The following is a 72,089-nucleotide window of genomic DNA, read 5'->3' on the forward strand; positions in this document are numbered from 1 at the left end:
CCTTCCGAGGGAAGTAGTGGGGACAAAAGATCTATCTTGCTTTAAGATTAAACTCGATAAGTTTATGGAGGAGATGGTATGATGGGATAACATGGTTTTGGTAATTAAATATTCATGGTAAATAGGCCCAATGGCCTGTGATGGGTTTTTAGATGGGGTAAGATCCAAGTTACCCGGGAAGGAATTTTCTGTAGTATCTGGCTGATGAATCTTGCCCATATGCTCAGGGTTTAGCTGATCGCCATATTTGGGGTCGGGAAGGAATTTTCCTCCAGGGCAGATTGGAAGGCCCTGGAGGTTTTTCGCCTTCCTCTGTAGCATGGGGCACGGGTCACTTGCTGGAGGATTCTCTGCTCCTTGAGGTCTTCAAACTACAATTTGGGGACTTCAATAGCACAGATATAGATGTGAGGTCTTTTTTAGGAGTGGTGGGTGAAATTCTGTGGCCTGCATTGTGCAGGAGGTCAGACTAGATGATCATAATGGTCCCTTCTGGCCTAAATATCTATGAATCTATGAATCTATGAAAGGGAATCACTGGGAGATGGTATATTTGGGGCTCCTAATTTTGGTGGATATGGGTTATAGTTATAGTTAGCTGTAGCCCACCCCCACATGCTGCAGAGGGGAATTATTAAGTCAATGATATAGTAAAGTAGCACTTCTCATAACAGGTTAAAGCGTTAGTAAATAAATATCAATGACCACATGCTAACCAGAGCAGGGAACAAGCTTGTATCCCACAACATGGAATATAATCACATATCTTTGATACATTTATCATTATGTATTTAAACACCAAACTGAAGAGAGTACCACACATTACACACCTGGTATGAATACACTTTTCAGAAGTGATATAATTTAATAATTACTAGGGCTGTCGATTAATCACAGTAAACTCGTGATTAATTTTTTAAATCACGATTAATCAGTTTGAGTCACACTATTAAACGATAGAATCCCAATTGAAATTTATTAAATATTTGTGCATGTTTTTCTACATTTTCAAATATATTTATTTCAATTACAACACAGAATGCAAAGTGTACAGTGCTCACTTTTATTATTTTTTATTACAAATATTTGCACTGCAAAAATGATAAACAAAAGAAATACTATTTTTCAATTCACCTCATACAAGTACTGAAGTGCAATCTCTTTATTGTGACAGGGCAACTTACAAATGTTTATTTTTTGTTACATAACTGTACTCAAAAACAAAATAGTGTAAAACTTCAGCGCCTACAAGTCCACTCAGTCCTACTTCTTGTTCAGCCAATCACTAAGAGAAACAAGTTTGTTTACATTTACGGGAGATAATGCTGCCTGCCTCTTATTTACAATGTCACCTGAAAGTGAGAACAGGCATTTGCATGGCACTTTTGTAACCAGCACTGTAAGGTATTTACGTGCCAGATATGCTAAACATTCGTATGCCCCTTCATTCTTCGGCCACCATTCCAGAGGACATGCTTCCGTGCTGATGACGCTCATTGAGGGGAGAATTGTATGCCTCCTGCTCTGTTTTACCTGCATTCTGCAGTATATTTCATGTTACAGCAGTCTCGGATGATGACCCAGCACATGTTATTCATTTTAAGAACACTTTCACTGCAGATTTGACAAAATGCAAAGAAGGTACCAATGTGAGATTTCTAAGGATAGATACAGCATGCGACCCAAGGTTTAAGAATCTGAAGTGCCTTCTAAAATCTGAGAGGGATGAGGCATGGAGCATGCTTTCAGATGTCTTAAAAGACCAATACTCCAATGCATAAACTGCAGAACCCGGACCACCAAAAAAGAAAATCAATCTTCTCCTGGTGGTATCTGACTCAGATGATGAAAATGAACATAGGTCGGACCGCACTATTTTGAATCATTATCGAGCAGAACCCATCATCAGCATGGACGCATGTACTCTGGAATGGTGGTTGAAGCATGAAGGGACATATGAATCTGGCACGTAAATATCTTGCGACGCTGGCTATGACAGTATCATGAGAACACCTGTTCTCACTTTCAGGTGACACTGTAAACAAGAAGTGGGCAGCATTATCTCCTGCAAATGTAAATAAATTTGTTTGGCTGAACAAGAAGTAGGACTGAGTGGACTGTTGGCTCTAAAGTTTTACATTGTTTTATTTTTGAATGCAGGGTTTTTTGTACATAATTCTACATTTGTAAGTTCAACTTTCATGATAAAGAGATTGCACTATGGTACTTGTAATGGGGGAATTGAAAAATACTATTTCCTTTGTTTTTTTACAGTGCAAATATTTGTAATCAAAAATAAATTGAGCACTGTACATTTTGTATTCTGTGTTGTAATTAAAATCAATATATTTGAAAATGTAGAAAACATCCAAAAATATTTAAATAAATGGTATTCTCTTATTGTTTAACAGCACAATTAATCGCACGATTAATCATGATTAATGCTTTTAATCACTTGACAACCCTAATAATTACTGAAGGAAAAGTCTATGGTACATATATATCAATCATCAAATCATAATGTTTATGAGTGTATGAAGTTGATTAATGCTGCAAAGTGTGGTCTGATTTTAAGCTTTAAATTTATGGGCTAGTGGCAACAGATGTGTGTACCGCACTTATTAAATCCAGAGCAAATAGTCTCTTACACTTATTTCTTTTTGGCAGTTGAGATGATTTTACTCTGATTAAGCATCAGTTTATACTCTTTAAAGCATAATTCCCTGCTACAAACAGAGGGCCTGACCTTGCAAAGCTTAACTCAAGTGAGTCAGGAGACGCCTCACATAAGTAAGGATTCAAGCTACGGTGCAGATCACTTTCTGCCAACCGACTTACTGTTCAGTTCTAGCCAACATTTACCGAATATCAGGAGGGAAGAAAATTCTTATTTTGAATGTGTATTTGCTGACTTTCCAGAAGGTGAAAATAGAACTGGGAGGGGTTAGCAGCAAAGGCATAAATTGCAGGATGAATACATAGTGAACCCGTCTTCCTTACAGTTGGGCCTAAGCAGCATTCTGTTTAAGACAAGCTCCCTTATGACAAGAGCAAAGTAAGTGAGGCCCATTGCTGCGGCTTGTACCATGAATTTAGGACCTAGGGAGTGCCTGAAACATTTTCGGGGCTGTCTATGCGCTGTTTGTAGCGAAATAAAGTGTTCTCTTGCTCTATGAGAATCTGATTCAATAGATAGTTGATATGGTACTCAGAGTTCATCTAATATGGGCAGAAGCAACAAACAGGAGGTTGCAAGTCTGAATTCCTGTAACTGATATTTTTCCACACCTGGGCCCTAGCTAGCTGCCATTGAAATCTATGGCAAACTGCAACAGACTTCACTGAGAGAAGGAGCAAATCTGACAGCTGTAATGCTGGAGTCTGGGGATTCCTCTAAAGAAACAGACACAATTATGTCAGTTGTCCTAAGTTACGTCGTGTGGGACTATAGACCCATGCGAGGCATTTGTTTGGTTCTAAATGAAACTGAACTCGGGACAAGCTCAAAAAGTTAGCCATCATCAGAGAAGTGCCACTACAGACTTCTAAACGTAGTATCATCTCAATCCCCATATTCATCAAGAATGCTAGTGGGAAACCTCCGCCCTACAGTTTTCAGTATTTTATTTTTGTTGGTTTTTAAACTTGAGGTAAAATCTTTTCCTGTGTTGTGCAGCTACCCTTGTGGAGAGGAAGAGGAGAGCACAGGAAGCATCTTACCTTTTTCAGCAGCACACTCACAGATGAGCAGGCCAGGATCCCAATCAAGCATTCGCTTGGGAGCTAAACTGGATGAGCGGCTGCCATACTGGCCAGTACTCCACAGGCCCCCTCTCCCCCACCCGGTGGAGATGTTTTGCTGTCTTGGAAGAACAGCTGGGCCTCCACGTTTTTGTCTGTATTCTGCAGTTGGCAGCAGGTGCTGGAATAGCGCTCTTGCTACATTTTAAAGGGGGAGTACATCGTACTTCAAATGTCATGTGACACTCAAGCCCCTTGCCCTACGCTCACCTGTGGGGCTCAAAATACTTTTTATCCCTGGTGTTTCATGGCATGCAGAAAACTCAATTAAGGAAATGTCATTGACAAACGGAGCAAGTCTGATTCATTATCAAGTGATCATCTTTAAATGAGTATAGACCCCTACATAGCCTTAAATTATATATCATTTATTGAAATATAGAGATCTTAATTTACAGGATTTAAGACAAAAATATGAACAGGGGCACATGTAATATGTGTTGTACCTTCAGTCACTCATATCAGTTAGCCCTTCTTCAAACACTTCACACCACTACCACTTTGGAAACACATACTTTTTTTTTTATTATTCTAAAATATAATTTTTGGACATTCAAAAGTGCAACAGTTAACGTGCCTGTGGATTATATCACAGTTAAAAAAAATATAAAGAAAGGCAGTGATACAGCTTGTCATAAATGTTTTGGCAGTATCCTAGAAGTCTATATAAAAATACATATATACATATTGATGTATAACATCACCATATCTTACGTCCTTCATCATATAATAGGACCATTTTGTACAAGTTGCAGCCCAAATTTTAAGGATTTGATTGGCCATTCAAAATAAGAAGTTATGTTTCATAGGAAAGTTTTGATTGTCATTATACAGAAGGAATTGGGACTTTCTCTTCTGGTGGCTTCTCAAAATTAAGCCATAAAAGAAAAAAAATCTGCAATATTGAAAACATAAAACAAAACAACTCCCCATTATACTACAATCCAAATAATTTTTTCTAGGCGAATATCTCTGGCCCCAATCCTGCAATGAGCTGTGGTTGGACAGACCCCTTCACCTGCACTGAGCCCCACTTTCTTCAATGGGGTTCTGCACAACAGGCTTCCATCTGCATGTAACTCCTCGCAAGACTGCGGGGCTTACGATTGCAATGGGACGGGATAGCCAGTAAATATTTTGGTGCCAATCTAAAGCATATGTCCAGTCCCAAGATGTGTTGTGAGATTCAGAATGAAACCAACAAGAGGAAGGGAGACAATATAAGAATGTTACGTGACCTATCTTTTGGTATCACTGAACCTACAAGGCCTGATTTTCAAATCCGATGAAATGTGGGTCATATGCAGAAATGCTTGCCTAATTTGAACATGAAGTTATGTGACTGTACCCACAAATTTGTGGTCTCAATTGGCCAGTCCTTAATTTGTAATGAAAGAGGTGCTGGGGCTCCGGCAATTAGGTACCAGGGCTCAAGCATTTTTTTTTTTTAACTTTCATAACTGACATAGCAAGCCCAGAGTTGCCAGGGCTCAGCCTTGTCACAAAATAAAAAGTGCAAATGACCCTTCAGCTATCTAACAGGCCACTTGTGTTTCATAGATTCATAGAGTTTAAGGCCAGATGGGAAAATTAGGTCATCTAGTTTGACTTCTGGTATGTCCCAGGCTCTTAAATTTCATCCAGTTACCCCTGTGTTGAGCCCACTCACTTGTGTTTGACTAAAGCATAGTTTGAGTTTACCTCAAGCCTATTGTCCACAAAGGCATCCAGTCTTGATCTGAAGCCATCAAGCTCTTGAGAATCCATCACTTCCCTTGGTAGTTTTTTCCAGTGGTTAATTACCCTCCTTGGTAAAAATCTGTGCCTTACTTCCAATTTGAATTTGTCCAGCTTTTGTTTGCAAATGCCTCATTTGCATCCATAACTGCATGTGGCCTTAGCCATGTGACATTCTGAAATTCAAACCCATGCTGATTTGTCTGTAATAATGGCAGTACTACATTTGGGACCACATTTTGCTCTCCTCTGCTCACCCACAACTCTCCGTAATAAGTGAAGTCAAGAGGAAGTGCACAGCGTTTCTGAGGGCCTAACTGGTCCTTCAAGTTTAGTTTTAGTTTGTTATTCAGAATCCAGTCACTTTGTTTTGTTTAGTCACTCACTGATGGTCCAATTTCCACATGTAATAGGAAAAAAATTCCCTCACAAGCTTGAGTCTGGATCTCATTTGTGTTGACTGTGACATTTCAGGTACTGAGAACTTCCTGTTAGGTGCTCAGTGCACTCAACTCCTACTGAGTTTAAAAGCTGAGCACCAAACAGGATTTGGCTCATAACTGGCAGGTATCTTATTTTCATCTGTAAGACTTCCAAAGCATCATATATCAATAACACATCGTATAGTGACAGCAGCAATCATAGCACATTCTACATACGTATGATGTCAACAAACGTTGCAGAACCAAGAGTGGATTAAATTTTGTACTCCCTCTTTTCTAAGTGAAGGAGTCAGACCAAAATAAGCAACACACTTGAAAGCAATTACCTGTCTTATAGTTAGGGTTGGTAAAGATAACAGAGCCAGCTTCCTCTGCTTCTATTGAAACCTGAAAACTAAGATAACAAAATGTATTGCAAAATGATGACTGCACATTTAATCTGGAGTCTCAGGCTAAGAAACAAGACTTCCTTGTCTGCTTCCAGAACAGTTCAAATATCAAATCAGTTTTTCACATATGACCCCAAAATAAGCTCTCTTTTGAATAGATGTGCAAAATATTATTTAAATACTAACAATGATGTCGCTATTGATTAGTCATACTTTCCTTTTACAGTAACTTGGGAAACATGGTGTAAATTAATGAAAGGTTTAAAAATAGCTTTAAATTTAAAAAACCTCAGTAAATCAAAGGGTGATTAATTGCTTTTAGAACATCTGATTAGGAAAGCCACTCATCTGATGCTGGAAATCTAACTCTTCACGTCTTAGAAGACACAAAGTTCTTTTCTACAGTGAAACTAGTTTTAGCTCACCAGAGCAATTATTATATCGTATACAGTCAAATACAATAATTGTTTCATATAAACATTTTGAATCCTAAATCTCTTTACCTACTTAAAGTTTTAAAAACTGTGCTTTTGCTGAAGGACAATGAGTTATAAACTATACAGTTAGTGTTACTGACAGTAGTATTATGAAAACAGCTATCTTCTATAGTTAAAGATTCACTAGGCTTCTAACACCTGTTATAGAAGGCTTTTAAATTAATTAATTATTATTATTATTCCCTTTTATTTGCATTAACTGTGAAAAGTAAAATGTTATGTAGTTCCAGTACCTTTAAGTTTCAAAAGTGGTTTTTGCATGTACTTCATTCACATGATAGCTCAGCAGCAGCTGAGATTGAGGGGCAAAGTACACAGAAATCTTGAGTGATCTCTTCTAAGTCCACAGAATATATTCAATGCACACCTCAAAAGATCCTTGAGCAGACAGTTATTTACATAATTACAATGGTGATGTTTTGCTGCAGTGGAAATTCTATCCATCGGAGTCAGGAATGCCCTTGAAACACAGAACTGGTCTGTTTATGGCCTTTGTCCTTCTACCTATTCAAACTGCAAATACCACTGAGATGCTACTGAAGTACTACAAAAAGCAACACTGAAAAGCTGACTTCAGCATGTCCCACTCTTTCATATTCAGGATGATCTCTGTGCGCTGGGAACAAATTTCTACTTTCCTTACATCCTTTGTATTGCAATAAAGTGGTTTTCTCTACAGAGTAAAAAGTCCTTAGAGCACATGGCGAGCTTTCTCTTGTGACATAGCTCAAAGATATCCATTAATTCCATGTGAATTACAGGAAGCTGTCTTCAACCAGGTCTGAGGAATCTATTCCAATGTCATCCATCATGTCAATGTCCTCAATGGTCTCATCCTCTCGCTTGATAAAGGTAGAGCTGCTAGAACCAGTCTCAATGGCACTTTCTTCAGATGTCTGGGAACTGTAAGAGGCAAAGAAACTAGGAGCTATAATAGTGAAATAATAATAGTGAAATAAACATGATATTTGAATTTCTAACAGTTGACTCATTTACCTGGAAGTGGATCTATGCACCAACCTTCTGGCACCTTGGGTTATCTTAGGTGATCTCTAACTACCTTTTTCTTAGGGTGATTGATATCTGGTATGAGGAAGTCACCAGAGGATAATGAATCATTTTCGAATTCAAGGGAGCAAGTTGACCACACTTTCCTGAAAATGCCTCCTGCCAACTCATCCATACAGTATTCATGAGTGAAACATTAGACTTGAAAGAAGTCCCCACCAACCAATATCAGACACTGCTGTGGCAAATGGATAATTAGAAAAACTTGGGAAAGAGAGGGAATGAGATGCTTAAGAAAAAGATGGTACAACAGAGACCATAAGGGCTTAGATCAGGCCTGGAAACTCTTGCCCCATGGTCAAAAATGACCTCATTCCAGTTTCTCTTGATAATAGTCTAAAGGGACAAAAACTTGGCTCCTAGGATCTTAACTTTATAATTAACAGAGTATTAAATGAATGTAGCTGAAAATACTGCTAGCCACATTGTGCTACATTCAGCTACCCTCATTCACATTAGGTATTTTATTTATGTATCTATTTATATTGATAAGAATCCACTGATAAGAATCCCATCCAAAAGCTCTGTCACCAATTAAAAATCACAGAAAACCCCTCTGAAATAGCCTAACCCCATTACAAGAACCAGCCGTTCTGAAATAAAATCAATCAATCCCTCACGTACCTCAAATCCTGTTCCAACTCACTCATTCCCAGATGAACAAATGGGGCTTACTATGTGCCCCAAAGGCCAGTCAATTTTGTTATGTTGGACCAAGCTGGAAAGTTAACCCCAAAGGCGAGGGGCCTCCTGGGTAACATCCTGCCAGATCCCTTCTCTATGGCAGTACAGTACAAGAGAGGAGGTCTCTTGCGTAGGCAGGTCCCAGGCCATAACGAGTACCTGGCTTCATGGGCTGCCCCATTGAAATCACTGGGGCTAGTCACAGAGAGCTGCACTCTATACCAGAGGTGGGCAAACTACGGCCCGCAGGCCACATTCGGCCTGCAGGACCACCCTGCCCGGCCCTTGAGCTCCTGGCCCGGGAGCCTTGCCCCTGGCCCCTCCCCCGCAGCTTCAGCGTGTCACCCCACCAGTGCAGGAGGGGGCTGCCCTGCAGGGGCAGGGGAGAGCAGGAAGGGAGGTTCACCTGCAGCCTCAGGGGAGCAGGTGGGCGGTGCGGGTGGCGGGAGCGCGGCGAACGCAGGCGGACGGCTCAGGAGGGCGGCTGCGCAGCCGCCTTCGGAGAGAAGCGGCGCTTTGAAGGGGAAACTGCCGCTTCTCTCCAGCTGTGCGGCTGCCCCTGCTCCTCCTGAGTCCTCCGCCCATGTTCGCAGGGGGGGTTGGATAGGGGGTGGAGTTCCAGGGGACCTGTCAGGGGGTGGGGGTGTGGACAGGGCCGGCTCCAGGCACCAGCGTTCCAAGCAGGTGCTTGGGGAGGCAGCTAGAAAGGAGCGGCAGTGTTTCCATGGCGGCAGTCCCTCTGTCCCGCCAGCCGGGGCGGCAAATCGGCGGCAGGTTCTCCCCTTTGCCATCTACGGTGGCATTTTTCACTGCTTGGGGTGGCAAAAACTGTAGAGCCGGCCCTGGGTGTGGATAGGGGTCGGGGCAGTCAGGGAGCGGGGGGGGTTGGATAGGGGGTGGAGTCCTGGGGGGCCTGTCAGGGGGCGGGGGTGTGGATAGGGGTCGGGGCAGTCAGGGAGCGGGGGGGTTGGATAGGGGGTGGGATCCCGGGGGGGGCAGTTAGGGGCAAGGGTTCCCAGGAGGGGGTGGTCACGGGACAAGGAGTAGGGGGTGTTGGATGGTTTGGGGGTTCTGAGGGGGGCAGTCAGGGGGTGGGAAGTGGGGGGGCACATAGGGCTAGGGTTTGGGGAGGCACAGTCTTCCCTACCCGGCCCTCCATACAGTTTTGGAACCTTGATGTGGCCCTCAGGCCAAAAAGTTTGCCCACCCCTGCTCTATACCCTGACTCATAATGAATAGTACCTAACTCTACAAGTAGCCCCACTGAAGTCAGTGGGCTATCTTTCTAGTAAGGTGCTACTCAAGAAGAGTAAGAATATCAGAATCTGGACCAGTCTAGTAGAAGGGTGCGTGAGGATGACAGAATCTGGCCCATAATGTACTGTAAGCAGCAACTACCTGTGCCTGTTCCTTTTGCCGAGTTCATCCTCGGAGACGGGATCAATGTCGGGCAGGGGGATGATGTAGCCACTGTCAGCACTCAACCTCTGCTCATCAAATCCACTCTCCCTGTCCTTTAGCTTGTCTTCATTCTTGTAAGTGACACCGATGTAGGTGTTGTCACAGTCCACTCTCATGCGTGTGACCGCTGGGTGGTCGCTTTTCAGGAAGTCCAGATGAATCCTTTCATAGCTCTGAAAAGATTCATTTTAAAATGGTCTTTGAGGCTGTACAAGAAGGTGTCCGCTCCTCAGCAACCTGCTGCAACTAGCTGTGCTGCGTAACTAAACCAAAACGGGAGGCACTCTGCTTTGGTGTGAGCAGGGGCAACTCCATTGCCCTGCGCTGAGCTGTGCAGGCTTATTTGAGGTGTTTTACAAGGCTTCTTTGGACCAGGGCCTCTGGCCTGATAATACACATAGGCTACTAATATTTAAAAGATGGCTGGGTGGGTTTCATTTTAAAATAGTGTTTGTACACCTCTGCGTGCACACCTTGGTGCACTAACATCTCTGCAGGAAAGTGACAGCATCTTTCAGAGGCAACTCTGGATCCAAACAGGGAGTTGTTAGTTTAATTATTCAGAGGTGCATGTATGCCATGAGACTGGTTACCATGTGACTGTTACTCAGTATTAGTGCTGGGGATCAGCGGGGATCAGGGAGTACTGCACTGCGTGATCTCTCTCCCTTCTATTTTCTGTGTGCGGAGCTCTTCCACCTGCCCTCGTTCCTCTAAGCTAATGAGGAGTGACAATGAAGATCCCCATTGGTTCTCTCCCCTTCCCTGAGTAGGGAGCAGGAGTAAATTCCTCTGGCTCCTGGCAGCTACCCTTCCGTTGAGTCTACTGACCAGATCTGGCACCTTCTCCAAAGAAGAAATGAGAAGATATTCCTGCTGGCGAGATGATGAATTCCTCTCCTCTCTCACTCCATTGGGTGAGGCCCAGGAAGTGTGGCTGTATGCAAATGGAGCCAAAGATGGTGGGCAAGTGAGGGGTGTGTGTGTGTTGAGGAGGGGCAGAAATAATGAATAGGTCTGTGAAGAGGAAGAAGAGGGATTCAGACATCTGTGAGTTTGCAGGGGCTCAGGAATGAGGGGCTGGGAAGTATACAGAGAAGCATGGATGATGTATGGGGTGGTAGAGGACCAGCAATAAGGGATGAATATTGTGGGGTAAGAGGCCCATCAGTGAAAAATGAATGGGTAGTTGTGGGGTGAAGAAGTGAGGAGCAGGTTTATGGAGGCACAGGAGTGAGGGTGAACAGCAGAAGCGAATGGAGTAGGGTGACTAGATGTCCTGATATTATAGGGACAGTCCCAATATTCAGGGCTTTGTCTTATATAGGCTCCTATTACCCCCACCACTACCCCGTCCTGACTTTTCACACTGGCTATCTGGTCACCCTAGAATGGAGGGGCAAGAGTGAGTGAAGGCTGGGGGAAAGCAGAAGTATGTACATGTGGGGGAACCCACTAATAAATGCTCGGTGCATGGGAAGCAGGAGTGAGTGATAGGAGTGTGTGTGTGTGTGTGAACTGGAATCATTAGTGCCTAGGCATCAAGGTTCAAGCTGGGGAGAATGGGTTGATGGAGGCTGGGGGAGATTATACACACAGGGGAATTGGTGCCTTTTTTAGGATTTTTACATTTTCTGAAAAAATCCTATGCAAATGTGTAGGGCCAGCTCTGTGGTTAACAGAAGGATTAAGATGATAATGGGCCTACAGGAAATGGAGAGTGGTGTCCCTTATGTAATAGTGTAAATTGGTTACCACCAGCAACCTTAGTTTTATAGCCTTATAGTCTCTTATACACTGCAACAGCATATCTGAAGCATTTCATTCACATGGCTTAATGACATGCTTACTGCACAGATGACCTGAGCAGCTAAATTACAACTCCTCTGGGAACAGATACAAAATGCAATGGAAATTCCAGAGAACAAACCTTCTTGTACTCGCCAGGCAACAGATTCTCCACAATTTCACTCAAATGGTAAAAAGAAGGTCTTTTCTCCGGTTCGCTGTTCCAACATTTCACCATAATCTCATACCTGCAAATAAGACGGAAACCAGTTTCATCAGCTGGAAGTTGAAAATCAACGGCCAGAGAAACAAAAACAAAATCAACTGGAGGTAGGTTTTGGTATTGGAGAAACAAAAAAGAGCATACGTACACTTCACTGGTAGCATGGTCAGGTTTTGCCATTCGGTAGCCACTTTTTATCTTGTTGTAGAAAGAAGAATCAACCATCATGCCAGGGTATGGTGTGCCACCTTAATGGTAAAAGGCAACAAAAGTGGCTCTTTTACATTATTTGAATACTTCCAATGTTATAATAAGCCACGACTAAATATACGAAAAACCAAACAGCCAGCAGACCTTCATTAAACCACAAATTTCTTCCGCTGGGTATTTGATGAGCTGGACATGGAGATTGGAGTGGGGGGTTATGATGATGCTCAATTCATGTGTCTGATTAATATTTTCTGCATTAGTTGCTATCTGAAATTTTGGAAAGTGCTGAGTGTGAGCTAGATTTGGGGAGGTGGGAGTTGAGGTGGCTTTTCTAAGGCTCTTTAATCAATGTACTGGATTTCTGAACTGGATGCTGTTCTTTTTAAATCTTCTGATATGTCAGGAGTTAGGGATTGATGCTCTAAATCTGAAAATTAAATAAAAAATAATTCATAATCTCTGTTGTCTCTCCATCTCTCAACAGAGATGTAATAGCAGGACACTGTAGTGAGATTTCATTATTCCTATTATAATTGGTTGCTTGTAATGCTCCAAGGCCCCAACTGAGATTAGAGTCCAATTTTGCCAGGTGCTATAAAAACGTGTATTAACGTACTGGGAAGGTTTTGTTATTTATACAGCATATGCTACAGTATATTTACTAGTACAATATCTGTTCTTTTTATTGGCTTTTACTTGTCAGCAGATGTTTTATATGTTTTTTATTCTAAATGTATCTGCCTGGATGAAAGCTCTGCCTGTGAAAAAAATTGGATTAGTGTTGTTATGCTACAAGTTGTCAATATCAAGTGGGTGCTGGCCCTGAATATTGGCTAAGAGCTCAGGCCCAAAAGGGGTAACACTATATTATGAAGTGTTATCAGAATTAATTAAAGCCAAACTACAGCTGACAAAATTAATGAACAAAGTACATTTCATGATGCATTATCCATGATTATTTTTATTGCATTTTTTCACTTTGGGCAATGTTCTGCCACTTTTACTGACATTGAACAGCACATTACTCCATGTGGCATCCCATTGGAATTGATGTCAACAGCTCAGCACTCAATAGAAACCACTCAACATGCGTTACTCTGGCAGAATCTGGCCCTTTACAAAATTCAGTTATTCATAATGGCTCTCCCCAGGACTAGCGTGAGTTGTTGAGGTTCTGATGTACATCTTTGGAAACTGTTCTTCTATAGAACCAGAGCATGACTTTAATGCCCTGTGTTTGTACAGCTCCTAACACAAAGGGGCCCATGATTGAGGTTCCAAGGTGCTTCAGTAATACAAATAAATAAATACACATGCCAGAGCTCACATTAATGTCCTGCAGAAAGAGAGCTTAATATGGTCAACAGTTTTATGTGAAATGTCTTTTAGGAACAATTGTAACAGGCCCTACTTTACAGAAAAATCAATCTGCAATATTTGTGAAGTTTATTATGCTAGGAGAGAGAAAGGAAAGACAGTGCAATGGTACAGGTAGTAGCCTGGGGTTGGGTGGCCCAGGTTCACTTCCCTGTTCTGCCACAGACTTTCTGGGTGACTTTCAGCAAGTCTCTTAGGGCTTCTCTACAATGTCCTGCAGTTCAGACTTTGGGGGTGTGAATAGCAGTGCACTCCAAAGTGCTGTGCTGTAACTCCCATGTGTGGATGCTGCAGGTGCAAACTAAAAAGTTCCTAGTTCATATTAATGATTAATGTAAGCACATATAGAGATGGTGCTAGGACACTATAGACATGGATGAGTTAGGACTACCTGAGAGAGAGATATTATATTGCAATGATCTTATTGTGTTTGAACACCACTATCCTCAGAACTGCCCCACTGTGTGTCATAGGCCCTCCGCTGCAGGATTACATTAACGCAGCCTAGGAACCTTTTAGTTTGCACCTGCAGCATTCATGTAGGGGGGTTACAGTGCAGCACTTTGGTACATTGCAGGGCAGTGTAGACATAGCATTAGTCTCTCTGGCCCAGATCAAAGTATTTAGGGGCCTAACTCCCACTGATTTAAAAAGAATTTAGGCACCTAAATACATTTGAGGATCAGGGCCTCAGTTGCCCATCTGAAAAATGGGGGTTATAATACAGCCCTACCTCACAGCAGTGCTGGGAAATCTTAAAAGATTGTGAGAAACTTAAGTACTAAGGTGCTGGGGACCGTATAAACACAGTTGATAGACGTGCATCTGTTGCTGTTTTAAGAAGTATTTATGTGACAAGCCATTCTAGAGTTTAACAGTCTCTGCTCATTTTAAGGGATATTGTCATGTGGTGAGCCTAGGGCTCTTTAATAGGGATTACACAGTTGTAGTCTGCTCTCATCATTGTAATTTCAGGCAGACTCATGTAATCCGGTCTCTTCCTACCAGACTTGAAGTGAATCACTGGAATGCCTGGTGCAGCTGTGCTTTGGTGACTGCTGCTGCTTGGAACTGCCAGTGCAAACAGCCAGCTCCAGTAGCCCTGCTGCCCAGAGCATGTTTGCTTTAAACCTCCTTCAGCCTAGGAAAGTTTCCCAGAGCCCAGCATGCAGTCTGCCCCTCTCCTTTGGTCCAGTAAATGGAAGTAAATGAGACAAGGATGGCTTTCAGCTCACTAGCAGCCAACTCAAAGTCAGCAGCAATCAACAGCACCAGCCTTCAACCTGCCCACCTTGTCATAAACCAATATGGTCAGTTCTCTGGGACAGGGACTGTCTTTTTACTTCATGTCTGCATAGCACCTTACACAATGGGACTCTGATCCCAGTAATATCCAATAGAAATAATAACAACAATTCACACCTGTAGTTTGTTGTCACAATAGTATTTACAGTTCTTATTTTAATGTAGCATGAACTCAACCAACTTAATTACTGCATGTAAAGAAGTGCTCATAGTACATACCAAGAGAAAATATCTCCCACAGCAGAATGCCATAAGACCAGACATCACTTAATGTTGTGTACAAATTGTCAAAAATGCTTTCAGGTGCCATCCATTTCACTGGGAGAAAAGTCTGCAACAAAATAAACATATTAATCATTACAGAAATCCTGCTCAGTACAGCAGATGTATCATTTGACAGTAGGAAGAAGGTTTGCCTTAATAAATGCACATTTGCTAAAGTAGTTAGTAATATTTTTTATTCAAGGAAATATGAAGAGGTTACAGGACTATGAGCAAAGCTTCTACTTACTCCTCAGACTAACTAATCCAGGAATATCTGAATTGCTAAATTATTAGCAAGCGACTCAGTTGATTTGTGGACATGATATGGGAGGTACACTGGTGATTTGCTTATGCAAATATGTCACTGACTGCTATGTTATGCTACATCACAATAGCATTCCCTTAGTAATTCATCCAGTCACAAAACTTGCCAGTTAAAATCTTATCCTGCAAAATACTAGTTCTGGCCAAGGACTCTTCATCTTTCAAACAGACTTTGTGAAGTCATGTGAATTAACTGAAAAAAAAAAAATTGTTTCTCTTGTTTTCATCCAACTGTCCATTAGTGTAACCAAACACTGACCAGAAGAACCTTAACAAGAGTATTATACTGACACTTATCTCAATTAAATACTGAAATAAAAAGATTAAACAAGTACATACGCTGCCTTTGGAGACATAGTTGGAATCATGCATGATGTCCCTAGCCAGACCAAAGTCACAGATCTTCACAATTTTTCCTTGAGCCAGAAGGACATTACGAGCTGCCAAGTCACGGTGCACACACTGCATGGAGAGATAATAAGTCATTTACAGAGATACCAATTCCCATGAAGGCCCATTTCTTTTGGAATGCACTGTCCCCTCCCTGAAGGAAAAAAAACAAACAAAATTTGTTGACTTTGCGCAGTTTAAATTGGACGACCTATTGAGCCAGCGTTCACGAAGGGCAGTTGTGGGAGGGGATGGGCCTTGTCAGCTGGGAAAGTGTGGGGTGAGAAAGCTCTGCTTTAAAGTGGCTATTCTGACTGGTGGCTGACATGGGGTAGGGGAAGAAAAATGCTGCTCTTTTGGTTTTGTAATCACTTTTGTCTTGTGTTTCTAGTGAATGGAGAGGATGCCTAGAACCCTAAAAGGGCACTCTTCCATGTTGTGGTTTTTAAATCCAAAAAAGACTAGGCCATTTCTATTTGGTTCCTCATGGCACTTACATTTTTAGAAGCCAAGAACTCCATCCCCCGTGCAACTTGGTACATGAAGCTTAGTAAATCGAGCAAACTGAGGCTGTCAGAATTGTCGTCAGAAAGCAGGTTTTTGACTTCTGGTTCTGTTGAAAAAGGCGGAGGGAAAATATGCTTGTGTTATAAAAGTGTATTCAGGCCATGAAACCAGTGCCCAGTTCTTTCTACCTTCTATGCTTCTGAGGTGATGACTTTAGCAGAGTATCGTGGCCCAAAACCATCTTTTCGGAATAAATAATCCCGTTGCATGTTTGCATCAGTCACTAATACAGACTGCATTCCTTAAAAAAAGAAAAAACATCTAATACTAAATATAGTTTTTGTTTGTATTCTGTATATAGACTTTTTTTTACAGGGGATTGTAGAAAACGGCTAAGTTAGAAAGGGCCACTTACATTACGTGAGTTGTTCTTACTATTTGACATGTGGTTAGAAACAAGACATTGATTTAGAGACGGTAATGCCATTAAAACTTTTGTACATTTTTGACCATTTCAGTTTTGCTGAGCGCTGTTATGTTTCTCAGCAAGTATGCATTGGGACATGTCCAGTACTGTCACTGGAGGATCAGGAATTCTATGGCAATCATTCTTTTTTTAACAAAAAAAAATGACAGCAAAGAGCAGACTAGGCTATTCATTTACCCCTCCTGGCCCTGAGCAAAGCAGCAGTGCACTGGTCTGCCAACTAACTCTGGGTCTGCAAATGATTCAGGACCTCAGGCCTAGAGCCAGAAGTGAGCAAGCCTCTTTTGGAAGCAATGCTTTGAGTTTCTGAGAAAAGGGGAAAGGAAAGGGATGTGTTGCCCTTCATCACCCTGTTACATAATCCAGAAAAGCATCTGGAATTTTTTTCCTTTTCATAAGTGTCAGTTAATGAAAGTGGAAACAGAGAAAGAAAAATTATTCATTAATTATTATTATTATTATTAATTATTACTGTCACATTGATCAGAATCTTGCAAAACATACAAAAGTAACAATACCTTTGCCACTTAAGACTCTGAGGCTATGTCTACACTACTGCGGTAAGTCGACCTATGCTATGCAACTCCAGCTACGTCAGTAAGGCCAGGCTTGATAAAGCCCTTCCTGGGATGATTTTGTTGGTGTTGGTCCTGCCTTGAGTAGAGGGTTGGACTAGATGACCTCCTGAGGTCCCTTCCAACCCTAATATTCTATGATTCTATGAATAACGTAGCTGGAGTCAATGTACCTTAGGTTGCGTTACCGCAGGGTCGACGGGAGAAACTCTCCCGTCGACTTACCTTACTCTTCTTGTCAGGGGTAGAGTACAGGGGTAGATTGGAGAGCGATCTGCTGTCGATTTGGCGGGCTTCACTAGAACCGCTAAATCAACCGCTGGTGGATGGATCTCAGAGCATCGATCGTGGCTGTAGGTAGACCAGCCCTAAGTGTCACCATGCTACACACCAGGGCTGCTGAGAACTTCACAGCAGAAGCAGCAAAGATAAAACTCCATTATTCTTGCTCCACAAGCATAGGCGCTTATCACTTGAGCTAAAGGAGAATCTTTCTCCCTGGTAAGCCGTAGGAAGCTTGCCACAGATATTGGAGTAGTTCTAATTCCTTCCACTGGAGGGCAGAGGTAACAAGCATTTCTGAAGGAATGGTTTTTAACAACAATGAATGCAGTTACCTGACACAGATTTTTTCTTATATGAAGCAGGCCGATCATACATTGATCTCTGGATATCCGAATACTTAGAACCCTCCTTCCGTTCCAACATTGGCACATACTGAGTCGTATCAGCTTGTTTCATGTCCATGTATTCTCCATTGTTTTCAAAGGATAAAATGACATAACTGAAATAATAAACAAATAAAAAATATTGCCCAGTGATTTGGTTCATATTTCACATGGCATCTTCATGGTTCTGCTTCTGGGTCATAGTTCATTGTGGCGTTGTTCATGTCACTCTGATGTATAGAAGTATAAAAAATTACTTCTCATGGTAATAAATAAAAAACATGCCCAATATTTTCAAAGCGGAGTGCCGAAATTACGTGTCTAAATATGGATAGAGGAGTCTAAACATAAGTATCTGATTTCCACAAATGCTGAGCACTCACACATCCCACTGAACTCAATGGGAGTTGCAGGAACTCAGCTAATATTATTGCCTGTGGCATTTATTTTAAATATTACAGTTGATCAAAGTACACCATTCATTCAGACAATTTTCATAGGGCCCAGTCCTGCCAAGAAAACCCATATAGCCAAGTCAATGGGGCTATTTGCCTAAACGAAGATTTGCATTGTAACATCATGCCCTTAATGGGCAAACTATAATCCTTTTTGTCCTTTCCCACCTTCTTGTGCTTTCATCAGCTGGGTTCATCCCAAAAATGTCCAAGTCCTTCTTTGGCTTTTCTGGATGTCGGCTCAGGAAATTATCCCTGTTTTTATGCAGGTAGTTTACCAAATCCCCATAAAAGCAGTATTCAGTAATGATGTAAATTGGACCTAATGAAAGAAGGCAAAATAATACCTTGATGATAAAAAATATATGTCAATGAAAAGATAATGGAAAACTAAATATACAGGGGACAGAGTGTTAAGGATTATGCATGTCAGTTTGTTGAGCAGTGAGTATAACTACTAGTATGTATAGGCAGTTTTATCAGGCATCCATTTACTCACATTTATTTTTAAAAGTACTTGCTCAACATATAGGCTACGTTAAATGCTAAATTTTAGTTGCTTGGCACATTCTAATTTGGGGTGGTTACAGGCTCAATTTTAGTTGCTTGGCAAACATTGATATTGTGTTAGACAAACCTACCTGATTTAGTACAAGCTCCTAAGAGATTCACAATGTTCAAATGGGGCCCAAGATGTGTCATTATCTTCAGTTCAGACATTAGTGCCTGTTTTTCACTGGATCTAGCTGTGGCTGTCAGAAAAATAAATAGTTCAGTTAATGGTCAATGATCCTTGTTCTTGAAAAATGTTAATATCATTCAGTTAATACAACTATTGAATATGATACATTGCTTGCTTGGTTTAAACATTTATACGGAGGCCACTTAAGGAGGGCTTTGCACTTTATCTGGTGATGGCATTTCTGAAGGTCTAATGAGAAGTACTAGTCACTAATAAAGACTCAATTGATCCAATTCACTAGTGGGCCCATTCTGTTTGCCCTTCTTTGTGGTACGAAGCAGTCATAATCCCAGGTTAGCTGACCCTTTGGGGATTCATCCATGGGTGGGTGAACCTCCAAGTGGCACAGAGACCAGTGCTTAATTTGTAATGAAAGAGGTGTCAGGCTCAAGCAGTTAGGTGCTGGGGCTCAAGAGATGTTTTATTTTCATAACTGGCACGGCAAACCCAGGGTCTATGGACTGCCAAGCCCAGAGGTGCTGGGGCTCAGCCCTGGCAAGCCCTGGCACAAATTAAGCCCTGACAGAGCCTCTTTAGAAGCTCCCTGCTGAGCATCCCTACTCCCTGACAGCACCTGCTGGCTGAAATGGCCCTTGGGGGCCATTGGAAACTGGAATAAAGTAGGGCAGCCCTGCGGCAAGTCTCTTTTATGCAGGTTCAGACTGGCAGCCAGACAGTCCTAGGATCAGGGGCCCACAATCCTTCTGTCCAATCCCTCCAATCTTGCACCAACCAATCGGTCTTGTAAGATTTATATACGCAAGTGCTAACCACCAGACTTCTATGCTCATGTCAGAGCACCACTATGAGAAATACTTACAAAAATAGAGATATTAGATTCCAAATGTTTATTACTCTTTTTACCGCTAATGTAGCTCTTTCCTGTGTGAAGGATGAACATTACCACATTTATGCTGTAGACATTAATTTTAAATGTCTTTTAAAGTCATTGGGGTCAGCTCCTCGGATAGCATAAGCTGATTTAGTCTCAGTGGAACTCAAGTGATCTACTCTTGCTGAGAACCTGACTGATTCTACTTAGTTGCACCATGGTATCATTTTAATCTGTTCAGAAAGATGATGATTATTAATCCTTTTCCAAACTTTCTGAGTTATCATGATGTCTAAGCCAATGCAATTAAGATAGAATCTTCTAATATGTAGGGATAAATTATAAATACAAATTAAGACAATGCTAATAATCCTGCATCAGCTTGACGCACCTGGCTTGGATACTGACACCATGAGGATCACTTACGTTTCAGCATTTTCACAGCTACCTTCATCACTGGCTGAGAGCGACTTAATCCATATGCAGTTCCTTCAACAACTTTCCCAAACGCGCCTGAACCAAGGATTCGACCTACAGACAATAGAGTTTGTTGTTCAATGAACAGTTGCACGATAGCTTATCTCAGTTTCTGCTGCCATTGCGCTTTATGTAATGCTGCTGGTATGTGTTGTTATTTATGCAGACTGAGCATACTTATTCATCCAAAACTATTATTATTATTAATGTCTGCTCCTATCACCAATAAAAATCAATTAAGCAGAAAAGGACAAGAAATTAAAAAGAATTGCTTGGATTTAATAATATTCCTAAAGAAAGCCAAGTAAACAAGAGGACAAGAGCACATTATTAATCAGCTTGTAGGGCAGGAGGTGACATCACTGAAACTCCCTGTTTAAATCATGCTTGTCCACTACCCTAATCCTTTGGCTGAACACTTTTAACTATAGAACATTGATTTCCTAATGTCTAATCTAAATTCTCTGTTCCAAATTCTGCTGTGGTGTAACTGACTTCAGCTGAGTTGTGCCTGCTTACCCCATAGCTGAATTTGACTCTCCATCATCAGTTTGATGCCATTACTGTCATTAGTTATCATGTCATACAGAACTATCAACCTAAAGGACAGTCAGCAGAGTGCCTTAGATCGTTATGTCCACGCTCTAACAATAGGATAGATTTGATGGTGGTACCAGCTCAGTTTAAGAATACAAAAGCAGGGACTATCAACAATCTGAGAGAAGTTAAAATATATGTGGATTACACATGAGGGAAAAGTCCTCTGAAGTTTAATATACAAATGTGTTTCAGATGCAGGAATAGATTTTATGACAGTTTCCAAGTGCTGTATTAACACAGCCCATGTTTAACCCACTTTATTCTGGCCACAAATCAGTTCAGACAAAAATTGTGAATTAGCGTATTCTGTCTTCTGTTGTGGATTCAGTACGGGGAAGAATTGTGTATGGAACGGATATGAAGGCTTGAGGCAGACTTTTAATGAAATATGCCACATGCAAAAACACACCCACATTAGTAAATTCCATGGATTTCATAAATTGCAGATGTCAGTATGTGATCACATTCCTGATCACATTTTTTTTTTTTTTTTACTAACAGTACAAATAAAAGGTCAGATGGTTTCCGTTCTTATCAGGAAATACAACATTGCAACATTTAATGTTCATGTGATTTATACATATCTGCCATATATTGCACCTGCCCTCTCCTGCGCTTCTGGAGATGATGCTTCCGGAGAAGCTACTGTTTATCTTAACCACAGTACATGGCCTATCTGTAATTAATAGACCAACTCCTATATGAAAATTCCAGCCAAAAAATGCATGTATCACCAAAATAGACAGGAAAGATGGGATTTTCAAAACTGGTCAGTGCTGGCCTAACTATAATCCTTCCTAAGGTCTCTCACAACTTGGTGACAAAACAATATGAGAATTTTTTCTCTCAGCTTCCTATGCACCAATAGGTTCCCTTACCAGTCAGGATGTGAGAAGCTTCCTACAAAGTTTCCGCCATCCTAAGTGTGTAATTTAGCAATGGAACATTTTCAGATTGCAGATCTGTGAACCACATGGCAGGATGCAGCCCCTTAAAACATGCTGCTGGTGCGGTTTCATCTTGTCATCTGCACTCTCCAATTCCGCCCACAATCATATCGTAAAGTGAGCATGCGAAGGGCTTCCCCTCATTGGCATCTCCGCTAAATCTGGGGGCTTGTGGAGAACAGTGGGAGCACTTCCTGAATGTCAGGGAATTATTATTTCCCCTTTTCACCCCCTCTTCACGTATTTTTTTAAGTCCTGCTCCCCATGTCTTTTACACTTGCATTTTGATATCAGGTGGGAGTTAACTGCTTAGAGCTGGATGTTGCATCTGCCACAGAGCAAAGCTCCTTATGCTATTGGTACAGAGACCTTGACTGGCAACCCCCAATTAGACTATACATTTTCTTTTATTTTTACTATAAAGGTGCCAGAGTAACAGCCCTGGAGAATGAATTCTTCTATTTCTCTACATCAGGGGCGGGAAAGCTTTTTGGCCCGAGGAGCGGGAAAACTTTTTGGCGGGAAAACTTTTCGGGTTTCGGAAATTGTACGGAGGGCCTGTGAGGGGAGGCTGTGCCTCCCCAAACAGCCAGACGTGACCAGCCACAAAGTCTTGTGACACCAGCTACAACAATGCCACATGAACAGTTGTTCTCTCTTTCAGGTGACATTGTAAACAAGAAGCAGGCAGCATTATCAGTCAGACTTGTCTGTCTGAGCGATTGGCTGAACAAGAAGTAGGACTCAGTGGACATGTAGTCTCTAAAGTTTTACATTTTTTATTTTTGAGTGTAGTTATTTTTTGTACATAATTCTACATTTGCAAGTTCAACTTTCATGATAAAGAGATTGCACTACAGTACTTGTATGAGGTGAATTGAAAAATAATATTTCTTTTGTTTTTTAGAGTGCAAATATTTGTAATAAAAATAAATATAAATGAGCACTATACACTCGTATTCTGTGCTGTAGCTGAATTAATATATTTTAAAATGTAGGAAAACATCCAAAAATATTTAAATAAATGGCATTCTATTATTGTTTAACAGCACGATTACTTTTTTTTACTCTCTTGACAGCCATATTTTTAAATCTTGTTGGTAGTCTGGGAATGAGAGCAAAGCCATTAATAATGAGTCTGTCTGGCTTCAGCAGTCAAAGTGGCACTGGATTTTTAATAAGACTATTGTGGCAAATCAGTGGCCATCTAGGAGATCATGAGTGTCACTATGTCATACACCATGGCCCTTCAGAAATCCACAGGACCAGCAGGGATAGAATTCAAATCTTGGTACTCAAAAACATTATTCCCTACCACTTCAGGGAAAGACGAATGTCAATTAGCTATTAACAGTGGAAGGCCTATGACACATAGCAGGGCAGTTCCGATTATGTCCAGCAGAGGGTAGTGGTGTTCAAACACATTAATCAGATTATTGCAGTATAATTTCTCTCTCTCAGGTAGTCCTAGCTCATCATGTCTATAGTATCTAAGCACCATCATTATATGTTATTTTCACAAAACAGGGTTCCCTCCCCTGGGATTTTTATTGCAAACAGTCCTCACGCACACGAGTGGCAAATTCATCACCCAGTGCTTTATTTACAATGTGCTCTATAAATGTTTGTTCCCCATAGCATAACTTCTCCCCAAGTCTTCATCTACTACCAAGGCACAGGGCAAAGAAGAGCTCTCACTTCTCTGAAATCTTGGGCTTCTTTGGCCTGAAGGCACAGCCTTCTACCCTGGGCTCTTCTTGCCTTTCCTTTTTAAGGGTAAATTCCAGCTGATGAGCTGAATCACCCAGCTAATTAGTTAATCACTGAGAACTTAAATTATTACCTCCTCAATTTACCCCAGGTGGGGATGCTTCCAAAGAGCAAGGAGTGATGAGTCAGCCTTGGGCGACTCACACTCTGGCACTGTAATACATTGCGGGAACAAGAACAAAGCAAAATTGTCAGTGCAACCTCAGTTTATTGAATTCTAGTCAACTGATACTCCAGTAACCCAAAAGCTGACTATGGTCACCTAGCATGGTATTGCACTCCAGATACGACCGGCCTGTAAAGCAGGTAGAAGGATGCTGGCTGGCTCACACAGCTAGAAGAGGAAGTATACACATTAAAGGAACAACACCAGCTAAGCCACATCCCCAAATTTTCCTAAAGGCTTTGGATAACCTTTTCAGTAAGTTACTGCATTGCTAGCTAACTGATAGAATAGCAGAAATTCCATTTGAAAAAAAAAAAAAGATCCCATCATACCAGTAAAGTCAATGGGGTTCACTGGCATAAATGAGGGCAGAATATGGCCTGTATGATGAAACTGCCTCATAAGAAAGACATATATGATGAATGTATATTCAGCATGTCAAGAAAAATACTTGTGCTATCCAGATTGCTATAAGAACATACAGTGCCATTTTCTAAAGTTAACCTTCCTAAATTTACTCATAAACAAGAATGCATTGAAGTAAACTGATGCTGATGAGTCAAAGAGAGACAAAAATTACTGTGGTGGACTGTTAACAACCCAGTTCCAATATTTGTTTTATACAGATAATCAAAGCCAGGGATGTAGTCAAATAATTCCCATAAGTATCCACCATGGTTTGGTCTGCAGTTAGCAGAGCAAATTTAATTAACTGAATTTATTTCTGAATCAGATACATTCACTTGAGAATCAACAGAAATCCTCTCTCCGGCAAGAACTGCTTTTGATTATATTGACTCACACAAGAGGAAATAGAAATAGAACATATTTTGTAAAGTGTATCAAACAAAAATGCCTTTCATGATTTTCTTCACTTGTGTTTGTGTATTATTTGGTGCATAGATACCTCCATAATGGGGATGTTAGAAATGCTTAAGATGCTATAGATAAATAGGAGAGAGAGAGAGAAAGAGGCAGGCAGGCAGACAATTATTTGTTATACCACGCTACCCAGAATTGTGCTGGGTATTTACAGGTCACCTATAATGGTACAAGAGCCCTGCCCTGAAGAGCTTATAATTGAATTCCACATGAGACGTGACAAAGAGACAACAAAACAGCAAAACAGGGTGGAAAGAAGAAAGGCAGGGTTCACAGAAATAAGTTTATGTGGCAATGGCATTTGACATCATGTATTTATCATTTTAAAATATTTTAATAAAACTGCATAACTACTTCCATATTACATTGGGTGTCTACACACAGAACTAATAAATGTCTTATAATATAAAAATGCCATTGCTGACTCACTTCTTGTGGGCATCTCAGCAGAATTGAATCGTAAGGCAGGAATTTAGGGAGGGAAGGAGAGGCTAATGGACTGACAAACCTTTTGGGGAAGGCACTATGTGTGAAGCAGGGTGGAAGAGGAATATAGGAGACACTAAAGTACGGGGCTCAAGGCAGACATCTCTGGTAGAGAAGAGTGGTCAATGGGTAGCATGAGGAGAGATACAGGCAGATAAGTAGGCAGGGACAGTTCCACAGACCCTTGAAAGCAAGGACAATGAGCTTGAACTTGAGGCAGTAAAGCAGGGATAGCCAAAGGAAAGACTGAAGAGACAGTGACAGTTTTGTAGGGTCTTGAGGGGCCCTGTGGAGAGAAGGAAGGCCAAAGACAAAGAGGTTACAGCAATCAAGACAGGAGAGAGCTTTGCTGTCTGGAAAGAGAAAAATGTGGATCTCAGAAATATTATGGAATAAGCTTGGATGTGAGAGGAGAAGGAGAGGTAGAAGTCAAACATGGCCCCAGGTTTCAAGCCTGGGTATCAGGGAGGATGGTGATGGGACAAAAATAGGAGAGAGAAGAGGATTTCGGAGGAAAGTCAAGGAGCTAAAATAGGTAGGTAGATAGATGTATTTTTGTTGTATTCAGAATAATTTTCCATGAAAAATCAGTTTGTTTGTTTGTTTGTTAATAAATTTGTAAAGATTCTGCATCAGCACAGAACATAATGGTTATCAGCTGTATTGCCAGCCATGGCCACAGAGATTCACAGTTGTCCTGGCACTTTCTGTTCTCAAATGCGAAGCGCCTACCAATGCCACTAAAGGAGAATTTCCATGAACTTTAACAGTATTAGGGTTTATATGGTCTATGGTCCAGACACTAGAGGGTGACATGATCAAGCACACTTGGGCATAGTATATAGTTGCCAGGACATTCTGATTTCTAGATGTTTTGCAAGACTTTTCTGGTTTTGTTTATATACCAGGTTAAGAATTCTATTAATACTGGATGGCATAGAATTGTCATTCCATTTAGCAACATAGAAAGTTCTTTCCATATAAACAGACTTTATCTGCAACAGTTTGGCTCTTCACAGAGCTCACCCAATGAGTGCAGATCAAGAGCTCTGATTCCCCACATGCATTAAATCAACTTCTTATCTCTACAAAAGAAGAGGATCTCAAAGTTCTTACCAAGTACTAATCCATCTCTAGGAAACTCCCATCTTGAGTCATAGGGCAGTTGCATTGGGTCCACATAAATGTACTCATGGCCATCAGGGCTGATGGACTCAATGACTCTCCATCTTATCTCATACCTTGGTTTCTGCCGTGCACAATAAATGAAACATAAATTGTCAGGCTCATGCCTGATTTAAGAATGGGTCAGTTCACTAATTCAATTCAGTATAGAAATTACATATTTTAAGTTACCTGTTTCCATATGATGACCAGGACAATCAGTGAAATAATCACAATCACTATTAACACTAGGACTGCTGCAGCCACAGTTAATTCTGATCGCAATGCTGAAGTAAAAGAAAAGGCCTCAGTTTAGATTTGCCTCCATGCAGAGAGTTATGACAGAGGCCTGAGTTTGTAGGTGACAGTAAGACTCCCACCTCCTTTGCCATCAAAGTTCTTGTGCACTGCAGATGTGAAAAGTGCAGTCTCCAGAGGCAGGGGGCATTAAGTCATTCACTGCCTATAATAACCCTGCCTTCCTATTTCAGGAACAACAACAGTGGTTGCCTGGAAGAGACTTCCATGGCCATGAGTAACTAAAATGAAGAGATGGATCATGGAACCACATAATATGGGAAAGATGGATTCAGAATTAAGACCTGGAGAATGGCTCTTGTTCAAACTTCTGGGGAAGAGCTGCCAAATCTGTTTTCATCATTATTTACTTTCAAAGAGCTGGTGTTTTACCTATTAGACATTCACACTGCATAATTATTTCCAGATTTGATTGGGTTTATTTGAGGGGGAGTTTGAAATGGCTATTTAAATCTCTCAGGAGTGACAAAGTTAACTCACTGGGCGCCACAAGCTTCAGTTCCCGAGTAACGGCACCAAGAGTGTTCCTCGCCATGCACCGTACTACCAGGGTTTCTTCTACCTTTTGGAAGGTCACCTGGCTTTCCACCTGGTCCTTATCAACCTGATGAGCCTCCATGTGTATATCTGAGATGTTGTTAGTCAGAAGCATCCATGAGGTATCATTACTGCATCTGCAGAAATCGAATAACCATGAATATAGACGTCAGATTTATGTATGGATGAGCAAGCGTAAACAAAGTGAGGATCACCCTAAGCACCCTTTCCCTACTCCCTTTCCCTGGCAAGAATTATTTTAAGGACCAAAAAGAAAAGGACCAAAGATGTTTAAGTCTGTACCCACTTCCTGACAATGCTCTGGCTCCCCGCCTCCTAGATTCAATGAGTTTCTGATCCCTTCCAGCACTACTACCACCTTTGAAGCACCAGTAATGGAGCCCAGCAGCCCACTGTTGCTTAGTCCAAACTTTGCATTGCTCCGGGGCTTTCTCACTAGACCCCAGAATTCATGGCTGGCCTCTGAAGCCCCCAGTGCTCCACAGATTTCTTTGGGAGAGAAGAGAGGGGGAAATCCCAGACAGTAGCGTGAAATGTGGGTATAACGACAACAGAAAGCATCTCCGAGGTTACCAGGGCTGCTGGGCCCCACCAAGCTTGTTGTCTCTCTGTGCGATTATCTCCAGAGGAGGGGGAGAAGGGGTGACCCCAGAACTAGATCAACAAATGTGAGGGGATGAATTAGTTAACATTTCTAACACACTTTGAATGTAAAAAATATTATATGTGGTGGGCTCAGTTGCAGGAAGAAGGGCGGATGGGGGAGTGTGTGAAAGAGTAATGGGATAGATGAGTCTGTTCAGGAGATGGCAGGAAAGCCTCAAAAGATATGTGGACAAGCATCTGACTTGCTCATCTGAACTTCCCTGAGGCTCACTCATCACTAATTAGGAACCAGATCTTAGAGAAACCTGTTAAATAGATACAGTGTATGTGTTCTACAGGACAAAATCAGTAGGAATGATATTAACCCCCACCCCATCCATATGCTGATGAAGCATAAACAACTTGTCACTTTGGCGAGACGAACCAGAATCATAGTTTCCAGAGGGCTGATAAGGAATGTGTGTCACGAGCTGAAATTACGTTGGTCAAGGAAAAACGTTCACATTTGGAGATAAAGGCACATCTGTTTTTCTTACTTTTTAATGTCCTTGCATATCAGCCATTCCACGTCAGGGAAAGGCGTCCCTTTTGCCAAGCATTGGACCGTCTGTCCCCCTCCAGAGCCGTGGTGATCATCCACCAGGTCTAGAATTGAAGCTGACACTAGAAATGAATTGAAAAGAGCATGTTAGAATTTCCCCCCCCTTTATTTGGGTTAGAATTACAAATGGAACAGGACAGATGTTTAAAATTGCTGTCATTTGTCTGGCCAACAGCCTTGCAACAGCACATTGCTCTGCTCCTCAGGGAATCCAAGTCTGGGCCCTAAGCTCTTTGCTTGCTCTCCAGAGCCTGATTTTCCCCTGAAGGATATGACTAACTCAGATTGACTTTGATGAAAGTTACTTATATCCTGCAGGGGAGAACAGGGCCCAGGCTACAGCACAGTCACAGAAGGGGGCGCTGTGGAAGGGGTATGCTTGGTCCTGGGGCATAGAGAGAGCTTAAGAGCCTCACATTGCTCCTGAGAGACACCAGCTGGGTGGCAATTTGAATGTCTCTGTCTGGATGCAGAGGGAGCCTTATCCTTCCCTACTCAGCCTCATTTGAGAGCACAGGGAGAGTAAAGATGAAAAATACAGAGAAAACCAGAGGAGACCCCTCCCACCTACCTCCCAGAACTCAGCCATTTAGCAATATCCCTATTACTATTACTTATTTGTTACATGGGCGCGCCTACAGGAAGCAGCCAGAGCTCTCCGGCCTCCCCTCAGGAGCCAAGAGGACTTTTCAGGTAGGGGAGGGAAGAGAGGGAGAATCCGATACCATTTTCGCAGGAGGAGGGAGCAGAAAGCACTCAGCACCTCAGGGTGTCTCTGCTCCTTTCTCCCTTCCCTCCTTGTGAAAACTGGGTCAGGCTACTCTCTGCTCCTTCCCCGTTCTCCTCGCCATCCATGCAACACTCAGCCTGGACATGGGAAGAGGGTGAGGGGTGGGGTAAAGAACCTCTGGAGCTGTAAAAGGAGCAGAGGTGAGGCTAGGGGAACAGCAGGTGTTGGGTTGAGGGAGACAGAATTGATGTGGGAGTTGGGTAAGGGGCAGAACTGATGTGGTGGCTGGGAGGTAATTAATTGCTGGACTGACGGATGGGCAGATGTGGGGCTGATGTAATTAGTTAGAATTTTGGGTCTGGGGAGAAGCTGGAAGCTCCACACCATCAGGCAGCCAGTGAGAACTCCTGCAAAGGGGACCAAAGTCACCTCACTTTATAAATTTGGGAGAGTTGGTGACACTGTAACTGCCACACACACACTGGCATGGAAGAGCGAGTTCAAAAATCAAAAGTTAGACCAAAAAAGTTGCAAATAAACTCATGATTTTGACGGATCTGACTCATTATTTTGAACTTTGGGGACCAGCAGTACTGGAAATATTGTTTCCACAATGTGCTTCTTCTGCAGAGGATGATAAACTGTGTAAGTGTGGAGTGGCAAAAGGTGAACTGTTGTTCCTAAGGGTCTTACCTGAGTGACCAGTCAGTACAATTGACCTACCCAGTAGGAACTACTCTTGGAAAACACCAATCCAGCTCCAGCCAATCAGCTAGTCTTGTGTTAGTAAGCTACGTGGCAGGGAAGCAGCCAAACTAATTTGCTGCTGAAATCATAACACTTAGCACTCTTTGTCTTCAAAGCAATCCCTTGTGAGGTAGCTTAATAAATGTCATCCCCATTTTGTAGATGGAGTAACTCAGGCTAGGCAGGGAGATGAAACTACTCGCACAAGGCCAGTGAAGAAGTCAAAGTCAGGATTAGAACACAGCCATTCCTGGCTTCCAGGCCTTTCATTCTAGTATACCTGTAGATTAGCAGGACACCCGTTGTTTAAATGGAGTTAAGTCTTTGCTGTCTACGGCTACCTCTGCCCAGTCCAATAGGGTTCTTGATACGCTTACCTTGTATTAGCAATGAGAAAGTATAGCTTTTAGTCTCTTCTCCATTTTCAGCAACCAAAGTATAATCTCCACTGTCTTCTTCCTTGGCCCGAATCAGTTTTAATATACTTTGGACCCTACAGAAACAAGAGATTTTGTACACATTATTTTACAGAACATAAGAATAAATTAATCCAAAAAATCAAATAATTTTTAGTAGAAAATCTATTTATTTAATGTAGGTATATGGTGGCTATAATGTAGTGATACTTTGCATTTCTATAGTGCTCTTCCTATCAAAGTTCTGTTCAAATGTTAATTAATTCTGTCATATGAGAAGCAAGCAAGCATTATTATATCCAGCAGGGATTTAGAAAGGGCATTGGTGTGATCAAAATGATGACCAAGAGATTATTTTGGGAGCAGCATTTTGGAAAGACTGGTGAGGGGCCAGGTTAGTATCCAGAAGACAGGACTGTAGTAAGATTGGAGAAGGTTGCAGTAGTCAAGGTGGCAGATGATTACAAGTTGGACAAGTGAATTAGCTGATAGGATAGAAAATGAGGGAGTTTTTTATATATATTTGGCTGCTGCTGGAATAAAGTGTCTAGTTCTGGTACAAACAATTCAAGCAGGATGTTGATAAATTGCAGAGAGTTCAGAGAAAAGCTTCAAAAATGATTAAAAGGTTAGAAAACACACCTTATAGTGATAGACTCAAAGAGTTCAATCTATTGAGCTTAACAAAGAGAAAGTTAAGGAGTGACTTTATTATAGTCTATAAATATCTACATGTGGAACAAATATTTAATAATGGGCTCTTTAATCTAGCAGAGAAACGTATAACATGATCCAATGGTTGGAAGTTAAAGCTAGACAAATTCAGACTGGAAATAAGGTGTAAATGTTCAACTATGAGAGTAATTAACCACTGGGACAATTTACCAAGGGTCACAGTGGATTCTCCATCACTGACAATTTTTAAATTAAGATTGGATGTCTTTCTAAAAGATCTGCTCTAGGAATTATTTTGGGGAAGTTCTATGGCTTGTGTTATACAGGAGGTCAGACGAGATGAACACAGTGGTCCTTTCTGGCTTTTGAATCTATGAATGCTGTGTAGAAAGCAGCAGTAGAATGCGGAGGGAAAGAGGAAAAAGGAATCAAAGATGCTTCCCAGGTTATATTTCTAGGTGACAGAAAAATGATAACATTGTCAACAGCAGTAGAAAATGAAATAAAGGCACAATGTGTGAAGGAAAAATTATGAGCTTGGTTTGGTTTGATAAGCTTGAGTTGACTGCAAGCCATCCAAGGTGAGCTATCAGAGACACAGTGAGAGATATGAGAATGAACCATAATAGGAGAAGTATATCTGAGAATTGCCACCAGAGAAATGATAGTTAAAATTATGTAAGAGAGTGAGGCTACCCAAGTATAGGGCATAAAGGAGAAGAGGATGGGTGGAAAGAAAGAGCCTTGACAGACTCCAATGAAGAGGAGGAGTGGGAATGCAATGCCCCCAAAGGAGACACTTAAAGAACAGTAGGAAAGGCAGGAAGAGAATCAAGAGGGGACAGTGACATGGAAGTCCATGGAGGACAGGATGTCAAAGAGAAGGGGATGATGAAAGGCTATAGCAAGGCAAGGAAGATGAGGTTGTATATATTATGTCTTGGTTTTTCTCACCAAATTCTAGTCATAGATTTGACAAAATGAAATCACAAGGTTTCTGGAAGAGAAATTCAGATTGTCATCTTGGCAAGACCTTTCTTTACCTTGTCTCATTGATCTTGTTTGAGCTGGTAACAATCTCTGTAAGATTCTCAGTCAGAGTCACATTGTCCTTCAGCCAGAACATTTTTGGAGCTGGGTACGCCTGCACATCCACTACAAAATTTTTGACCTCATGTAAATTGACAGCTTCCAAAGGGCTAAATTGGGGATCCAGATGAATGAATCCTTTATCTGTAAATGATACAGATTCACATAAATAATGCTACTCACTTTATTTCAAACATGGTATTTGCCAGCATGCTAACAATTTTTGGATACTAAAATTGGACTGTACCATGAACTGTAATGACTACTCTCTTATTTTCTTTAACCTCCTTGGTTGCATGTCGGGCCGTACATTCATAATCCCCGGTATCTTTCACTGAAGCCTCAGGAATAGTCAAAGTGTAAACCAGCTTCTGGGATGGAACTTTAATGTCATCAACTTTTATCACACCTTTTTCTTTCTGTGTTTTGGAGAGAGGGAAAAAAATCTTATCTAAACAACCCAGCTGCAGGAAATAAATACAGTATAAAAGAATTACGGTACCATTTAAAGGAGAGCAAAGAAAGAGTTACCGCTATATGGTCCAAATTCCATATTCAAAAAGAATGGCTTAATCAGTTAGGGACAAATTTTCAGACATGGATGCAGCAGGTGTGCCCATAAGAATACACAATTTTGGAGCCAACTACCAAAGGGTGAGTAGGTTAAAAACTGCATATGTTGTGCACTTGGAGTAAAGTACCATCTAAAAATTAGGTGGAGAGCTTGAAAGAGCCTTTTAGTGCTAAAGCAAGCTAAGGGAGCGTATCCTTTGGCTTTGGTGGTGATGCTGTTGATTTTGGTTCTGAATATTCTTTGATAAATTCCCACAAGGTGAGGTGAATTCTTAATACCTTTTTCCTGACAGATTATGCCCATTTCCTAATTCCTACGTTCGGTGTGCGCTAATTCAGAGAATAATTCATTGGCAAGAGCGGGAAGTGAGGGGGGTGTTCAGCTGAGAATAAAAATGTTCAAAAGGGAATACAGCACCTGCATGTTGAGGGATGGGAACCAAAAATATGTTGGGGATTGTGTGAAACTAGAATGATTGGCAGGAGACTGAGGTTATGAATATGTAAAACTGAAAATAAAATGAAACCTTCCTATAGGAAGTAGAGGGTTTTTTTCAGGCTCTTGAATTTTTTTAAATGAAAGCTGCATTTCTGAGTCACAATTATTCTGCAACTTTACAATAACCCACAATTATCAGACCTTTTACACAGCAGCACAATCACACTATATGTGGAGCACTGACTATAAACGGGATTTCACTGAAGAGAAACCTTCACTTCAGAAAACATGTTACGAGAATTTAGGACTGATTCTCCTCTCACAACAGGTTTTCATTAGTGTAATTCCACTGACTTTAACTGAGTTACTCCTAATTTACACCAGTGTAACTGAGAAAAATCAGCCCATCTGAGACTACGTCTTGAAGAGAGTCATTTTTAGAGTCAGATTCACTTCACCACCAGTGTTATATGCAGACATTTGGACACATTTCCAGAACATTCCATTTTTTTCCCACCAGGTTTTCTAGAGCATAAATTCACAGAGCTTTATACCTTCAGTGCTACAGTCCCACTCCCTGATAACTTCTTATGTTCCCAGTCACCCCTCATCTCCCTCGAATGCTTTGCATACTTACTAACATGAATTCTAACACCTGATACTAATTTTCTGTAGTGATAACCTGAAAATAAAAGAAACGGTTCTGTTTTCTCTCTTCCTCTGTCCTCGTTCTAACAGTGAAGAGCTGACCCCTTCACATCCCCATATTCCTCACCAACTGATAATTATAATTATGCAGAAACAAAACAAGATATTTACCACTTTCCCTGGATAATTCCACTGTAAATTAACCACCTCGTTGTCAAAGACCACACAAGTTACAACAATCTTTTCGCCTGTTTTATATACAGTTTTAAGGGCCTCAATCTCAACTGGCAGCTCTGAAGTAGCTGAGGGAAAAAGAAAGAGAGTGCACCAAGTTTAAAAACCATGTGCAGTATACGAATGGTGGACTTCAAGGGCTAGATTCCAATTTCGTTTACGCAATTATGGTGTAAGCAAGAAGAGAATCAGGCTCAATATTTTTACCCTCCTTTAAAAAATGAGAAAGAGTACCTTTCAAAATGTAGATGAAAAACTGATCTGACTTGAACTCCATTCCTTTAACAGTTGTTTGGCACGTGTATGAGCCTGCAGGAAAATTTCCTAGGAAACCTTGTTTGCTGTCATAATAGGCATATACAACCTTGGCTTCACTGTCAATTAAAGCTACTTGAGCATTAGGGTCACTTGTACGACAAGGGATAATGGTGGAATCACCATCTTCTACTAGGATGAATTGATCCTCTGGTAGCAGAGGAACGAAGGGCATTTCTGGATCTGTAAAAAAGATAAGTATTTTTACATTATATCATTTTTAATGTGTCCATAATACAAGAATGGAGACACCAGCAGATAATTATGCACCTTGATAGAAATGAATATACTTTGTTTCTTTACTTTTCCAGCAATTTCCTTTATCATATGTAAAACCACAACTATGTTAAAGTCACACACAGAGTTGACACACTCTCACCATAATGACATTTGCCATCTGATAAGACATGTAAGAAGACATCCCAGTAGTCCAACTAGTAGTCAGGATCCTATGTAACAGAAATGTACCAGACTGGGAAGTTTAAGACCTCCAGGAAAAAGGGAAGTGTTATTATTTCCTTTAGACACTGATCTAGTGGAGTTTTCCGACAATGCTATTCACAGGCAAAAGGCAAAAAGCCAGAAAATCACTAATGTTTAGGTGTGAAAATTGTTGCCCATACCCCACTGACAACAATTTCCAGCAAAACCTTCAGGGTAGAATTTGGACCTAAAAGTCCCATTTTCCAGCTCATGGGTCTTGATTTGTATTTTAAATCTACATTAACTGGTGCACACAAAAAGGAGATGTACAAATCACTGTACTAGAGCATGAATAGCCTAAGGACATGACTACACTACCTCTTTTGTTGCTATAACTTAATTTGTTCAGGGGTGTGAAAAAACACCTCCATGAACAACATAAGTTACCCCGATGGAAGCACCAGCATGGACAAGCTCTCCCATCCGCATAGAGTGGCTACGCAAGCGATCTTACAGCAGCACAGCTGCATTGGTACAGCTGTGCCTCTATAAAGCTTGCTAGTGTCAATGTGGCCTAAGGCTGACTCCCCACTCAGTGCACTTTGTAAGAGCCCCCACATGGGGCAAATTGATGAGATAATAGATTAAGCATCAGGTGATTAACCAATTAACAAGGTGATTCAGCTTATCAACTGACAACAGTGAAGAGAGAGACAGGAAGAGGATGGAAGGGCTAGAGAAGTCCATGATCTCAGGGAGGTGACAGCTCTCCTCCCTCACATCCTGTATCTGGAGAGGAGGTAAAAGCCTTAAGCTACGGGGAACAAGCCCTTGTATAGCACATTGTAAATAAAGCACATGATGTTGAAATATTGTAGCGAGAAAAGGAGGACTTGTAGCATCTTAGAGACTAACAAATTTATTTGAGCATAAGCTTTCATGAACTACAGCTCACGAAAGCTTATGTTCAAATAAATTTGTTAGTCTCTAAGGTGCCACAAGTCCTCCTTTTCTCTTTGCGGATACAGACTAACACGGCTGCTACTCTGAAACTTGGTTGTAGAGAGGAATCCAAGGTGAGAGAACCCCAGTCTCCCCATTTCAGTCACCCATCACTTCCTTCTTTTATTCTAATTCTTTTTCAACTTTAATCTTAGAGCCCCTGTAATCAATGGCAAGAGTTCCTGAAACATTCATTTTATAAAATGTTCTTCTCCCTCCTCTCTTCTGCCCCGCCATAAAATAAAAAGTATTAGAAACCAAAGACATTGATTGGATTGGTTTTCAGCTAAATTACATTATTTAAAAATATTTCTAGCTACATATCTGTATCTACATATCCATCACCATGTTACTTAGGTGTCATTAACTATGGTTGTTGCACATGGTTTAGAATCATAGAACATCAGGGTTGAAAGGGACCTCAGGAGGTCATCTAGTCTAACCCCCTGACCAATCCCCAATTTTTGCCCCATATCCCTAAATGGCCCCCTCATGGATTGAACTCACAACCCTGGGTTTAGCAGGCCAAAGCTCAAACCACTGAGCTATTCCTCCCCCCACATATGCCTTGAATTATGGGGCACACCATAAAAAAGCAAACACATCCCCAATATTTTTTAAAACCAACACAATGTACCCCAGTTCCAATAGTCATCCAATCCACATTCAGTTTAAAATCTAAATTGCAAAACATACCCAACTTTAAAACAGTGGCTCTGAAAATGATCATAATCTGCCACTTCTAAACACACATATAACTACTGCAAACCTAAGAGCTTGTGAGCTAAGTTTCATCATCAATTTTAATAATGGAAATATAAACCCCTCCAACAATGGGATTTATAACACACTGGCAGTCTCCTTGTAACAACAATCCAAACACAGCACTATAGAACTCATCCACCCAACTCGGTACATTTGCTTTCCAAATGTAATTAAAAACAGAAAGAGGCTTCACCTAGGTTTTTTTCCGGCTTGTATGGCTATTACATCCTTATGTAAAAGTCATAAAGCATCCTGGTTTTAATAAATAAATTTCTTTTCCCCCACAGCCTTCATAATTTATTGTAGGGAGAGGAATTGCTCTGCCCAAAACAAAACAAAAAAAAGTTCATGGTGGAAACAGAAATTTTCCTGAAAATTCTAAAATTAGGTGAAAAAAGATTAACTTTTGCAACAGTGTCAGCTGACTCTTTAGTGAGGGGAAAGAACTACAAGATGCCTATAGCTTGCCGATCTGGGGGACTGTGACAGAATGTATGCTTATATCCACACCCTACTCACTGTTGTAATAATCTTCGTACAAAGAATGCCTTGTGAGGTATCATCTGAAAACTCATTTGCTAGTCAATATTGTCCTGATAAAATATGTGTGACAACATTGTAGGTGAAGTTATAAGATTCCACTATATGGTGATCTTAACACATGTTCCGAACTGAGGTTGGCAAACATGTCTGTCTCAAACAAAGGAATGTGCACTCTGCTTACTTTGCATTTAATCAATAAACAAAGTCATCAAGTGGGAAGGGTAGACAAAGAAACCTCAAACGGTTTCTCAAAAGGTAAGGAAAAGCAGGGAACAGCCTTCTCCATAGATTTTTTTGTCTCCAGAATCTCAGCTGGAAATGTTTTCCATGGGGAGGACTGACACCATAAAAAGAAGAGACAAACACCCCAAAGAACCCCTCCTCTCTTTCTCTGTTCATTGCTTAACTGCACCAGAAGGAACACAAGTAGCAGCCATTGAACTGGAGAGGGAGTCCTGGCCTAAGAAGTTTGGTCAGTAAGACTTCTGAGAGCATGTGGTGAGAAAAATTTTGCTTTGAATTTAACATAGTTTAAGTTAGGCACCAGTTGCATCTTATCTTTTCCTTGTAACCATTTCTGATTTGCATTCACTTAAAATTTATCTCTTTGTAGTTAATAAACTTGTTTTATCTAACCCAGTGTGTTTAAATTGAAGTGTCTGTGAAATTCCATTTGAGGTCACAAAGCGTGTGCATATTATTTCTATTAAAGGAATACAGACTTTGTATGAATTTGTAGGAGTCTTCTGATATCTGTCTTCATTTTCCTTGTCCTCGAGCTAATAGTGAGCTACCGCACCATCCAACGTCATCAGTTTTGTAGTGGACTGCTTAGGGCTGACTTGATATTGAGGTATAAGGCCCACAGGCTCTGCCCAAGCTTCAATAACCGTCTTAAGAACAAGTGTTGGTGCTACAAGTTTTTCATGGTAAATGTAGAGGGAAATCGTGGAAGAGTCATGCTAATATGGCACGTTATGGTCTATAGAAAACCCAAATAACAGACGTCAAAGTTTTAGGGCACTTCACAAAATCTCTGGTGCTGCCTCTTTCCCTTACATAGTCGTTTTGTAGTCCAGGCATCTTGTTTTCCTTCACAAACGTGTTAAAGTTTTACAGGGTGACTTGCAACCTCTTTTCTTTTCCCTTGTTTTCCTGTCCTGCGCTTGTAGGCTAACGCTCAGAATGCTCACTGCCAGTCTACCAGTCTGGTACTTTGTGTCCCTGCAGTGCTGTCTCTAATCCCCTGTTTCCCAATAGAGCCCCAGGCAGTCCTATATAATGCTTTACAAAGGCTCACAATAAAGTTTGTAAAGCCATTTATCTTTACATCCACCCACTTGCTCCCCATCCACCCACTCACCCTCCCCTGCCCCACACCAAAATCCCCAGATGTCAAATGTTATAGTCTCTTCCTTTTTAAAGACTTTGATGCTCATAGATTCATGTGACAGTCAGTCATGACTCAGCCAGTGACTCCTATTACAGCCATGACAAATAGGTTTAATAGACTTCTGACTCCAACCTCAGAGGATTGGCAGACAGATGGACATTCTGCGACATCCCTACCCCGCAGAGTGTGTGGAGGAGGAGAGGATGGAAGTGGGCACTTCTAAAGGGAATGGGAAGATTACCAGGTGGGTAATGTTCCCTGAGATCCCTGTTGGGTGGTGTTCTTATTAATAATAATATAATACCTAACTTGATAGATTCAGAATGCTTTACGAAGGAAGTCAGTATCATTATCCCATTTTACAGGTGGGGGAAACTGAGACACAGAAGGGACATGGCTTGCCCAGGGTCACCCAGAGGACAAAATGCAGAGCTGGGAACAAAACCAAGATCTCTTGGGTCACAGTCATGTGCTTTATCCACAAGACTACACAGCCTCATTGTTTTTGCCATTGTCATTTCTTTGGGTCCAATAGATTTTTCCACTGTTCATGAGAGGCAGTTTGGGGGCAGAAAAAGCAAGTCTTGCTGTGAAAATTGTGACAAACGATTCACGAAAACACCACATTATTTGCCTTTTGCCAGACTGGCCCTCACTGCCGTTTCTTGTTTCCACCTCTCTCGTGACAGGTGTTCCAACACAGCTACATCTTACTAATCACCTTTGATTCCTATGCCCTGTAATATGTGAGCATCTTCCTGCACTGCAGTTCAAGTTTTCTATCAATTAATACATTTCCACACTTTGGATATTTGAAAGTAGCAATATATGACCTCTGAGCTATCAGTTCAAACCCAATTTAGGTCAATGGAGACGAAGAACCATTATTATCCACTGAAGTGAGCTGTAGCTCACGAAAGCTTATGCTCAAATAAATTTTAGTCTCTAAGGTGCCACAAGTACTCCTTTTCTTTTTGTGAATACAGACTAACACGGCTGCTACTCTGAAATCTGACTATTTAGTGGTATGCATGAAGTTAGCTGGTCTCAGTACAAGTCCCAAAGAACACATTACACAAGCCACCACCAAATAGTTGGCATTTGTGTTCCCCTAGTTGGAATCCTTAGCAATGAAGCCAATGGGCATGGAGACTGAACCACGTGCAATGTGCACCCACAGAGCTGGTCTCCATGTCTGAGTCAAGGTATCCACTGGGGGAGCACTGCCCTTTTCCTGCACTTTGTGGAGAGAAAGCTTCAGCCTCCAAGGCTGTCAATTCATTACCTTTCATGAGAACTAATTCATACCAAACAAAATCAATGTGAAGAGGAGCATGCCCAGCTCAGATCAAGAGGTTGCTCTCCATTTAAATGCTTAATAGGGTCCTTGATATTCCTACACCACAACCCAGGCAAACTTTTCAGCTGTAACACAGCATAACCCACTCACCAGGCACATAGATGTAGATATCCTTCCCCTCCAACTCCCCGTCCTCCTCTTGAGTATGATTGTAGTAACAAGTGTATAATCCGGTATGAGCAGCTGAGGCATTCCCCACTTCCAGCAAAGTCACAAAGAGACCACTGTTGTTCTCTTCATTTCTAATGTCTATCCTGTGGCTTCCTTCGGCCAGTGGGTATTGCCAGGTCACTTCGCTGTCTCCAGAGCATTTCAGAGTAAATGAGGCATTCAGCTGCACGACCATTTCATCTCTATTCGGAAGAACAGTCGGCAATGGAAGCTGGCAAAAAGTTAGCCATGGTCCTGTCAAAGGAAATGAATAAGTAACCGGTTACTAAGCAGCACATGCTCACCACATAGATGTGAGAAAGGATGAGCAATTTATCTATAAAACAGCCAAACCAGACACACTGATCTCCCTGTAAATGAGCCCTTTTGAAAGCAGTCACAGCATTTCCCTATGGAGGGCAAAATAATTTCTCTTTGAACCTCTCAGACAAAATGCTGTTCATTTCAGTTCCGTCCACCTTGCATCCAGAAATGAAAGACAAAGAGTTGAAATTAGCGATGGCTCTCAACCAAAACCCCAGATCCAAACAGCCCCAGACTTTGGGAGCATTTCATGCTAGATCAACACCTGGATCTGAACATTACAGCTGACCTCTATTTCTGCAATGGGCTACAGCAGTAGCCTGGATCCAAACTTTGGTTATGTCTCCACTGCAAAATAAATAAATAAATAAAACAACCTGATGCAGCGAGTCTCAGAGTGTGGCTCTACAAATTTGGACTAAATAGCCATGCAGACATTCCAGCTTGGGTTTTGAAGCGCACCTCGGAGCCTAAGCTCCAGCTCAAGCCAGAATGTCTATGTGGCTTATTTAGTGCCATACTGTCAGCCTTGCAAGCCCAAGTCCGTGGATCCAAGCTCTGAGACTCACTGCTGTGAGTTTGGGGCTTGAGGGGGGAGCGGTTGCAGTGTAGACATACCCTAGGTGGCTCAGGCCCATCTCTAGTTGAAATGTAAGGAAGACCAGTGATCCAATATAACTGTAACTCATTCGACAGGATATTGTAACTGCAGTGCTTTTAATGTACAATCTGGATTTACAAGGCCAGGTTCTCTGGTTTGGGCAAGTTGTACTTGGGCTGGCCAAGAGCTGGCCCAGTCCCCACCCTAAGTGAGAACAGCCACACCCAGCACCACAGCCCTCGAGACCCCGGAAAAATCATCAGGGAGGTAGATAAATGGTTTGTATGCCAGGGGACCAGCACAAAGCAGGTTTAGTGGCGCCAAGGACTGGGCCCATTGTGATCTCTGTTCTGCTTCTCAAGCCATTGCAAGTATGTTACCTATATTGGCTAGTAATACTGGCCTTTTTATATTTGGCACTTTGAGGCAAAACCTGCTCTGCCCCCCCCCCCCCCCCGCCCCATTTCCTTCTGCTGATATGGAAGGCCTGCTCGCCAGTGCAGCCAGTGCATTATGTGGCACAGAGCAGGAGGCTGCAGGGAGGGATCCCACCCAGGCAGCCTGCACTCTGCTGCACACGATGGAGCTCTGCTCCCACGTGCTGCTAAAGAAAGTCTGGCAGGAGAGACGTGGCATGGCTGGTGCATCAGCAGTGACACAGATCCACTAGCCAAACCTCTTCCCTCCGGAGAGGAAGAAGCAGCTGCAGAGGTTACAATAGCCCTAAGGCTGCAATGGTAGCTGCTCAGTGGATTCCATTCCCCTCCACCAGGGAACTCCCTTGTATCATATCTATTTCGTTGGGCTGCGCAGTAACAAAAGATGGGCTGTCCATAAAAATATGACTATTTTCAGTAGATTTAATCACAGGCTTGGGACTATGTTCCCGGCTGCTTTTATTACAATTAATGTCAGAAAAAAAGAATTTACAACCGCTTGACTGATCATCTGTGCTGTAATTCATGATCACTGATCACATTGAAAACAAATCTATCTGAAACATCAACTGTAGAGCATTGATTTAAGCCCAGACTTACAAAGGAGAATGAATGAAGAGACACAGGGAATTTAGGACTGTTACCTGTCAGGAGACATCCCAGGAGCAGGAATGTCCTTGGGGAAGTACCCATCACTGTGCACAGCTGAAACAGAAAAATAGAAAAGCAGGAAAAAGTAAAGTTAGTGAACAGATTTATAAAGGCAATGGGCTATTTGCAATGCTTCTGACTCTATTGCCAGTTTAGGAGTACACACAGCATATGGTATACAGAGCTCACTCCGGGAAAGGAGGTGGACACTTTGGACCAAATTCTGCACTCATGGCCCAATCATGCTGAGCACCTTCTGCCCACAGTCCCTACAGCACCTTGCAGAACTGGGCCCATAATTACATTGCTCTATGCATGGAGTAACTCCACAGAAGTGAATGAGGTCGCAATGGAATTACATCAGTGTAACTGATGGCAAGATCTGGCCTTTCGACTGCTTACAAAACGTGATGGTAGCAATTCTGAGAGAAAGAGTATATTTAAAACCACTTTCTATAATACAAAGTACCATCATCTACTAAAGTTCTATTTTAACACTCGATCTATTTTTTAGTTTGTTCAATAAATGCATTTATTTCATTGAATAAGAATTCCCTTGATCAAGAGACCTTCTGTTTAAAACACACACTGAAGCTCTCTAGTAAAACAGAAGAGGGAGCACAAGACTGCAGTTGTGTTTCTACAGTACCTCTTTTCCCAAGCAGCATGAAGAATAATGGATTATTTGGAGTTTTCTGGCCTTCTAAGCTATACAGAGCAAATTGCCATAGGACAGCAGGCAGCGTCCAAAAGATAATTGCAACAAATAACTGTCTACATGCCATATAATATAATTTCAACTTATGGTAATCAAACTATCCAAATTTCCCAAGACAAATCCTGCAGTCCCTACTCAGTTTTGCTATTGATTTCAATAGGGACAGGAATATCAGTATATATTGAACAAGGACAATACAAATGGACTACTAAAGTGGAACACAGGCCTCTCAGATATGAACTAAATGTTGATAGCGAGCCATGCTAGCAACCAGTTCTTCAAGGTGCTGGACACCCGCTACTCCCACAAGGGCATAACAGCAGTTGTTAAGAAGGGAAAACATGCAGATTCTTCCAGCTATATGTCTTTGTAGTACTTTGTAGTAGCATGATCAGAGAATGGCAAGAAATATTTGTTTATGAAAGATGAGTCGGTCCTCCCTGCCTCTTGCCACATGTGGAACAAACATATAAAGCAGTGTTGCAAACCAAAATGTGTTTCATACATTGTGAATGACTTGTGCAGTGTGTTGGCAACATGAAGATTTACAAACTACCAGCTAAAGGAACATATGCAACAGCTTCAGAAATTCGACAGACAGCATTCCAGCAAAGGCAAGCCATTCAGCCTGATTTTGCAATTAGCAACAATGGTCATGTGTTTATGTATCTGCCTCCCACTGATAACAGACTCTGGGACATCAAAGAAGTCCTCTGGTTTCAGCCTCTTTTCTCACTTTTATCACATTTATATCCTGTATTTCTTTAGATAAAGCAACCCACTGTACATCTTTAAAGAATTCCCATAGTCTGCCTTATTGATTTCACTGCTAACAGCTCATGTTCCCCAAGACAGTGTTACCCATACTGTCTGCCAGGTTTCCTTCTGCCTTTACAGATAGAAGGATCTCTTACCACAATATATTGCTTCTATGGACTATTCACTGAAAAGAATGCAGTCTATGAAGAAGTAATCTGGATCTGATTCTCCTTTTACCCTGATGCAAATCTGGAGTAATTACACTTGAAATCAATTAACTGACGCTGGTGTAAAATCAGTACAAGTACACATAGAATCAGGGCCTATAATACCCAGTGGAACTATGGGTGATGACACTATGCTGTGACATAGTCAAACAGCTTAGCTACCATGCAAGCCAATGGGAGCTAAGTACCTGAATCCAGTGCAGCAATGTAGGGATTTCATTGACAGACTGGTTGCTCTTTGAGATCTTATTGCTTTGATACCTTCCATCAATGACATATTAACCTATGGGACAAGGTCCAGAGAAACCTCCAGCAACTGAGAAAGAGAGAATAGGGGTATACACATATGATTCTTCATCATGATTCCAGTTTGAATGGAATTGCACATTGTCATGCATCTAAAGAACAATGATCACTGGCATGCCATGTCCAATGGGTTCTTGCGTATGCTTGTTTTGCCTGTTTGCCTAACTCAGTGCCAATACTTTAGGCAAACTATTGGTGGGAGTAAGTATATTTAGCTCCAGCCAGTAAGTGGGCAAAAAAATGGTCTCCTCCCAGGCAAGAGAAAGAGTTATTCCATCCCAGCCCTCCATGCTCTTTATTTTAACTATTTTCATTTAGTCAGCTTCAGTAAACACCCCAGGTTCAGTTCAGAACACCCCACGGACCTAATCCTTATCTGACATAAATTAAGTCAATGGAGCTACACTAGCTGAAGATCTGGGCCAAGGTCATAAGCACATGTGCAGTGTATGCATACTTATGGTGTGATCCTTCATTCCTTGTACACCCTAGGATTATACTGATTATACTGATTATAATAGGAATAGAGAGGCATGAAAAGAATGTTAGATCTGGCTCAAATTTCCAAATTAGTCTGCCAATATACATAAAGCAGAGTGTATAGAGTAAAGCAGTAATTGTGTTTATTTAGATTTTTTAAGTGGTCTAGATTAAATGTTAGTATTTCAAAATAAGAAAAGGAGGACTTGTGGCACCTTAGAGACTAACCAATTTATTTGAGCATAAGCTTTCGTGAGCTATAGCATCCGATGAAGTGAGCTGTAGCTCACAAAAGCTTATGCTCAAATAAATTGGTTAGTCTCTAAGGTGCCACAAGTACTCCTTTTCTTTTTGCAAATACAGACTAACATGGCTGCTACTCTGAAACCTGTTAGTATTTCAGTTACTTATTTTGATTATACTAAATCATGAAAGGGATATAATCAAAATCTTTGTTTATAAGGACCTGGTCTGCCAAACAGTTGCTATCAAGTACAGTGCTTACCACCATGAATAGTTCCATTGACTGTGGTGTGTAAGTCAAAACAAAATTTGGTAAAATTTGTATCCATAATGTTGTGAACCTTGATGTAAAAATCCATATAGAAAATAATGAGAGACCCAGTCAGTCATTCTGCACATGCTAGAGGGAAAGCACCAGCATTCTGGGGAGGAAAGAGTGGTATCAACCTTTCATGCTGTCATAAATTAGTCAAAGACCTTCACCAGGAAAGTAGAATTGTATATCCATCGTTAAATAACAGAAAATAACAGAAAATAGCCTCATTTCCCACTGGGTAGCAGTCACCTGCATTTAATCCAATTGGCCACATGATGGCAGTGTTGGTCCACACTAGTGCAGCCAAACTGCATTTCTTCGGCAGAAAGGAGCATCAGTCTCAAAGGTGAGAGATGGAATTTAAGCGACTCCAAGTCTCCATGCATCAACTTGAAACTGTCATTTTATATGGAAATTATTTTAACTTCGTGTGAGCCCTGGTAAAAAGACTTGATCCTGCAACGCTTACTCACACCTGCAGTACTAGTGGAGACTGTTGCAAAAGCAGGTCCAAATACCATTATCTATTCAGGTTTTGGAAACATAACGATGAGATCATCTTAATTTGGGAATGAGTTTGATGCTTTTAGTGCAGGTTCTCCCTAAAACTGGCTTCTCTGGGGAAGCTCTGAGCTTTTCCAGGAAAGGTTGGAGCCAGGTAAGAAAAAGGAAATCACTGGATGAAAATGGTGTGATTTACGAGGTTGATGTAAATATGTGGACACGGCCACCTGTAACTTTTCTTGGTCATTGGCTCCTTTCCTTATAAGACTCCCCAAAAGCAAGACCCTCTGTACAGTGAACAATAGCAAGTTCTGAAGATTTCCATGAGTGCTAAGAGGAAAGGACCACGCAAACCAAAACCGAAAACACTTCTGTGATTGTCCGCTTAAAATACACTAGCAAAATGCAGTTTACAATTAAATATTTTTTCTTAAAGAGAGGGTTGCTCCACTGCCCCTTTCAAAATATTTACATTCAGGGTGGCCTGAATATCTCTCCTGTACCATAGCAAAGCAACAGTTATTAAATATCAATTCTAACTCTGTATTAGGTTCTTACAGTGTGCCCAGCACTTTACAGGACACACACGCAGCAAACTCTGCCCCAAAGAGCTTACAGTCTAAGGCCCTGATCCTGCAGTCTGCTCCATGGGGCAAACCCCATGCTTAGCCCCTTTGACTTCATAGAGAATACAGGAATAAAGTTTTCTCCTTGCAGATCAAATTTCAGGATCAGGGTCTAAAATTTAAAAAAGAGAAGACAGTCTAAAGTGGGAAACCCAAAGGAAAGGTTAACTTGAAAGCCGAGGGGTGGGGGGCAGGAGGTTCTGTGTGTTTGCATTTTAAGCTATGAGCACTTTTTGAGGGGCCCAGTGAAGCAGTCTTTGGAAAACCCTGCTCTTTGAAACAGCTGAAACAAACCTCTTTGGCTCAAGGCCTTCAGAGTATGATACGCATCCAACCTCTAGTTTTGACCCAGAGTACAATACAAAGAAAATGAGGTTGAAAATGCACCTTACTACATCCTGCTTTCCTTGGTACCAAAATCTGTATAAACCACCCTGCTGTATGAAGATCTCTTTGTAGTCTACACATCTGGTGACAAACAATAGCAAATGTGGCCCCAATCCTACAGTCAGAGCCATGCTGGCAGACTCTTGTGTGTCCCCTCCCTGCACACACTGATGTAATTGCAGAAACAGGGCCATCATTTAAAAGTAAGATGAGCTCTGACTAGGGATAGGGGAACCTGGTGTTTGGGGATTCTGAAATTCCCTTGAACTTTTGAAATATACTTTCATGCTTCTTGAAGCTTTATCAAGTTTTTGGACATATTTCTCTTCATTCAAATCATTGCTTAGCAGGGACATTTCTTTAAAAAAAAAATCTGAATAAAGAAGCTAAGAATGAAGATCATTCTTCCCTGATTCTAGGGCATTTTTTTAAAGCCAGATCTGCACAGTTCAAATTTTGCTTGAGCCAAATGGAAGATGAACCTCAAAATCTTCGATTTCTGTCCTATTGTTTTTGTCTGATCCCGTCTCTGAATCCACTGACACAGCCCCTGAGTTCTGCGTTGGTGCAGGGAACTGCGCTAGCGGATCCTATGCCAGGATCGGCCCCTGAGATTGGAAATTCTTGGGCTCAAGAACCACAGGCCTGATTCCTCAGTGTGTTGCTCCCGCTTTACAGCAGTGTAACGCCACTGAAATCAAGCAGTGAGACTAACCTAAGGGGACGCTACTATTCAGACCGTGGAAACTGGCCCAATATGCCGTAAAACGTTGTAGGGCTCGGGCGGTAACCGTAAGGATGACTGCTAGGGGGCAGCACAACACTGCAAACGGGACCTTTTGCAGAGCCCAGCCTGCCCCAGATTGGACAATCTACTCCTGCCTCTTGCCATGGGAAAACATTGTCTGGCACCTTCCAGCCTATCCACCACGTCACACCCCACAGGCACCAGCCCTGCTCTCCAGCGTGAGCCGTTTAGCTAACGCCTCGTCCCCCACTCCCTCCCCAGAGCGCCGCGTTGGGGCTGCCGAAAGCGACCTCAGCAGTTTCCTTAAACCAGGCAGGCTTTGTTGGCAGGGGAAAGTTTTCCCTGGCTGCCTTTTTCCACTGTCGGTGCTAACAAATGGTGAACGGTTAGGTGTGTTCTCGCCCCCCACATCCCGCCCCCAGCTTTAGGGAAGGAGGCTGAGATGTTTCCCTTTTGCACACACGGAAACGTATAGCAGTAATTGCTGGCAGGAAAAAACTGCAGAATCAACATTCCTATAGAACACACACACACACACAGCTGAAGGAGGGAGCTCTGTAATTCTTCCCTCCCTCCCTCCCAGACCGGACTCAGATGAAGAGGCCACTAATTTCCTTCTCTCCCTATGGGGCGCAACCAATGCTCCTCTGCGAGAAACCAAGGTTTGAGATTTCAACCTGGAGGAAACTGTGTCAGATCCATCAAACCATTCTTCTCCCCAGCTCCGCGCTCACCGGGTCAGGTTAAAATTCCACCGTGGGCTCAGAAACCCAAGAACACACGCTCACACATATGGAAAATTCTTGGAGAACTTAATAGAGATGAAACCAGTAAGGACCATGGAAACTGAATAGGGTGCTATGAAAAACTCCTAAACATTTCAATCAAGAATGATGTCCTTTATCTGAACCAAAATCCTACGGCAGGGAATATAATTCTCGATTACATTCAAAAAACCAACGGTGTGATCCCTTTCTGTTAAAGTCTACAGGACTTTTGCATTACGGCTTGCATGCACACACACTACACATACAGGGCTCAACCGGGAAGCCCAGCCTCCATTGCCAGAGGACAACTGGATATTGTAAAGACTGCCTTGATGCTAGTTTGTTTAGTTTGGGGGGCGGGGAATGTTTACATTCACACTTTCAAACACCCTGTTCTGTTTTTTAAACGTCTGGCCAACGCTTGCCACTTTATTGACTGACTCCGAGATAGTGAAGGCCAAATGATCCTAGGGTACCCAGCAGCGAAGAAAGTCAACACATGTTGAGGAACACTTATCTATAACATTTACATATTGGAAAAGCCGAGGGAGCTGAGAGTTAGCGAGAAAGGATTAACCGAAAGAGCCCAAGAACAATGAGAGAACGTCAAATTTCAGCCACTTCGCTATTTTCATAGGAAACAATAGCAAGACCTTTGCCAAGCTGAAGCAACAACCCTTAGGCGAGCCAGCCAGACACGAAACCAGAGGTGGGGAGGAGCTGCACAAATTTGGTGTTTACTGGGGTGAGTCAAATGTTTTCCAAGCGCCACATTTCCTTGATCTGACACTCTTGTTCAGAACTTCTTTTTCAATCCCCTCCCCAAGCCTTCGGGGCCCGCTTCAGGCTCGAATCCCAGGCCACACTATTCCATGTGCCAGCAGGTCTCCACAGCGGCTGTGAGGAGCCTGCAGGGTCCCCCAAAGCCGCTGTTCCTGGGGGCTCGATGAGGCTAGGGATTCACCCTGTCTGCGCAGGATGCCCCGCCTTCCAGGGGATCCGACGCTGAGGACTCCCCTGCGCAGATAAAGGCGTCCACTGGGGACAGGAGGAAAGAGTTTCTCTCTCTGCCTGACCTCACACCTTCTCAACCCCGGAACGCTCCGTGGCTGACACACGAGGCAGTTACAGCTGGACGCGCTCGGGGGGGCGAGCGCAATCCGCATTCCGGGGACCACCCGTCTGATGCATGGGGCACGGAGAGAGATGTCTCGTGTCACTCCCAAATCTGCTCCCGGAGGATGCAGTCGATTCCTGTGTTTGCAAGGCGCCCTTCGCGGGGATTATTAGACATTGGTGTGGGAGGTCGCCAAAGCAATTGGAGAATTTGCATGTGGTGGGGTTGAAAGCTCCGGACAGAAAATAACTCTGTAATCCAGGCAGGAGCGGAGTTAAAACTCTGTTTGTCGTTGTAATTACCTCACAGGAACTAAAGGCAGCCCGCTCTCCTCTGGGATTTACCCCTGTCTCAGTTCCCAGACGTGTTGCTGAGTCTTGAGGGCTGGTGCTGCCTCCCTAGATCCATCTCGCTCCAAAACACGGTCCAGCCCTGTTCTTAGGAGTGTCTACTAGCTGCTGGGTCCCCGTCCAAAAATGTTGAGCAACGCAGCAAAGAGCCAATAAGCCATTTCCTAGTCCTCTCGGGACTTTTCCAGGGGACCCCAGCATGGCAGGGCCAGCAAGTTTCAACCGCAGCGCCAGACAAAATCCAACCAAACACATCACAAGCCGCAAAGGGCTGATGGTCCCTTACACTCCCTGGGCACAACCCAAAGGGCTCGCCCGCCTGGGCTGCAGACGGGGCAGACAGCTAGGGCATGCTGGCAGCTCTGTGGCTCTGGCATGTCCGTCGCACGAGGAGCGCAGCTGGGTGTGTGTGAACTGGGCCCGCCGCCAGGTAACAGCCCAGAGCTTAGAGTTCAGCTTCCCCGCTCGCAGGGAGAACGGAGAGCGAGGTGTAAACCCGCCGGGCGCAGGGATCGGGTTGGGGGATGATTTGCCCCTGCAGACAGACAGCACCCCGAGGATCTCTACGCGCTTTAGCCCGCTGGGGGAGAGGGCTCGGGAGGCGCAGGAAAAGACGAGGGAGGGGTGTTAACCACGACGGGAACAATGGAAGAGAGGGATGGCAGGTCGGACCTGATGGAGGGAAGGAGGGCTAGGTAAAGCCAAGGGGGGATTGGGACCACAGCGGCCAAGGGAGGGTCCGAGAAAGACCCTCCTCTTACCTTCGCCAAGCCCTCTCAACTCCCCGAGTACGCTGCCCCGAGAGCTGATCCGGGCTCCTCGGCAAAGTCCCCGCTTTCCTTCCCGTTACGAGATTCCTCCGCCGATCCCGATCCTCACACAAAGGGCTTCACTCCAGATTGGAGATAGGGGGGCGCGGAGCCCGCTCGCAGCTCCGTCCCCGGAATCGCTCCCAGCCAGGCTGCAGGAATGCGGCGCTGTGGCCCCTCCGCCCCAGCCCAAATGTGTTTGTCATTAGCGCAGCCTTTCCGCCAGCGGGGCAGCCTCCTCCAGACAGGGGCCCCGCGTCCTCCGGCTGCCGCCCCCCAGTCCCGACTGTCGGGGGCCCCTCGCCCCGCCACTCCCGGGGCGATCGCTGCTCTCTCCCCTGCCCGCAGGCCACTGGAGCTCCTGCTCCATCCCTCTCCGGAGCCGAAGGGGATCGGTGATACTTGTCCATCCTTCTCTCCTCGGCCAGTGCCCTCGCTGTCCTTTTTTGGGGTCCAGCGAGTGCCCCGAGTCTCGCCCGCCCCCTGTCTCCATCCAACCCCCCCCCCCATCGCCCCTCTCCCCAGCCCTCTCCAACAAAGCGCGCTGCTTCCATTCAGGGGGAAAGCATCACCTTCCAGGGACAAACCACCTTCCCAGCCCTAGGAACCCCCCGTGCGAGCCCCCCAAGGAGGTAGCTGCCCCCCGACGAGCGAAAGCCTCCAGAGCCCTTTGAGGCTCAGGCGCAAACTTCCAGAGTTAGAGTTTCCAGCGAGGATCCCCTGAGGAGGTGAGCCGCCCCCGTGCCCCGGCTCTTCAGTCCACACAGGGGCTGATCCCCAGCAACCTTCCATTCCTTGGATCCGGATCAGCAACGTCCCCTGCAGCTAGCATAAAAAGTGGAAACCCCCCCTTACCTTCCCGTTCACACGTTAATCCGCAATGAAAAGTCTAGAGAAAGAGTCAAAAATATGTCCACGTCCTCTCTGACTTTTCCTCCTCCTCCTCCTCCTCCTCCTCCCTCGCTCCCTCCAGTTCAGACTGCAATGCTCTCAGAGACCGCGTCTTGTAATTGATTCGATGTTCGAGTCCATCCTTCCAAAACTAATCATTTGCGTTAAGTAAATAGCTGTCAGGAAATGAGCCCCCCCCCCTGCCCCTTCAGAATAAAAGCCTCCCTGGTCCGGTCCGCACCTGAAGCCCAGCCTCCAGCGGCTCTTACGCAGGCAGGGGGGCCAGTCAACCTCCAGCCGCGGAGAGGAGGGGCCGCAAGTGGAGCCATATGGCCGGGGAATGGGGGGCGAATTTGAGAGTTTTGCACTGCAGGGGGGAAAGGTTTCCTGAAAACCCACCGTGTTCCCAATGGCACGAATGAGCTTCCCTCCACACACGCTCTGGGCAGGTGGGGCGGCCGCGTAGGCTGGGGTCCCTTTCCCAGTGTCAGGGCACGGATGAAGAAGCTGAGATGGAAGTGAACTGGTAGCTTAGTGATGTCTTTGACGCCTGACTGAGCTGGGGCTTGGTGTAGAAAGGTGGGTGGATGGATGGACGGATGGCTGTGAAGCGCCAGGCACCCACAGCCAGAGGCGAGCTCCTAGTATTTATGAATGAAAGGAACGACGAAAGAGAACGGTGTCCGAACCCTGCGGTTTCACGTGGGAGGACCGTGTGTTCTATCCCGCTCTCCCCAGGCTCGCTCAACCTCCAAAGCCACCGCAGAGCATTAAGGAGCTTGGACAGACATTGCAGGCGAAGCCTTGCGGGTTTGAACGGCTCGGTTTAGAATAGTCTCCGGCCAGAGCTTTGATCCCCAGCCGGGAGATACACGTATCTCGTCGGGCTCGATTGTTGCTGTTTGCTGGAGATAAGTGTGTGTGGAGAGAGAGAGAGACTGATGTAATCTTGGGAGTCAGATGGGGCTGCTCTTCGTTTTCTGGCTAGCTCCTATCAAACGAGGCACAGAGAGCACAGCTTCGTGCAACTGGAGTTATTCAGCTGTTGGGTGCGAGGGGGCACTGCAGCCCCAGGAATGGGAGCTGAGGTGCGTTTCACATCCCCTTCTCCAGGGCAGAACTTGGAGTGTCCAGGGGTGCGTGCGGCCGGGGAGGGTGTCCTAGAGGAATGCTTGTTAGCATTGCGTCCTCGTTTTTTTTCTGCACAGCTTTCCCTTTCTCCCGCCTTGCCTTTATAGGCGCTTGTCCTTCTGTTCGTTACTAAACAAAAGCAGTTTGTTCTCAAAGTCAAGCAATAGACTCTGGTGGTTTTCTCCCTCCCAAACGAAGGAGAATTGGTCTCTGAAGCGCAAATCCCCCGAAGGGACCGGGCAGCGGGAGCTGTGAAAGGCAGGGAGTGTAATCCTGTTCAAGCTGAGAGCCCGCGGGCTGCGTTTGCAGGGTCCCCCCTCACTGGGTTGTTTGGTGCTCCCGGTGCCTGCAGCCTATTGCGTGTTCTCCACCAAGGCATCTTCGGCTTGGGTGAGTGCACAACCTCACTATTGCTTCCACATGTTCCTTCAGGAAATCATTGGAGGCAGATATATGAACAGCCCCTTGTTCGGAATGCTAACAGGATACCGTAATGCTTGTAAATAAATACCAGGCTCCAATCGATCAGCAAGCAAGGAACAATATATGCAGCTTGGAATTATTTGAGCAACAAGGTTACAAATGGCCTTGCTCTTTTAGCGGGTGATGGAGAGAGGAAAAACAAAGCCTCGAACGAACCCTGCATGGTTACAAGGGTTTAAATAAAAGTGAGATTCGGAATTTTAAAGCAGGGTTCACACCAGTCAAACGCGCTCCAGGATCGCAAAGAACTCTTTAGTAGCCTTGCAAAGTAGCTTTGTTTCGGTTGGGATTTATTTGTGTGACTATCGCCTGGGTATTAAATCCCTAAAACGATAAAGGGGACATCTGATGCTGTAGTGTCCGGACCAGATGTGAAGGGAGAGCCATTCTTGCAGACAGAAACAGAACAGAGAGAAAGAAAAGAAAGGAATGTTCCTTCTGGTTGTAATTACCTGTCTAATTTGAATAATGTCTTTGTTATGATCATTAACAAACATTCGCTAACTGCTTCCATGTGGGATCCCACAGCGCTTGGAGAAAAAGTAAATGTACCTTCGCATTTGGAGGATACTCTGGTATTTCGAGACCTAGAGTTTTATTTACTGGCCCCATCACAGCCACCTCTAACACGAAATATATGTCTAGCGCCTCTCCTCCCTCCGGGTAAATACAACGTGAGTAGTTACAAGCCATAGGCCCCGTCCTACCCTCACGGAAATCAGTGGCCAAACTCCCTTTGCCTCCAGCTGTGGATAGGATCGGACCCATTGTGTACACGCCTCCGAAGCAGGAACACCTCTAATAATTCAGCGTGTATTGACTCTGTTTCTGGACGGTTGCGGGGATCGGTGCCTGAAGTGTTGACATTTTCAGCCGTTTATCTCAGTCCCTGAGTCATCTCCAGCCCCCCCTGTGTCACTCGCCCTGCGTGGCTTACACAGGGAAGAGCAAGACGCCTTTTACATTCTGTTGTTCTAAGATCCTACAAGATTGTTGTACAGAGCCAAGCAGCGGGCCATGTGCGGTCCCCAGCTTGGGAAGAGGGCGAGAAACCTTCCCATTTACAAGGCTGGGTGTTTATTTTTTTTCTTATCTCGGTATCTGGCTGATAGAAAGCAGTGGAGATGCACACCATATGTGTGCCCTTGGCTGGAGGGCTCCGCTCTGCCCCTGTTACTATCTCGGCTGCCTCCGGGCCATTTGCTGGGAGAGAGAGAGAGAGAGACCCCACTGTGCTCCTGTCCCACCCCCCTCCGCTCCTCCACTTATTGTGCTGAGAAACAGGCTTGGGAAATGCAGGGCTTCTGCCCTGATCACTGAGCCGTGAGGGGCGTGCAAAAACATTGATGAGGTGGCACTCCACTGTCACATGTAGCCCACTTTTGTAAGCAACGCTGAGGAATGGACGTGAAGCACTGGGTTGGGGGGAGGGGTTGAGGTTGGTGGAGGGAGAGGAGGAACCTGGACGGTTAAGAAACCAGTTTCAAACATAATTCAACATCTGGATATTTTCAACCCTCCCCTCAAAGCACTGTGGTTCCCCATGGCTTTGCCAGAATCAGCCTGTTTAAGGTGATGTATTTAAATAAACCTAAACAAGCCCTCTCCCCTCAAACACGGCTTAAGCCGTTCACATTCCTTCCCCATTCGGCTTCTGTGACAAATTTTCTTGTACTTCGAATTCCATCCAAGCGCAGCTGGATTCGGATGCATTTCTTGCGTTCCGCGGCTTTCCTTCGCTGCGCATCGAGCAAATAGGTGTTAACCCCTCCTGAAGGGGGTGGTATTGCGGGGGGGTGGCTTTTTGGCCCTACCCCCACGTGGTTCAAATGCCCCCCTTTCTGTTACAAACGCTTCCAACGGCTTAATGGCAAGGGCAGTTCAGCCTGAAACCGAGGGCATTGTGCTCTCGGGGGGACTTTCCTTCCCAGACTGTTTATGTGGCAGACAGATGGGAGCTTCGCGTCTTAAACAAAACATTGGGAGTCCAGCTGACAGGGCTGTTGCCTCAAAGTACATGTTTACACTTCAAACCTATACTTCAAGCGTGTGTATACACGGCAGCGCTGGCCCAGCCAGCAAGGCAATGGTAGCTCTTATGCACAGATCAGCTCGCCAAGTGCTTCAAAGTCCAGATCTCTTGGTGGGTCCAAAAGCGGAGCGGAGGAATCCACATTGAGATGGGGGTAGTTGAGCAGTGAGGTTGAAACCAGCAGCGGTTCCTTGTCCAGAGCTGCTCATGTGGTCTGTTTATTGGGCTGGGAGCCTTCAAGCTGCCTCTCTGGCCCCCACAGCGCTATTGGTCCCCAGGAGAAGAAACAATTTGCTGTAAATAATGACCCTTTCCTGCGCGTCCCTCTGGCCCAGGGGCGAGATGGGTTGAGTTTAAGTAGCTGAGGCTATTAGGCAGGCTAATGGTTTGTTAATTTGGACCCCTGGCCTCTACTGTAGCGGGGCAGAGCTCGCTGGGCTCCTTGGCTTGTGTGTGTGCCTTCATGCCGCCCTCCGAGCCTGGCAGCATCGGATCGGACACTGCTTTTAACGGGCTTCATTTGTACATGGGGTCGGGATCAGATGGAGCGGGGATGGAGTCCTTTGTCTCAGCTCGAGGAGGTCTGGTTTTAATTATCCTTACCCATGTTTAAGCATTTGCAGCATGGACTTTGAAGCACTGTGCTGCTGGCCGATTTCATCTAAACCCCTCCTCTTGCCCGCCCTACCTTTGTGGCTCTCTCCTTGAAGCTGACACTCTTTAAGGTCAGGGACACGCATCTCTTGTACTTTTGCAGTTAACCTTGCTTATTTCCCGACACGTTCTAAAGTGGAGAGCTATAAGGAATGAAGTAGGCAATCCCTTGTTTTGACCTGGCTCCTAAATAAACGGCCGCTATATCTGGCTCCATTAAACTGAATCTCCCAAATCGGATCTGTGACTTTTCTGCAACACCCCCGTCTTTCAGAGCCTGGCCAAACTCTGCTAAGCACGGCACTCAGACTGGCATGTCTGGGGCACTCCCAGCTGCAACCAGTTACCTGCGGCCGAGTAGCACTCAGAAAAGTGAGAACAACTTCTTCCCTACCCTAGAAAACTCCAAAAAAAAAAAAAAAAAAAAGACTTTCCAGCCGGAGCCTTAAATCCGAATGCATCCGAGCAGCATGTGCATCAGCGGCCACAGGAAATGGCCTTTGGGAAATCATCTCTGATCCCCGGGCAAATGAGCCCTACAAGCGAGAAACACTGAAACCAAATTTCCTCGCGTCTCGGCACCTTTTCATAAGCAGCCTGATTTCCACGCGCCCCCAGCTTTTGCTCTGGAATCGTTAAGCTACTTAGCATCAGAGGTTATTCGAGTCGCTTCAGGACGATTTCTTAAAGAGCTGCTTGAAAGGCTAGGAGAAACAACCGCGGTTGGGTTGGGTTGGTGTATTGACACCCCCCGCGATGTCACCTTTAGTTTCAAAGCACAAATCTTGTTTCAAGCGCTGAACTCGGAGAGAGACCCACCAAACCCTCAAGAAGGGGGCTTCTCAGCGCCTCCGTTTGTCGCCACATTTGGGGGAGGAGGGTAGCAAGAGGGCTGTTATCCCTGCCAGACTAAACAACTAGCCGAGCAAGCAAATCAAGCTTCCCAGAGACACTACATTGGCCGTTGTGAAGACAAAAGCAGAGAGGAGAAAAAGAAATCCAGTCGTCACCTCGATTGAGTCTGACAAGGCTAGCCAGGCCCTCTGCTGACGTGCACACATTTACAGTCTCCCTGTGATGTTTTTCTTCTTCCCCAACACCAGTTCCACTCAATCTGTTTGTTCAACATAATTTGGCTTTGAATAGCAGGGATCCAGTGACACTGCAGGGGAGCTGAGCCAGACAAAAGAAGTTAACGGTTAGTTCCCCCCGCCCCCCTTTCCTCCTACCTTTATTTTTATTCATAATAATTGTTGGCTAAGGTAGATGTGCCCAAAGTTTTTTCTGCTGAGGCTGCTGCAACAACGTGGAGATGTTTTACTTGTTGCATTTGGCTTTTAACGTTAAAGGATGTCCAAAAAAAAAAAAAAAAGGCTGCAAGTTGTATTCTCTGAAAACAAGCTTTGTTTTCCTTCGGCTCCTGCCCTGCGTGTTGACTGTGGCAGAATAAATAGGCTGCTCTGGGCCTGAAGCAGCCCTAACCCAGTGTAGGGGTGAGCTCATCCAGCTCAGAGAGGCAAGGAAAAACTGACTCCTGGATATGCTCGCTGGGGCAGTAGGGGCATTAGTCAGAATTTCCATAGGTCCCACGCCACTTTGCACCACTTTCTGCCATCAGTTCCTAAGTGAAATTGCTTTCCCCAGCCTTCTTAAGAGACAGACAAAGGCGTGTCCCCATGTTAGTATTTACATGACAACACTCAGAAGCCCTACCCAGGATTGGTGCACAACTGTGGTAGGCTTTGTGTAGCGGCACCGCATAGTAAGAGACAGTCCCGGCCTGGGAAGAGTTCACCATGGAGCCCAGGCAGGCAAAGGCTGGGAGGCAAGAAGCATATTATTCCCATTTTACACCTGGGGGACTGAGACACAGCGAGATTTGCCCAGGAAGGCTGTGGCAGAGCTAGAAATGGGTACAGAGCTAAATGTACCGTTGGTAGATCAGCTCGACGGACAGGGCAGGACACAGGTATGAAAAAGTCAACTAATGGCCTCAAAAGCGGAGGCGCGGGGAGGGGGTATCGGACACAAAAGCCTCCAGATGGCATGAGGATGAGCATTAAATCCTGAGGATCTGGGGTGTGTTGTTAGTCAGAGAAAGGATTATTAATCTGCGTGCTGTGCGACTTTCAGAGTATCACGGTATGAACATCTGTTGGAGGGTTGAAATAAAACGTCTGCAGACGGCGGCGGCAGCCGCCTTGCACAGCGTGGGCTGGGGCTTGTTGTTGCAAGAGTTTAGCGGATGGTAAGGGACGCTTTCAAGCAATTTGGAGGCGGTGTCTGCACTATTCTTAAAATCATAGTAACACCCTCGCGCCTTCATAGGGCGGGAGCGTTAGAGAAGAGTAAACCTTGGGAGAAACGTATCCTCTCTCTGAAGCACTGAGACATTTCCTGGTGGCTACAGTTAACACCACTAGAGGGCGCTCCAGTCCACCAGAGAACTCACCCTCTGTCAAGGACGCCAGGCAACAGACCAGAGTGACACTGGTCAGATTCTGCATCGACAATTCAAATTTTACCTCTGTACAGAGCATTGCCCCTGTCTCGCTGAAACCACCTGCTGCCTCTATTCACGACAGCAAAGACAAATACGGCTCCTGCTTAGGAATCTCTATTATGAATTCTTCTCATTTGCAGCCGGTTTCATTTTATGAAGATTTTCTGTTTACTAAAATTGCAAAGGACGCTGGTGGTTTCAAACAGCCTATATAATGTAGGTGTGAACGTGAGAGCTTTGCTGGGAGGCGACCCAATGCAAAGCCCTCGTCTGAAGGTATTCTTATCTCCTGACACACTATAGAACTGTGGGTTTTTTGCCTCTGAAAATGTCCTGTCAAATATTCATAATGCCCCAAGACAGTTCATTCCGAAATGATTGATGAACAGAGTCAGATCTATCAGCCCTTTCTGCATCTGATCATGAAACGAATCTACCTTCCTTCTTAGTATTGTATACACAACAAGGAAGTGCCAGTCTGAGGCCCGTCAGATTCACTGCATGTATGACACTCCGCAGATAGCTCCCCCAGGGAAGTGGCAGCAGGGATGAAGGTGGCCCAATGAAGAAGAGGTTAAGAACCAGATCCTCCACTGCGGTAGATCAGCACTGATCCACCCCAGCTGACAATTGCCCCTTAATTGCCATATTTAATTATGGACAGAATTCTCTTAGGCTTTGTTCTTTTAAAAGTCTCCAGTCTGTTCTGTTTGAAATGTTTTCAGTCTACAACTATTATTGGATTACAACACCAAATCAATGTTGCCAAATTCAGACAACGTTGTTTATGCCATTTTTGACTATCAGTACCATTCCCCTTTACAGCCTTTGATACTGTGAGATCTGACAGTGCCTTGCCAGCTCAGTTAGTAGATAGGAAACATGAAAGAAACATCCAGCTGCTGCAGGAAGTGTTTTAAACCCAAATTATATTCTGAAAACTAAGCACTATATGAATCGGGCCAGATTCTGTTCCCTTGTTTAAATCTGATGTAACTTCATTTAGCTTGGTGGAAATATTCCAGATTTAAATTGGTATAACACATAAGAATGTGGCTGCCGTACATGTCTTTTCTTTGGCAATAAAACCAGAGAATTTGCAAAGACAAATAATTCAAACTAGAACATCATTTGGGAGCCCTTTTGTTTAACATATGATATAATGGCTTTAAAGACATCTATTCTCCATGGTAGCTGCATTTTAAAATGCTCAGTTTGGTTCCAGTAACCAAGTTAACCCTTGAGAGCAGAGTATGTTTCAAGTAATTGTGTGCACATAAATATATCATTCTGCAGGAAGATCAAATAATATAGAAGCAATTATTTAACTAAATTAATTAAAAATAATATCAAGGATGCAATTGTTATTTTAGCACAAGAACACTGTCATATTATGATTGGCTGGGGGTTGTCATGTGATAAAGCAGCATATTTCCTTCTTCTAGCTATGAGTTACATGCGGGTCACAATAGTCCAGAATATTTGGCCTACATTATCAGAGGTGGCTAGTAATTTTGGGTGCCCAGCTTGACACATTTGGAAAGAGCCTGATTTTCAGAGGGCATTTGCTCAATAACTCTGAAAAGTTAAGCACCTCTACGGTGTCTCAAGTTGGAGGCTCAAAAACTGAAGCACCCTAAATTACTAGTAGCTTTTGAAAATGTAGGCCTGCCTACATAACTCCCCATGCATCAGGATGGCACTATATTCTTTAATGGCCACCCTGTCTGATATCAATGTATTTGTTTAGCTTATATCACTGATATAAAATCAGCTTATCATAAATTTTTGCAACCCCAAGAAGTCTCTTGGCTTGACATACATAGCTGAGTGATGTGTTCCAGGCAGGGTTTAAATGCTCAGAGATTATTTCCCAGAGCTCCCCATGCCCCATCCCCATTTGGGGCTCCAGACTTCCGCTGGGGGTGTGTGTCTTGGGGCTTGAGGATTGCAGGGACTGGGGGCTTTAGCCCTGCAGGGGGAGGGAGGAGAGCAGGGGCTCCCGCAGGTTTGAAAATATTTACTGGAGCAACACTCCAGATGGTTCCAGATGGTTCCAGGGCTAAAGTGTTGGCCCTGCTGAAGTCAATAGGATATTTGCTGTTGACAAGAATGGGGCCAGGATTTCACCCAGGTTAATAAGAGTGTCTTAAAGGTGGGCTGCAGCAGGGAAGGGGAGAATTAGGTTTGTGGCCTTAGTTGTTCTTTATGATCTATAAAGGAGGCCTGAAAGATTTTTTTTAGGGGAGTTTTAAGTTGCAGGAGGAGAAGAGACATTCTGTTTGTTTTTTTAGCAAAAATGTCAGGACTATTAAGTCTCTTCATTCCTCTTTTTGCTGGAGGCCTCCTTGTGGCACCAGAGAACTGAAATGGGTGTATTCTCAGTGATCAGTTAAAGTTGAACCTATCACAAAGTAACAATTTATCCCAGCTGTTTGCTGTACCTTTGAATTATAACACTTAACCAAACAAACTGCCAACGAATTTCTTATAGTCTGAGAGAGGAAGGGATTTCTCATCAATTGCTCAGGCTTCCCTCTTGTTATTGTGCTATCAAAATCCCACTAGCTAACAACTCATCCACAGTCTTCTACAAAACCAGGGTAGACAAGACCTGGATGTCTAATGTAAAAAACAAACCTAAAGAAAGGTAGTGTCTTGGTTCCCGTTGAGGGGAGATTACCAGTCTGACTGAGAAGCTGCAACAGAATACAGCACCTGTCAACTTTTCAGAATTAAAATGGGGACGATGTCCTATACAGCACCCAGCTGGAACGAGGGCAGACAAATGGAGGCAGAATGGCTCAAAGGACCAGAGAGAAAAGTGTTTTGCAGTGCTCTAGTACCAAAGAGGAAAAATGGTGGCAACATTCACCCAGCAGGTTCTAGGGGGGCACCCCATATTATATGATCACAGCCTCTGGCAGCTGTGTGGCACAGGCCCCATATCTACTGCTGTAGTTAGCAGCCTAAGTCTATCTATTGGTCCATCCTCCTGTTTTCCTGTGTGGGTGTCTTGGGAGTGGAGAAAAAGACTCCAGGCCCCCTCTTATTCTGCTAGCATATTCATGCAAGAAAAGTAATACATTTAGCCCTATATGTAGCAATGAAAATGGAAGACACTGGAAATTGGGCCCGTTATGTATTCAAAAGGCATTTCTAGTGTCTTTCAGTAAAGACAAATATAGGGCTTTCTTGCTGCTATTAATTTTTACAGAAAGAAACTGGAAATAGGTATAAAAACTCATGTGATACTGGGCATCATAAACTCATTTGGGGCACCAGTCCCATGAAGGCGAATTATGATTTTAATATAACATCCGCTATCGAATATGTCTATGCGCAGCTTCTAACAATTTTTCACATCTACATTATGAGCTTTAGTAACATCCTTTTTCGGGTATTTGAGGTACTACAAACTTGGAACGAAACACTTAGCACCATGCACAGTCTTATACTCCCGTGCAAGTGTGTAAAACACTGTGAAACCAGAATGGCTCTATATTCAGCTTTGCTGAAAGAAATTGGGCTCATTGTGTTTTTATACCTATATACAAATATCGGGCTTTCTTGATGCTATTCATTTTTACTGAAAGAAACTGGAAATAGGTATAAAAACACAATGAGCCCAATTTCTTTCAGCAAAGCTGAATATAGAGCCATTCTGGTTTCACAGTGTTTTACACACTTGCACGGGGGTATAAGACTGTGCATGGTGCTAAGTGTTCTGTTCCAAGTTTGTAGTACCTCAAATACCCAAAAAAGGATGTTACTAAAGCTCATAATGTAGATGTGAAAAATTGTTAGAAGCTGCGCATAGACATATTCGATAGCGGATGTTATATTAAAATCATAATTCGCCCTCATGGGGCTGGTGCCCCAAATGAGTTTATGATGCCCAGTATCTGTCAGCCTAACAAACTGAAAGATTTAGGGAACTGCTTTACTCCAAAGAAAATATGACAGTAGCTGCTCATAGAGGGTTGGCTGACAGGCTGATCCTAGAGTTCCAGCTTCAGGCTTAGACCTGCGTTTGTTATTAATGTCACCAATGTAAACACTGGAAGTCAGAGCCATGGAATTTTGCTTGTGTGTGGTTAAACTATATAGGTAGTTACACAGTTTCAATAGACAGACGCCATTGTAAATATATAAGAAACAGAGTGTCTTCTCTTTCTGGGAGACAAATGGTCCCGCAGCACACTTGCACCTGTCAGTGCCCCTTAATTGCCCTTTGCCCTGTGCAGTTGCTTGCTCAGAGTGCTTCTAAAGCACGCCCCTGGTTCTAACTTCTTTTCCGTATGTTGGTGTTTTTTTTCATTGTAGCCTATCCCAGTATTGACTTAGGAAAGAGGAAAGTTAAAAGTAACTTGCTCTGTTATGGGTCTACAGCCCATTGCATAGCATTGCTTTAAGATCTTGAATGGCAAACATTAGCTTAAACCATTATTAGCATCTGAATAGAGATAAAGGTCACAGGAGGAAAACGGGGTGAGTCAGTCACCTTGTGTACATACCACACCATCTATTATTTTGAAACATAGAGTAGAAGCTGGATGATGCTGGATGCATTTTAAGTCTCTCTCAGAAACATAGGTTATTCTGCATGAGGGATGTGGAAAACTCACTTTTCGCAAATGTGTCAGGTCTTAGGGGTACTGTAGCTGTAATCACTGGATACCAAATAGGGATGCTGATGCTAGGGCTAGTTCAGTTCTTTTCAGAGCTCTCTTCCCTTCCTCTGACACCCATTCTCACCTCCCACAGCTGCCCACCAGGGTCCACAAGTCCCTGAGCCAGAGGTAGCAGATGGGGAATCTCAGGGCATTGGAGACGGTAGTGGGAAGGAGTCAGTATGTAAATGGGAGGGAAGGGGGCTAACTGCGGTGGGTGGCACAGTTCTGAAGGTCAGTAAACTTGGGCTTTGTCAGACCACCAGAGAGAGAGAGAGTTTTACAGCTGGAAGCACTCAAACAAGGAGCCCTCCATTAAGAACATCCTATCTCTAACCTCCAAGAGTGCACATCTGGAACTGTCAGCAGCGGCATCTCAGACGAACTCATTATTACAACATTGCATAAGTCCAGAGCCAGATGGGAAGAGCTGTTCCAAGCCATGCTGGCATACAGAATTAAACCAACTGCTTGACTTGGACTCAGAAGCAGATGGGAAAACAGTCAAGCACATGGAGCACAGGTATAACGTGCTCATGGAAACCCACTCTACTGAGCAGGTGGTTCACCGGTTTGTACTCTCTGGAGCTCCTGAGTTGTCTTCAAGGGTAGCACCAAGATATACTGCAGTAGTCAGGCCCAGATGTGGCAGACATGAATGATTATGGAAAGGTCTCCTTTCAGCAAGGAAAAGAACAAATCAAAACCCTGAGCTGCCCGTAGAGGTGAAAAGATGGCAAGAGCCAGTGTTTCAACCTAGCATTCCAAGCCCTTAGTGGGTTCAAAAATAGCCTGAGACTCTGGGCTTTTTTGGCAGGGAGTCTATTATGTTAACGCAAAACAGGACCACAACAGGGCTCTTCAGCTGCATTAGCCTGAACCCTGCCTAGAGATACAGAGGTAGCTTTGTTAAGTTTCTGCGAGGCTAGATAAGCACCAGTCCTGGAGTTGGAGTGTCATTCTGGGGGCAGATAGAGAGGTATTATATGGAAGCACTAGAACCAGCCAAGGCAAAATCATGGGTTTATATTTATACTTTTTGCCTTTATTGTTAACTCAAATAATGACAGCCTAGGAAGGGGGTAAATCTGGACTAGTTCCCATGTGTCTATTCTCTTCGCAGCAGAGTGGGAATGCCATTTGTTTACATGTGATGTCAGAAGCCGGCTCAGCTAGCCTCTGCCCAACTGAGGAAAATGGGACCGATCCGGCACGGGAGGACAGACCGGCAGAAACAACAGCTACCATCCTTGTTGGAATTTCTGAAGGGGCAGGAGCACCCAGCAAGCCCAGCCTGCAGCCCAAAAGCAACACTAGGAAGAGTTTCAGGAAAGGCAGGAAATCCAGGCTGGAGCACAATAGCAGCAGCTGCGTTCCTAGAAGCAGCTGCTTTCAAGACTATTTAATCCAAGTGCACCATCCCTATCCAAGAACAGACCAGAAGATGATCCAGCAACTTGTCTGATGGCTTTCAAATGGTAGATACTGCTGCTCAGTGAGAGAAAGTCTTGGCTTACATGGTTGGCTCTTATTCTGATGGAAGTGGCACAAGTGGTGTATTAGGGCCTGGATGAGGATGCAGCTACAGATTATGAGCCATTAAAACTGCTGTTCTGGAGCAGTTGAGAGTCTTTGTGGAGCAATACTGACTGTTTCCAGGTAAGCCCTATTCTTGTGTATGCTTGACATGTGATGGAGTGGCCAACTGGTTGACTCACGCCCAAGATCCAGGTAGTGGGGAAAAAGAAAAGGAGGACTTGTGGCACCTTAGAGGGTGCCACAAGTCCTCCTTTTCTTTTTGCGAATACAGACTAACATGGCTGTTACTCTGAAACCTGTCATTATGTAGTGGGGAAACTAATGGATATGATGGAGCAGTACCTGGGAAGGTGCAGACTTGATGAAGTACCAACAGCCATTTACACTGGCAGCAGCTATGCAACAAACCAAAGTGAGGCTGACTCTCCAAAGAGACCACCGTTAGCTACAATTTAGAATGGAAGAACAGTCAAATAGACAGATGGATGAACCACTGTTGAGAAGTATGAAGTGACTGGGGACTCTAAGAAAGTTCACAGAGACTCTAGGGGAGAGCCACTAGCAGCCCCATATTTTTTGCTTGTGGTAAACAGGGCCACATGCAAAGATTCTGCCCCTTGATGGAACATGGACTATGGGGAGATGTGAAGTCTTGCTTGGGACATGGGATACAGGGAATCCAAGGGATGTTCTGTGCTTGTGATTCTGAGAAGGTGGAATGGGTTGGCCTAAAAGACATGGCATGTGTCCAGAGGTGGTCAAGAATAGAGATGGAAAAACAAACAATTTTGAAATTTCAAAGTTGTTTCTGGTTCACAGGGTTCAATTTTCTATCTCGTTTGTTTTAAATTTGCTGTTTGTTTAAAACAAACATTTTAATTTCTGTTTCAGAGTAACAGCCGTGTTAGTCTGTATTCGCAAAAAGAAAAGGAGTACTTGTGGCACCTTAGAGACTAACCAATTTATTTGAGCATGAGCTTTCAATGAAGTGAGCAGTAGCTCACGAAAGCTCATGCTCAAATAAATTGGTTAGTCTCTAAGGTGCCACAAGTACTCCTTTTCTTTTTTTAATTTCTATTGCATTCAATGGTGAAAAGGAATAATGGGGACAGAAAGAGAAGGGGACAAAGGGAGAGGGAAATAAAAAAACCTGAAGAGTGGAAATTGTTTTAAAAATTAATTTTTTGCTTTTGATGAAAAATGTGAAAAAACAAAAGCTTTTCATAGAATCATAGAATCATAGAATATCAGGGTTGGAAGGGACCTCAGGAGATCATCTAGTCCAACCCCCTGCTCAAAAGCAGGACCAATCCCCAATTTTTGCCCTAGATCCCTAAATGGCCCCCTCAAGGATTGAACTCACAACCCTGGGTGGAAGCTTGTTGTTTCAAAGAGAGTCCAATTTTCATCAAAAAATGTTTCATGTGAAAAATTTTGACCAGGTCTAGTGCCCAAGCATTGGTGTATGAGGGCTTGCTCAGAATGAAGCTACTGCAGAAAGCATAACCAGGGACTCCTGGACGTATATCTTGGGTGTAATCCTATATGAGTCATGGTCTTATGGTCCCTCTCCACGTGGGATAACCCATTCACTACCCTGGATAATTCTGTTGGGGAGGGAGTGGGAAAACTTTTGTACCCTTCTGAGCGCCAGAAGTTACTTAGGGGGTCATGGAACCTATTCATGACCACAAAAGGAAATGCCACACAGAACAATAATAGATTTTCTGGTAGCAACATGGAATTTTTGGCGCTAGATCCTCTGCAGAAGAGAAACAAGGATGGCATCTATGGGTGTTACTCTGGGAGGGAGGTATTTAATAGGGTGGCAGATTCTAGGACTTTGCATGGGGTTGAAAGGATCTTCTGTTGAGCTGCCATAATGTCAGGGTCTTTAACCCTGCATACAGATAGAGAGGTGTTTTTTCTGAGTCACTCCAAGGTTAGATCAGGCGAGTCCAGTTAGAGCCAATCCAAGATCATGAGATGGGTTTGAGAGTCTCTCAGGCAAAGGGAACTAGGTCCAGGTGCAATAGCCAAGCACAGGGAGAAAGCATAGGCAGATATTCAAGTTTTCTTTTTGTTATTTAAACTAATAAAGGCAACAATAAATTTAGACCATATTCAGTATATTTTCTGTGCACAGCGTGACTGGAACCCAGGGTCCCAACCATATCATACACAGACACAACTGAAAGATACAGTCATTAGAAACAGAGCAGGATTTAACTTAGAAAGTGAAATGCATCAATTAATGTTTGTAGACAACTGTGTGTAGAAAAATACATCAAGGGCCTGAGTCTTCTCTCAGTTATATTGGTATAAATAAGGAATAATTCTGTTGAAATCCAAGGAGTTACATCAGGACAGAGTTAGTTAAGTGAGAAGAGAATTAGGTCTTAAATGTCAGAGCATTTTCTCCCAGGCTACAGTAATCATATATGGTATCTTTTTACATCTGATTATTATAAATTGCCAGGACATTTCAGCAATAAAACAGGGACTGAAAAATCTGCAAGGACAACATGAGGTATAACACACACTATGCACCAAGAGCTGTCAAATGTCTGAGCAAATAACATGTCCAAAAGGTGGGGTTTGGGCAATAGTTAGTAATGTTCTCATCCCACTTTTCCAGACTCATGTGTTAGGACTATACTTGGAAAGGAAACAGCTGTTTTTGGGAAAGAGGGAGAATTTTGTTTGGGAAAGGTACAAAAAAAAAAAAAAGAGAGAGAGAGAGAGCGCCAATTTTGTCTGATTCCATTTGAAGCATGACCTATTCAGCCAGAATGTGTAGGACGCTTTGATTTGAGAATGTATATGTTAAATATATTTGGTGAGGGGGAAAGGGAGACAGGGAAAGCATAAACTGTACAGACCAAAATTCCAGGAAGTGAAACACAACAACTTCATCTCATAGTAAAAACCAGGAGATGCTCTTTGGGATATATCTTAAATCTCAAGCTGTTTCCTATCTCTCAGAACTAGGACCATTAGCTCCGATTCTTCAGATCCCGTGACGTGATATGTTTATCAGCATGGTATAAACAGAAATTTACAATGATCTTATGCATTCAGTCCAAAATCAGGAGCTGCCTCCACAGGTTCAGAAGTTCCTCAGTAAGGAAAACCTGTGTGGTTCCACTGCATGGATTTGGTGGGACAATGGCTCCACATGGTCTCCACATGGTCCCCCTATATGGGAATGCACAGGGAGCAGGGCTGGGGATCCTTTTCTGCTTGAATCTTCCCTTCTTACCCCACAAGGGCCTTGTGAGCCTACTCCAGACACTGCACACATGTAGGCTCCATGAAGTAGCTCCACACCCTGGAGTGAGGGTGGGGTGGGGGAGGTGCTTTATGTAACAGATTTGTTAATTCTTCTGAGTGTGCACAGCTATAGTATTTATAGGGCAGGACTGAAGGAAGTCCTGGCCTGTACCGCTATCAAATATATTTTAAATGCTATAGAAATGCTTATCAATAAATATAAAACACTGTGGCCTGGAGTAGACACTCCATGCATGGACTGTCACTCTCCCATGTGTATGTGGGGGTTCAGCTACCTCTGTGACTGCCTGTCCCCTTTCTCTAGACCTTACAGAAGATGCTTCATGGCCCAGGGTCCACACAGGGGAGAAAACAGGGACTGGGGAGCAGAGGGGTTGGAGGAAGTAGTGGACTGACAACATCCTAGCTCCAGTCAGTAAAGATAACACAGCTTGAAGCTGTGTAATCCTTCTGGCAGAGCACTCCCACCAGCACGCCAGAGGCGGCCGTGGCCAGGAGAGTCTCCAATAGTACAGCTGCCATTGAACCACACTGCTAAGGAACCAAGAAAGAAGGGCTGCTGAGAATCAGAGGTGGTGCAGATGGACATGGTCAACACACAGATGTCCCTGAGGCTCCCCTGAGACCTGCCAGTTTGGGGGTGAGACCTACAGCCTTCTTTTTTGAAGAGGGATACAAACCTCACCCATCATTCCCTCCTGCCCCCCAACAGAATAGTGTTTGGAGCTTTCCATGAGGTGATCTGTACTGATATATCCTCCCACCGAGCCATCTGCCTAGGATTTCAAACTGGTCTGATATTATCTAGCTATTTCCTATCTTTTAGTAAAGTAACTGCAGCAAATATGCTGTATTCTATGGAATGCATTATGCTAACAACGTCTGAAGCTCCTCACACAGCAGTCTCATAAAAGGATTATACACAAGATCTGGTGGAAAGGCTGGGTTTGCTGTTATCATGGAGAGGAAGAAGGTAGATAAAGAAAGTTACACGAGGTCCAGGCCACTGTTAAATCTAGAAGGTCTGATCCTGATGGAAGATGATAAAAAGCCTCCAGAGGGTCTTCAGAGAGTTTTGGATCCTTAGCCCTTACACCATTTTTATGCTTATGTAACTGCATGGGGCCTGACTCTCCACTCCCTTACATCATTTTGACTTCAATGGAATCACACCAGCTTAAAACTAGTGTAGCTGAATGGAGAACCCATTGGATTGTCTTCGATGGAGTTACTTCTAATTTACATTGATTGCGCCTGCAAAGGTTGCACAAGAAGCATAACGAAGGGGGAAAGATGGCGTTACTCAGAGCTAATGGTATTTACAGTGGCCATTTCTTGAAAAAGAGTTAATATTGGGTAGCAGTAGTATGTGCAACTGCTCTTTCTAACAAAAAATTATTAAAATGGAACTAATCGCGTAAGAACCAGCCATGGACCCTAAGAAGCATTTAGATAGAAACTTACCACTGTATATTAAACAGACATTCTTTCCACTAAACAAGATGTAGAAATATGTCATGCTACCTGGAGCATGGATTAATAATGTATCAGTCTTTCCAGTACACATGTTCACACACACACACACACACACTTAAAATGGGAACTTTTTCCACATTCTGCAGTGTGGAAGTTGGCCACAGTGAATGACGGTTGGGGCAAAGGTGAGAACTTATAATGGCACATTCATTAACTGATGAGAAAGATGCAAAGCTCACAAAAACGTTCATTTTCTTCATTTCCTTGCCTCACAAATTCTGATCTATAAACATTGCATAGACAGCTTGTTACTCTTTAAGGGCTTGATTCTGCTCCCACCTCAAGTCAATGGACAAACTCCCATTGACCTGAATGGTATAAGACCAAGCCCTAAAATGTCTTCACAACTGGAGTTAACAAACATAAGAACTGGTCAGAAAGTGGTAATTGTTTTTCCATGGGAAATTCTGATAGATTTTCATTTGTTGTGGATTTGTTTCCAAAAATTTGTTATTTTGACAAAAAAAAACCCAACCCATAACAATGAAAGCCCATTTTTCCTCCAATTTTTGGTTTTACCTTTTCCCCCGCCCATCTCAGCCTGCTTAGTCCGAAGGAAAACGCACCATTCACAATCCTTTTAACCTTTTATTTAAAGATACAGAAAAGAAAAAACAATTACAGCATTTGAAATGTAAAGTATTAAATAAGGCTTTCCGTTTAACAACAACATAAGAATGGCCATACGGGGTCAGACCAAAGGTCCATCTAGCCCAGTATCTGCTCTTGTTCCCTTTAGCTGGAGAGCATCTTTAGAAGGAAAATGCCCTTCGTTTGACAATCTCTGATGATAATAACTGTCCTTTGTGGGGAAAAGAGAAGACGTTAGTTGAGATGGGCTGGAGCTAACGTCTGTTGTTAAAGTCTGATCCCATTTCCTAGAAGACAAAACGAGACAAACACACACAAGAGGGAAGAGAAAAGCACAGTGGTGAGAAAAGCTGCAGCTTCTCTCTCTGGTGTTGACTTTCACTTGCAACCTCACTAGATGTCTGCTCAGGTCTAAGTTTTAGGCCCAACCCAGACCTGACCTGATTCTGTCCCAACCCCACACCTGAGTCAGCAGTTACCCAGACTCCTATCCGTGGGGTCGGCTCACCTCGCCAGGCCCATGGGGTTGGTGCAGCAATGGCTGTGTGTGTCCATGGCATGTGGCTTGCTCCTGCTGTCCGCCCACCCCCACTGTGCTCTGTGTGCTGCGGAGAGAGAGGTACTGCCACTCCGACACAGTCACTCGGTGCAGCAAGGTAACAGAGCCTGGCAGAAGCGGGGCACCCAGCCACCAATCCCCCAGGCAGGAAGAGAACTTCCCCAAAGGCAAGAGGATCCAGCTGTTTTCCCACCTGACATCACCGCTGGTTTGATTTGGGAAGCTCTCTTGTTATTAGACTAGAAGACTAACAAATTCTGAAGCATGTGTACCATGGAATGCTGCCATATGGCCAGCAATCACATGGGTGCCAAAAGCTTTGATTGTGCAATAAGGTTGCCATTGATGGACATAAGTTAAATATCCAGCCAGATTTTCTTAAGCATTTTGCCAGACATCAATCCAGCTGGTGCTCAATACTCAAGGAGTGCACATACCTTTGGGATTTGCCAGGATGATGATGATGGAAGTTGTGTTTCCAAAGAAAATTAGGAAGTTTGAGGATTACTGTATCAGGAAAGTTATATAGTATTTTCACTGCATTATGTAATTTACATACAACAGCAACAAGGGAAGATGACTTTACCAGATATTTAGATGATTTTGTCCTTAATTGTACATAAGAACTTAAGAACAGCCATACTGGGTCAGAGCAAAGGTTCATCTAGCCCAGTATCCTGTCTTCCAACAGTGGCCAATATCTGGTACTGCAGAGGGAATGAACAGAACAGGTAATCATCAAGTGAACCATCCCATCACCCATTCCCAGGTTCTGGCAAACAGAGGCTAGGGAAACCATCCCTGCCCATCCTGGATAATAGCCATTGATGGACCTATCCTCCATGAATTTATCTAGTTCATTTTTGAACCTTGTTTTAGTGTTGGCCTTCACAAAATCCTCTGGCAAAGAGTTCCACAGGTTGACTGTGTGTTATGTGAAGAAATACTTCCTTTTGTTTGTTTTAAACCTGCTGCTTATTAATTTCATTTGGTGACCCCTAGTTCTTCTGTTATGAGAATGAGTAAATAACACTTCCTTATTTTTTCTCCATACCAGTCAAGATTTTATAGACCTCTATCATATCTGCTTCTTAGTCGTCTCTTTTCCAAACTGAAAAATCCCAGTCTTATTAATCTTTCCTCATACAGAGGCTGTTCCAAACCCCTAATCATTTTTGTTGCCCTTTTCTGAATCTTTTCCACATCTGCACACAGTATTCAAGATGTGGGCATACCAAGGATTTATATAGAGGCCATATGATATTTTCTGTCTTATTATCTATCCCTCTCTTAATGATTCCCAACCCTCTGTTTGCTTTTTTGACTGCCACTACACATTGAGTGGATGTTTTCAGAGAACTATCCACAATGACTCCAAGATCCTTTTCTTGAGTGGTAACAGCTAATTTAGACCCCATCATTTTATACGTATAGTTGGGATTATGTTTCCCAGTGTACATTACTTTGCATTTATCAACATTGAATTTCATCTGCCATTTTGTTGCCTAGTCACCCAGTTTTGAGAGATC

The 72,089-nt window shown here is 43.5% G+C and overlaps 1 protein-coding gene across 3 annotated transcripts; it reads right to left on the bottom strand.

The window, feature by feature from the left end:
• Nucleotides 1–4,148: 4,148 nt before the first annotated feature.
• Nucleotides 4,149–52,050, bottom strand: PDGFRA (platelet derived growth factor receptor alpha). 3 transcript variants are annotated; one of them, XM_048848281.2, is made up of 23 exons: nt 51,965–52,050; nt 42,311–42,371; nt 40,245–40,559; nt 34,588–34,851; nt 34,291–34,421; nt 32,707–32,878; nt 32,414–32,603; nt 30,657–30,772; nt 28,738–28,864; nt 27,518–27,711; nt 26,912–27,006; nt 26,672–26,804; nt 20,654–20,758; nt 19,295–19,405; nt 18,822–18,975; nt 18,148–18,314; nt 16,459–16,574; nt 15,911–16,033; nt 15,203–15,314; nt 12,240–12,339; nt 12,011–12,116; nt 10,018–10,253; nt 4,149–7,770 (listed from the first exon to the last, which is right to left on the bottom strand). In XM_048848281.2, exons 2-23 carry the CDS (start codon nt 42,357–42,359, stop codon nt 7,623–7,625), a joined length of 3,264 nt encoding a protein of 1,087 aa, XP_048704238.1. In that variant the 5' UTR covers nt 42,360–42,371; nt 51,965–52,050; the 3' UTR covers nt 4,149–7,622. The 3 variants fall into 3 exon arrangements, with proteins under 3 accessions (XP_048704238.1, XP_048704237.1, XP_048704239.1); XM_048848280.2 differs by lacking the exon at nt 51,965–52,050 and adding an exon at nt 51,530–51,715; XM_048848282.2 differs by lacking the exon at nt 51,965–52,050 and adding an exon at nt 44,210–44,253.
• Between the last annotated feature and the right edge of the window lie 20,039 nt (nt 52,051–72,089).

This window comes from Caretta caretta, chromosome 4 (genome assembly GCF_965140235.1).
Source record: "Caretta caretta isolate rCarCar2 chromosome 4, rCarCar1.hap1, whole genome shotgun sequence".
NCBI classification, from domain to species: domain Eukaryota; kingdom Metazoa; phylum Chordata; order Testudines; family Cheloniidae; genus Caretta; species Caretta caretta.

Excerpts from the sequence above, each read along its gene's own strand:
- PDGFRA (XM_048848281.2), bottom strand. The coding sequence starts at position 42,359 with ATGGGTACTTCCCCAAGGACATTCCTGCTCCTGGGATGTCTCCTGACA. Across the intron at positions 30,773-32,413 it reads AACAAGATCAATGAGACAAG|GGTCCAAAGTATATTAAAAC; the intron begins GTAAAGAAAGGT and ends TTGTTTCTGTAG. Across the intron at positions 12,117-12,239 it reads GACCATGCTACCAGTGAAGT|GTATGAGATTATGGTGAAAT; the intron begins GTACGTATGCTC and ends TCTTATTTGCAG.